Below are 72089 nucleotides of genomic sequence, written 5' to 3' on the forward strand. Positions count from 1 at the left end.
AGGGTCTGATGAAAGGGAGGAACTGAAAGAAATCAGTATTTGTAGGGAAATGGTGTTAGGAAAATTGATGGGACTAAAGGCCGATAAATCCCCAGGGCCTGATGGTCTACATCCCAGGGACCTTCAGGAAGTGGCCCTAGAGATAGTAGATGCATTGCTGGTCATCTTCCAGAACTCGACAGACTCTGGAACGGTACCCATGGATTGGAGGGTAGCTAATGTTACCTCACTATTCAAAAAAGGTGGTAGAGAAAAAGCCTGACATCGGTAGTGGGGAAAATGCTAGAGTCTATTATAAAAGATGTAATAGCAGAGCTCTTGGAAAGCAGTGACAGGATCGGACAAAGTCAACATGGATTTACAAAAGGTAAATCATGCTTGACTAATCTACTGGAATTTTTTGAGGATGTAACTGGTAAAATAGATAAGGGAGAACCAGTGGATGTGGTGTATTTGGACTTTCAGAAGGCTTTCGATAAGGTCCCACATAAGAGATTAGCGTGCAAAATTAAGGCACATGGGATTGGGGGCAAGGTATTGACTTGGATAGAGAACTGGTTGGCGGACAGAAAGCAAAGAGTTGGAATAAACGGGTCGTTTTCTGAGTGGCAGGCAGTGACTAGTGGGGTACCGCAAGGATCGGCCCTAGGACCCCAGCTGTTCACAATATATATTGATCTGGACGAGGGAATTGGATGTAATATCTCCAAATTTGCAGACGACACAAAGCTGGGTGGGAGGGTAAGCTGTGAGGAGGATGTCGTGAAACTCCAGTACGATTTGGACAGGTTGGGTGATTGGGCAGAAACTTGGCAAATGCACTATAATGTGGATAAATGTGAGGTTATCCACTTTGGTGGCAAAAACAGGAAGGCAGATTATTATTTGAATGGCAATAGATTGGGAGAAGGGGAAGTGCAAAGAGACCTGGGTGTTGTTGTGCACCAGTCGCTGAAGGTAAGCATGCAGGTGCAGCAGGCGGTTAAGAAGGCAAATGGTATGTTGGCCTTCGTAGCAAGAGGGTTCGAGTACAGGAACAAGGATGTCTTGCTACAGTTGTACAGGGCCTTGGTGAGACCGCACCTTGAGTATTGTGTGCAGTTTTGGTCACCTTACCTGAGGAAGGATGTTCTTGCCATGGAGGGAGTGCAGCGAAGATTCACCAGGCTGATACCTGGGATGGCAGGAATGATGTATGAGGAGAGATTGTGTCAATTGGGCTTATACTCACTGGAGTTTAGAAGATTGAGAGGGGATCTCATTGAAACCTATAAAATTCTGTCAGATCTGGACAGACTAGATGCAGGAAGGATGTTTCTGATGGCCGGGGAGTCCAGAACCAGGGGTCACAGTCTAAGGATAAGGGGTAAGCCATTTAGGACAGAGATGAGGAGGAATTTCTTCACCCAGAGAGTGGTGAACCTGTGGAATTCTCTGCCACAGAGGGCGGTGGAGGCCAGTTCATTAAATATATTCAAGAAAGAGTTGGATATATTTCTTGAGGCTAAAGGGATCAAGGGATATGGGGGGAAGGCAGAGACAGGGTACTGAATTTGGATGATCAGCCATGATCTCATTGAATGGCGGAGCAGGCTCGAAGGGCCGAATGGCCTACTCCTGCTCCTATCTTCTATGTTTCTATGTACAGGTTCCACAGACACTGACTCTCACTGGGGTACGGGCACCACAGACACTGACTCTCACTGGGGTACGGGCACCACAGACACTGACTCTCACTGGGGTACGGGTACCACAGACACCGACTCTCACTGGGGTACGGGTCTCACAGGCACTGACTCTGACTGGGGTACAGGTTCCACAGACACTGACTCTCACTGGGGTACAGGTTCCACAGACACTGACTCTCACTGGGGTGCGGGTTCCACGGGCACTGACTCTCACTGGGGTACGGGTTCCAGAGACATGGACTCTCACTGGGGTACGGGTTCCACGGGCACTGACTCTCACTGGGGTACGGGTTCCACGGGCACTGATTATCACTGGGGTACGGGTTCCACGGGCACTGACTCTCACTGGGGTACGGGTTCCACGGGCACTGACTCTCACTGGGGTACAGTTCCACACACACTGACTCTCACTGGGGTACGGGTTCCACGGGCACTGACTCTCACTGGGGTACAGTTCCACACACGCTGACTCTCACTGGGGTACGGGTTCCACGGGCAGTGGGCACTGACTCTCACTGCGGTGACAACTCAGCCTGAGTAGCCTTTCTTCATGTAAGCGATTAGACAGTGAGTGTTGGCAGGCTACTCGACTGCAGAGGCATCGCCGCTGGGCACGGTACTACCCACCCACCCACACTCGCACCTTCCAGCAGAGTATACAGGACCCAGGCCGGACTCCCCCCTCCCCAGGCCGGGGGGCAGTGAGACAAATTGCACTGGATCAACTGTTGCCCCAGCCAACTCAGCACAGCTCGGTGATCACATCTGGGAGCTTCTGGTCTTCAAGAGGGGGCGGGACAGGTTAGTGACTGGGGCAGAGGTTGTAGCATAGAGAAGGTAAGTGGATTAACAAATAACCAATTGTCCCCTGGTGTGATCTCCTGGAGTGGTTTTGATCGCGTGAGGGGGTCGGAGAGGAATTTTCCAGTCTATTTTTTCCCGTACTGATCCTGGGTTTTCTCTCGTTTATTGACTCTGCTAGGAGATTACATGGCTGCATGGGGAGGCGGGGGGGAGGGGGGAAGAAGTGTCTAGCCATGAGATTCCAGCGAGCATGGGTGTGGGGCAGGCTTGATGGACCTGCTGGTCTTTCTCCTGCCTGTCATTTTCTTACGATCATACGTATAGTTTCCCTACTCAAGGTGACACGGGATGGCTCACTCCTTCAGACAGTTACAGAGTCCCCTTCCGTGTCTTTTAATAGATAAAACTGGACTTGTTGCAGGTTAGGTGTGAGCATTCCCTCATCTTTATTACCGTACACGGTTAAAATTATTCATTAAAAATATATTCCACACTTAAAGTTTACATGTTACAATCACAAGAAGATCAAAAATTATATCAGTAGATGATATCAAGAGATATCTTGTTCTCCACAGCCATGGAGGTTTGGCTGAATATTTCTGCATCTTCTGTCCTGTGGATTATGAATGGTTTAAGTGTACGGTTTCACACTCACCACCTCCCCTCAACATTTTATTAAGTTTATTTTCAAAACTATCACTAGCATGAAGAAATAAACCTAAAGATGTTTGTGATCAAATTTATTGATTATGAATTCACGGGGTAAATGGAATCCGCTTCAATGCTTGGTGATGTAGTCAATGTACTTGACAGATTGAGTGTCTGATGATTGAATATCACAATCGCAAGTGGTAGAGCATGTGGAACAATTATATATCATGCCTCATGTTTGCTCATCATGCCTGCGGGCTGTATATCATACCTGTGGGCTATCTATATTAATGTGGGTTCTGTAAGAAAGACCCAGGCCAATAGGAGCCAAATCAACCAGATTATGGGACCACTGTTTACATCTAATGGTCCATGTGCCCTACTCCAACTCAACAGGGGTTGTCACACACCAGAGGGAGATGCTACTTGAGAGTGAGGTGTGTTGTTAGTGATGGAGGAGCCATTATCTGAGAGTGGGACTGGGTTTGTGTGAGAGTGATGGAGGAGCTGGTATCTGAGAGTGGGACAGGCTGTGTGTGTGTGATGGAGGAGCTGGTATCTGAGAGTGGGACAGGCTGTGTGAGGGTGATGGAGGAGCTGGTATCTGAGAGTGGGACAGGCTGTGTGTGGGTGATGGAGGAGCTGGTATCTGAGAGTGGGACAGGCTGTGTGTGTGGGTGATGGAGGAGCTGGTATCTGAGAGTGGGACAGGCTGTGTGAGGGTGATGGAGGAGCTGGTATCTGAGAGTGGGACAGGCTGTGTGTGGGTGATGGAGGAGCTGGTATCTGAGAGTGGGACAGGCTGTGTGTGTGGGTGATGGAGGAGCTGGTATCTGAGAGTGGGACAGGCTGTGTGTGTGGGTGATGGAGGAGCTGGTATCTGAGAGTGGGACAGGCTGTGTGTGTGGGTGATGGAGGAGCTGGTATCTGAGAGTGGGACAGGCTGTGTGTGGGTGATGGAGGAGCTGGTATCTGAGAGTGGGACAGGCTGTGTGTGTGGGTGATGGAGGAGCTGGTATCTGAGAGTGGGACAGGCTGTGTGTGGGTGATGGTGGAGCTGGTATCTGAGAGTGGGACAGGCTGTGTGTGGGTGATGGAGGAGCTGGTATCTGAGAGTGGGACAGGCTGTGTGTGGGTGATGGAGGAGCTGGTATCTGAGAGTGGGACAGGCTGTGTGTGGGTGATGGAGGAGCTGGTATCTGAGAGTGGGACAGGCTGTGTGTGGGTGATGGAGGAGCTGGTATCTGAGAGTGGGACAGGCTGTGTGTGGGTGATGGAGGAGCTGGTATCTGAGAGTGGGACAGACTGTGTGTGGGTGATGGAGGAGCTGGTATCTGAGAGTGGGATAGGCTGTGTGAGGGTGATGGAGGAGCTGGTATCTGAGAGTGGGACAGGCTGTGTGTGAGTGACGGAGGAGCTGGTATCTGAGAGTGGGACAGGCTGTGTGTGAGTGATGGAGGAGCTGGTATCTGAGAGTGGGACAGGCTGTGTGTGTGGGTGATGGAGGAGCTGGTATCTGAGAGTGGGACAGGCTGTGTGTGGGTGATGGAGGAGCTGGTATCTGAGAGTGGGACAGGCTGTGTGTGGGTGATGGAGGAGCTGGTATCTGAGAGTGGGACAGGCTGTGTGTGGGTGATGGAGGAGCTGGTATCTGAGAGTGGGACAGGCTGTGTGTGGGTGATGGAGGAGCTGGTATCTGAGAGTGGGACAGGCTGTGTGTGTGGGTGATGGAGGAGCTGGTATCTGAGAGTGGGACAGACTGTGTGTGGGTGATGGAGGAGCTGGTATCTGAGAGTGGGACAGGCTGTGTGTGTGGGTGATGGAGGAGCTGGTATCTGAGAGTGGGACAGGCTGTGTGGCTGATGGAGGAGCTAGTATCTGAGAGTGGGACAGGCTGTGTGTGTGGGTGATGGAGGAGCTGGTATCTGAGAGTGGGACAGGCTGTGTGTGGGTGACGGAGGAGCTGGTATCTGAGAGTGGGACAGGCTGTGTGTGCGGGTGATGGAGGAGCTGGTATCTGAGAGTGGGACAGGCTGTGTGTGGGTGATGGAGGAGCTGGTATCTGAGAGTGGGACAGGCTGTGTGTGGGTGATGGAGGAGCTGGTATCTGAGAGTGGGACAGGCTGTGTGCGGGTGATGGAGGAGCTGGTATCTGAGATTGGGACAGGCTGTGTGTGGGTGATGGAGGAGCTGGTATCTGAGAGTGGGACAGGCTGTGTGTGTGGGTGATGGAGGAGCTGGTATCTGAGAGTGGGACAGGCTGTGTATGGGTGATGGAGGAGCTGGTATCTGAGAGTGGGACAGGCTGTGTGTGGGTGATGGTGGAGCTGGTATCTGAGAGTGGGACAGGCTGTGTGTGGGTGATGGAGGAGCTGGTATCTGAGAGTGGGACAGGCTGTGTGTGCGGGTAATGGTGGAGCTGGTATCTGGGAGTGGGACAGGCTGTGTGTGGGTGATTGGGGAGCTGGTATCTGAGAGTGGGACAGGCTGTGTGTGCGGGTAATGGTGGAGCTGGTATCTGAGAGTGGGACAGGATGTGTGTGCGGGTGATGCAAGAGCTGGTGCAGCTCACAAGTGCACAGATATCTCTCGATGTTGCCTCTCCTGCTGCACTTGCTCCCATTGACTTTAACCTTTTAAAATATGATCAGACAGCCAGGTAGGCAATGTGAGCTCACATCAAGTCAGGAAGACCTTTAAGTTTGGAGAACGAGACATCTCTTGAGCAAATGGCATAAACATTACCTTTAAGAAGGTACCTAAAGGATTTCAATACTTTCTCATTTAAAACAGGAGTTAATATTTTTTGCACTGAAAATATTAAAAGCAGGAAATTAACTCAATAAATCTGCAGCAGGAATGAACGAAGCAAACCGCTGCATTCTCCAAAATAATTGCTTTACTCTCTCCAGATAGACAGTGTAAGTACGGCTTTAGTGCATTACTCCAGTGTCCATTAGTACTAAACATCAGACAGCCGGTGAGGGTAGCCAACAAGCAGCATGTCAAAAGAATCTAAGAACCTAAATCTGTGGAGACAGTTCAATAAAAAGCAGGTAGGAGCGAGATTGATAGGAAGCAGTAACTACCACTCACCACCAGCCCTGACCGCTTTAACCAGACTCTCATCACCAACATTGACCGATTTAACCCTACACTCATTACCAGCCCTGACCGATTTAACCCTACACTCATTACCAGCCCTGACCGATTTAACCCTACACTCATTACCAGCCCTGACCGATTTAACCCTACACTTATCACCAGCCCTGACCAATTTAACCCTACACTTATCACCAGCCCTGACCGATTTAACCCTACTCTCACTACCAGCACTGACCGATTTAACCCTACACTTATCACCAGCCCTGACCGATTTAACCCTACACTCATCACCAGCCCTGACCAATTTAACCCTACTCTCACTACCAGTCCTGACCGATTTAACCCTACTCTCACTACCAGCACTGACCGATTTAACCCTACACTTATCACCAGCCCTGACCGATTTAACCCTACACTCATCACCAGCCCTGACCAATTTAACCCTACTCTCACTACCAGTCCTGACCGATTTAACCCTACTCTCACTACCAGCACTGACCGATTTAACCCTACACTTATCACCAGCCCTGACCGATTTAACCCTACACTCATCACCAGCCCTGACCGATTTAACCCTACACTCATCACCAGCCCTGACCGATTTAACCCTACACTCCCTACCAGTCCTGACCGATTTAACCCTACACTCCCTACCAGTCCTGACCGATTTAACCCTACACACATCACCAGCCCTGACTGATTTAACCCTACACTCATCACCAGCCCTGACTGATTTAACCCTACACTCATCACCAACCCTGACTGATTTAACCCTACACACATCACCAGCTCTGACTGATTTAACCCTACACTCATCACCAGCCCTGACCGATTTAACCCTACACTCATCACCAGCCCTGACCAATTTAACCCTACACTCATCACCAGCACTGACCGATTTAACCCTACACTCATCACCAGCACTGACCGATTTAACCCTACTCTCATTACCAGCCCTGACTGATTTAATCCGACTCTATCTGTGCACACACTTTAATAAAATAACTTTACTGCTGACAATTCCAGTAAAACTTCATTTGAGTATGTGAACATTTTTATTCATTTCATTCATATCTTTTTTTTAAAAACTAAAATTTAATCACTTTGTACAGGTCTATCGTGTCCATATTATGGGCTGTGAACTTGTCAGTTGTGACTTCATTCATTTAAGTGTGTGAACTGCCGTTGGTAGTTGGGTCAGGTCGGGTCATAGAATCATAGAATCTTACAGCACAGGAGGAGGCCATTCGGCCCGTCATGCCTGTGCTGGCTCTTTGAAAGGGCTGTCCAATGTCTAAAGATGTGCAGGTTAGGTTGATTGGCCATGATAAAAAAAATTGGCCCTTAGTGTTAGGGGGGATTAAATACGTGGGGTTACGGGGATAGGGCTTGGGTGGGATGGCTGTTGGTGTAGGGAGCGGGTGCTAGGGTTTGGATGATCAGCCATGATCTCGTTGAATGGCGGAGCAGGCTCGAAGGGCCGAATGGCCTACTCCTGCTCCTAGTTTCTATGTTTCTATGTTTCTAATGTAGTCTCACTCTCGACTTTTCCACATAACCCTGCCAATTAGTCCTCTTCAAGTACATGTCCGATTGCCTTTTGAAAGTTCCTCTGGGATCTGATTCCCCTTTCAGGCAGTGCGTTCCAGGTCATAACAACCCTCTCCCTGCGAAGAAATTTCTCCTCATTTCCCCTCTAGTTATGTTGCAAATGATTTTAAACCTATGACCTCTGGTTACCGACCCACTTGCCGGAGGAAACCGTTTCTCCCTACTTGCTCTCTCAAAAACCCTTCATAATTTTGAACACCTCTATTAGGTCTCCCCTTAACCTTCTCTGCTCTATGGAGAACAATCCCAGCTTCTCCAATCTCTCCACATAACTGAAGTCCCCTCATCCCTGGCATCATCCTGGTAAACCTCCTCTGTCCTCTCTCCAAGGCCTTCCTAAAGTGTGGTGCTCAGAATTGTACACAATACTCCAGCTGAGGCCTAACCAGAGATTTGTAAAGGTTTAGCATGACCTCTTTGTTTTTGTATTCGGTGTCCCTGTTTACAAATCCAAGGAGAACACACACTTCCTTAACCACCTTACCAACCCGGTTCAGGTTGGGTCGGGTCACATCTACACAGCCCGGTTCAGGTTGGGTCGGGTCACATCTACACAGCCCGGTTCAGATTGGGTCGGGTCACATCTACACAACCCGGTTCAGATTGGGTCGGGTCACATCTACACAGCCCGGTTCAGGTTGGGTCGGGTCACATCTACACAGCCCGGTTCAGGTTGGGTCGGGTCACATCTACACAGCCCGGTTCAGGTTGGGTCGGGTCACATCTACAGATGTTTGTCTGGCACAAAGATTTCACGATAGATTTTTGGTGACTCTGTGCAACAGGACCTCGGCGCTTGCTACACCTCCAGTTTCGCTAACGTCAGTGTTTGAGAAGTGCGAAGGCAGCATTATTACAGGCGGGCTCTCATGGGCTGGTTTTGTCAATGCTAATGGTGTCTGAGCAGAAACGTCGGAAGCGGAATGGTGCCCAGGTGCCAGTTTGATCTGGGCTTGTTCTGTTCTGCAGTAAGCTGGAACTTAACCCTTCACGCACTAAAAAAGCTAAATATACCTTAAAAGCAGGCTGCTCTCGCTCTCTGAGTGACTGCTGATGAAACTGTGGATGGGATATAAACGCATTCAATTTTCGCGATCAGGCTTCTTAAGAAGTCCTATTAATCCCAAAACTCCCCTGTTACGGGAGGTGAAGTATGCAATCCTTGGGCTCCGAGACCTTCCTATAGTCTGTCTTCAACATGTTGCTCCAGGTAACTCCACACGTCTAAAACAAACGCTGCTGGAACTTGACTGTGCATACACTGAGCGAGATGGTCCAGGCATCCCTGCCCACTCGGCATCTCATTCGTACACACCTCACAGCTGCTTTGCATAGTCCTGGTTTATTAAAAGGGATCATCACCTTTCAATTTATTAGACTGGCCAAGATCCCTTTAAGATAATACCTGGGGGGCCGGTGAAAGATTACGGCATTTCCACAGGCTAGAGTCAAAGTAGACAGTACAGGGCCCGTTCACCCCAATTACCCCGTGGGATTCATTCACCCCAATTACCCCGTGGGATTCATTCACCCCAATTACCCCGTGGGATTCATTCACCCCAATTACCCCATGGGATTCATTCACCCCAATTACCCCATGGGATTCATTCACCCCAATTACCCCATGGGATTCATTTACCCCGTCATCTCATTCACCCCAAGTACCCCGTGGGATTCATTCACCCCAATTACCCCATGGGATTCATTTACCCCGTCATCTCATTCACCCCAATTACCCCATGGGATTCATTCACCCCAATTACCCCATGGGATTCATTTACCCCGTCATCTCATTCACCCCAAGTACCCCGTGGGATTCATTCACCCCAATTACCCCATGGGATTCATTTACCCCGTCATCTCATTCACCCCAATTACCCCATGGGATTCATTCACCCCAGTCGTCTCATTCACCCCATTTATCCCAATTACCCCATGGGGTTCATTCACCCTGTTCAACCTCTGGCTTTAATTCACCCCATTCATTCTGTGGGATTCTTTCTATTTAATAACTCTTCCTTAAGATTGGCTAAACATTGTCCTCACAGATACCTCAAATCAAAAGAAACTAGCGTCTGTACAAACCTTTACTCATGAGCTAAGACCTCACTGCCATGTTTCTTTAATAATCTACAATTAACATATTAAGGCCACAATAGTTTTGTAAAATCACTAATCTAAGCAGAATTTTTGAAGCAACCAATCGGAGGTTAAGGGTGAGTGTCTGCGATGGGGCCGTGTTGGTGATTGTTAGTCACAGAGAAGGTTTTAAAGGAGCTGCGTTCTGTGAGTGGGCCCAGCAGAGCCTACATTAGAAGATCACAGTTTGGCTTAGTCTAACATACAGTATCGACAGTCCAGTTCTAACCACCATTTCTAGCCCAGGGAGGCCACAACCAGTACTGTTTTATGCTGAATTGTACTCCAGTCACCTTCATCTGTCTGTGCTCCCAGACACAGGAACGCTGTTAATCTGCCGGAGGGGCCCAAGTGAGGGAAATCTGTACAACACAAAGTCACTGTCCATCCATGAACTGGTGCTGGCAGCACAGGTCTTTGCCCCATGCCCTTACCACCTGCTGTTTCTGGCCTTCAGTTAAATGCTGGTCTTTTTATCGGTCAGAGTTTGAGTTTTCACCTGTTTTGTGGCCTTAGACACAGTCACAGAACCTTCCTCGGTGATGATCTTCTCCTCCGAGGTGTGCTCCTCGTGGTAGACAGTTGTGAACCCCACTTTGGGCATTTGGAATTTAAAGTGCTGTGACGGGTATTCCTCGCCCTCCAGCTGCAGTTCCGAGATGATGTTGTTTTCATATTCCGGGGAGCTGATTTCCAGCGTCCCTTTGGACTTCGGGCCGAGAGAGAACTTTGGGAGTTTGAATTTTGCTGACTTGTCTCTGCTCTCCGCCTCTTCCTTTCCCTCGCCTTGGCCATCTGCGGCGCCCTTTAGCTTGGGCTCCTTACCCGGGTCCGACAGAGCAGAGGCGGCACCTTGAACAGAATACAGTCCTTTGGATTTACCCGTGGTAAAGCCCACTCTGATCTTTGACTTGGTGTCCCCTCCTGACTCCAGCAGTACCAGCTCGGTCCTGGCGCTCGACGTCACCAGATTTGACATCTCTGGATCTTCATCTGACTGTGGTCGCTCACTGCTTTTCTTTTTGAAACCAGCAAAGGATATTTTAGGCGCCTTGATCTTTACACCTCTCACATCCCCTCCATTAACTCTGGGGGATGAAGCCTGGAAAGACTGGTCAGAATTGAACCTGGGTCCAGCATCATCTCTCGACAGCGACATCTCTGTTTTGACCAGTTGAAGACTTAATTCAGTGTCGCTGTCCTTGACCTTCTGATAAGGTGAGGAAAATTCTACTTTGGGAAGTTTTATTTTGCCAATCTTCCCTGGGCTCCCAGTCACCTCGCTCTCTCCGTTAACATGAAGCCCTGATGGATCACCTGCTTTCCCTGAACCAGACCCACCTAAGCTAATGTCAACTGAAGGTATTTTAACAGGCGTGAAACTAACCTTTGGCAACTTCAATTTCATCTTGGATTTTCCGTCCAGACTGTCAGTGTCATCACTTTCCTCCACTCCTGCTGCCTTTTTCCGGGAAGTTTGAATCCCCCAGTCTCCTCCTCCTTTTCCCGTTGATGCATCTGCCGCCAGGCTCCCGTTAAACTCTGCTGTTTTACTTTTAGACCAAGAGATTCCAAAGCTGGGCATCTTCATCTTAGACATTTTCAGTTTGGCCTCTGCGCTCTCGGCTTCGGCTGGAGTTCCGCCACCAACCTCCCCCTTTGGAGCTGGAGATTTGCTGCATCCTTTTCCCTTGGGAGGTGAGGCCTCCATTCGTCCTTCTGGTAAAGTTACAGTCACATCCGGACTTCTCATTTTTGGCATAGAAAAACCAAACAACTGCTTTCTAGCCTTGTCAGTTTTTAGTTTCGCATCAGGCCCCTCGAGTTCTGCATCAGGAAGGTCCACATCTGCCTTGAGTGATGTATAACTGACCTCCTTACCCTTTCCCTGGCCTTCACCTTTGACAACAGTGGCGGACAAGCTCACCTCCTCTTGCTGTGTGACTTTAGGCAAGGCCACGCCGAACTTGGACATTTTACCTTTGAGCTTGCTCAGCCTGCCCTCCGAAACATCCAGCTCTGCGCCCGTTGCATCGACTGCCACCTGCGGACCCTTTACCTTCACCTGTGGACCTTTAAGGTCGATGGTAGTTTTCGATACAGAGGTGCCCACAGTAGCCCCCGTGCTGCTTCTGTCTCCAGCTAGCTCTTGGCCTTTCCCCTTGGATGAGCCGAATGAGGGCAGCGTGATCTTGGGCATCTTCAGCCGAAGCACATCCTCATCAGCCTCCCGAAGACCCCCTCTGCCCTCCAGTGGGCGCAGCCCAATTTCCGTACCACTGACTTCCACCCCAGCTGATGAGTCGCTGATTTTGGGCGTTGAAATTTCAACAGTGGGCATTTTAAAGAACCCCTTGGTGGATACTTCCTGTGAACTGATGCCATCTGGGCCAACCTGCCGACCATCAACGCCTGCTTTGAGTTCAGCTTTTCCTCCCACCAATGAGTCATCTTTGGCCAAGCCAATCTCCACTTTGGGCATCTTCGCCTTCAGCATCTGGAACTTCCCGTCCACTTCCCGACCCTCGACATCCAGCTCAGCTTTCGATCCTCTGACGTCCGTTTCTGAGGTCTTCACCTTCGTCCCCACCGTTGCGTCGCCATCTTTCCTGCTGGTCCCGGAGATGCTAAAATCAGGCATGGTAATTTTGGGCATTTTAAATCGGGATTCAGAGCTCTCTGAGCCGACGCCCGGAGCCTGGATCTCACCTTCTCGCCGTGCTCCCTTTGTTACTTTCACTTCAGCTCCAGCTTCCTGGTCTCTGGAGCCGACTTTACCTTTTGGTAAATTAATGCCCAAATCGACGTCCGGAGCTTTCACTTTTGGGGTTGGGATGCTAACTGATGGTATCTTAACCTTGAACTTGTCTGACTTTCTGCCACCAGCTGCTTCCAAGTCCCCCTCGACCTGCCCAGAAACTCCCAAACTGGTTTCCGCTTCGCCCTTTCGGCCTTTCCCCAGGGAAATGCCAAGCATGGACATTTTGGATTTGGGTGCTTTAACCTTTCCATTCGAGCCGTCCAGCTCTACATCAGCTTCCACCGTGGCAGATTTCGATGAAATCCCAAATTTTGGCAGTTTCAGTTTCAATTTCCCTCCCTCTGTTTCTGTGTCAGATTTAGTCGCCTCTTTATCTTCAGTTGTGTCGTCTTCTGCCTTGGCTTTCGACGCGCCGATTCGAAACTTGGGCATTTTAATTTTGCCTCCTTTGATTTTGCCCTCCGGGCTTTCTATTTCCACCCCTCCCTCCACTTGGGGGGCTTTAAGCTCCACTTTCACTTTTGGTATCGATTTGTCCGTTGGGAGACTGGTGTCCAGGTCTGTTCCAGTGCCCTTTGCCTCTGATGTGGAGATGCCAAAACTTGGCAAGGACACTTGAGGCATCTTTATTTTGAATTCACCTCCTGGGGCCTGAGTGTCAATTTTGGGGCCTGTTGTATCACCGTCAATCCTTTTGTCTTTGGACAGGCTGATGTCGAGGTCGAGTTCTGGAGCTTTCATTTTTGGTGAGGGGAACTTTGGGAGAGTAAAACCCGCTATTTTAAATTTCCCTTCTGCATCAGGTCCCTCGGCCTCAAGTAGAGAGGCATCCATATCAATGTCAACTTCTGATGGTTTAACTTTGGGTAGAGAAATGTCAACTTTAGGCATTTTTGCTTTGAACATCATCCCTTTGCCTTCAGTGTCCTCCACATCCGCTCTGGGTGCCGAAATATCAGCGCCAGTTTCTTTATCCTTTGACCCAGACATCCCAAACTTGGGCATCCCAATCTTGGGCATTTTCAGTTTCAACTCTACGCCATCGAGTTCAGAGCTTAATAAAGTAGCCTCGCCTTCAGCCCTGCGTACAGAGGTGTCAACCTTGGGCACTGAGAAACCGAGATCAACATCTGGAGCCTTCATTCTGGGCACTGAAATGTCAATTGACGGCATTTTCACCGAAGGCAGTTTTTGTTTCCCCTCCAAGTCGGGCACTTCCACGTTGCCTTTTACTTTCGGAATCTTTAAATCTCCCCCATAGGTTTTCAGGTCCACTTCTGAAACATCAACTTCTGCCCTTGGCAACAGCCCCTCAGCATCTGCTCTCTTTATCTGAGGCACCGAAATTCCAATCGATGGCATCTGGAAAGTTGGCATTTTCAACTTGCCACCTGAACCTTCCAGTTCAGTATCTAGAGTGACAGATTTTGTCTTAGTATCTAACTCCAGATCTGCTTCTGCCCGACCGCCTTTTGTACCAAAGGTGGGCATTGTAAAAGAAGGCATCTTCAGTTGGAGGTCAGGTCCTTCAATGCTCAGATCATGAGCCTTAGCACTGATGTCCATCTTTGGTGCTTTCATACTGGCACTGGGACCTTTCACCTCTATTTTGCCCTTTGATAACGTGGCGTCTGATGGAAGACTCACGTCAGCTTCTAGAGGTTTGCTTTTAGAAGTCGAAATCCCAAATTTGGAAATTTTCATGAAGGTTGTTTTCACTTTTCCCTCTGGACTTCCTGTTTCAAGCGCTGGTCCTTTAGCTTCAATCTTACTTTTTGAAATATGTGCATCAACCTCAGGGGCCCTTACACCAGGGTCAGCTCCAGGTATGGAGATGTCAATGCCCTCTTCATATTTCTTGGAAGTTCCAAACGTAGGCATTTTGAACTTGGGCATCTTAAACCTGCCTTCTTTCCCTTTTAGTTTTATGTCATCAACATCTGCATCTACTGATGGTCCTTTGATATCGACGTCGAGGGCTTTCCCCTTAGCTTGAACTTTTCCTTTTGCTTCTGGAGAGGGCACCTTTACTTCAACTTTAGCCATGCCGCTATCTGCCTGCGCGTCCACTTTACTTTTCGAACCAAATTTTGGCAGCGATACTTTGGGCATTTTCACTTTGGCATCAGGCCCTTCAATGCTAACCCCAGCTGGATGGCTATCACTATCAAACTTGGCATCTCCTTCAGCAGAAAAAGTTGATTTAATGGAAGGAAGGTTGATATCAACATCTGGGACCTTAGCCTGAAGTGCTGAAATATCAATTGTTGGCATTTTCAGTGAAGGCAGTTTCAGTTTCGCTTCTGAACTTTCAACTCCTTCCATGTCAACCGTTCCCTTTGAGATTTTTGTGTCTCCTTTGCCAGTTTTGATATCGGTCTCAATCGTCGGGCCAGACACCTCAACTTCGCCTGCTTTCATCTTAGGAAGGGCGACTTCAAATTTGGGCATTTTAAGCAATGGGCTTTTTACTCTACCATCTGGGCCTTCAGCTTCCAACCCTTTCCCTGCTTTCATTTCAACGTCTGCTCCAGCCTCTTTGCTCTTAATTGAAATATCAAACTTTGGAAGTGATACCTTTGGCATTTGAAACGTGACATCAGGCCCTGCCATGGTGATTCCAGGCATTTGGCTGTCTCCACCAGTCTTTGGTGATTTAACGTTGGCATCGAATTCAGAAATTTCAGCTTTGCCTTTTGGAAGGCAGATGTCAAGGTCTAGCTCTGGTACTTTTACCTTCGGCGCTGAAATATCGATTGTTGGCATTTTAACCGACGGCAGTTTTCCCTTAGCATCAACTTCAGGACGGCTCACTTCCGCTGCAGCCTCTTTACCACTGGCTGATATACCAAACGTCGGCAGTGACACTTTTGGCATTTTCAACTGCAGATCGGGCGCCTCCAGACTTAATTCAGATGGTTGACCCTCAATCTTTGGTGAGCCAAGGCTGACTTTTGGAGTCTTGAAACCACCTTCAATACCCGGTGCAGAGACCTCTGCTTTACCCGTTGGAAGGTGAACATGAACATCCGGGATCTTTACTTTGGGCGCTGAAATATCAATCGTTGGCATTTTAACTGACGGCAGTTTTCCCATAATATCGAAGCCAGAGCCACTTACATCAGCTTCAGCACAAACCTCTTTCTCAGCTTCCGCCTGTTTCATTTTGGGTAGAGACACTTCAAATTTGGGAATCTTTATTATAGGCCCTTTGAACTTGGCATCTTCACCGTCTACGCCCATTCTTGCATCTACTTTGGCCTCAGCCTCTTTACCGTTGGCTGACATACCAAATGTCGGCAGTGACACTTTGGGCATTTTCAACTGCAGATCGAACCCCTCAGAACGTAGTTCCGATGGCTGACCCTCAATCTTTGCAGCGCCAATGCTGACTTTCGAGGTCTTCCAGTCAGCTGCAACATCTGGTGCAGAGACCTCTGCTTTACCCGCTGGAAGCTGAACATTGGGAAGTGTCACCTTGGGCACTGCAATGTCAATCGTTGGCATTTTCACTGACGGCAGTTTTATTTTTGCCTCAGGTCCTTCCAGTTGGGGACCCTTAATATCTACCTTGACCGTGGAAACCTGCACCCCAGACACAGGAACTTTCATTCGTGTTTCAGTTGTTGGTGGGGAGACGTCAACCTCGGCCTCTCCTCGTTTCATTTTGGGCAGAGAAATTTCAAATTTTGGCATCTTTAACAGAGGGCCTTTAACATCTGGGCCACCCCCTTCCATTTCTGCACCCACCTCACCTGCCTTGCTCTTGGTGGAGATGCTAAATTGTGGGAGTGAGACTTTTGGCATTTTCAATTTTGCTTCGGGTATTTCAATGCTGATTTTAGATGTTTGGATTTCACCCTCAACCTTTGCAGACCGAAGGTCACGGACCCTAACATCTCCTTCGACACCAGCTGCAGAAGTGTCTGCCTTTCCCTTTGGGAGACTGATATCGAAATCTGGCACCTTTACCTTGGGGGCTGAAATATCAATTGTTGTGATTTTGTGTGCAAGTTCTTTAACCTTTGCTTCTAGTCCTTCTGCTTTGTAACCACTGACAGCAACTTCGATTCCTCTGGCAGTGCTATCTACTCCTCCTGTTTCTTTCATTTTTGGTACAGAAATGTCAATGGTGGGCATTGTTATTTGGGGCATCTTCAGCTTGCCCTCTGGGCCTTCCACTTCATCTTCTGGTCCTCTACTTTCTACTTTTACTTTTGGACCTTTTATGTCTATTGTCTCAGCATCTTTTAGTCCAAATGTGGGCATTTTTATCTGAAAGCCACGACCTTTAGCATTTACGTCACCTTCAGCTGATGGGCCTTTGACATCAGTTTCAGCCTTTGGGAAACCGATATCTATTTCAACCTTAGGAGCTTTTACTGGAATCCCAAGTATCAATTTGCCTTCTGGTCCTTCTCCTTCAGTAGATACTTCCGCTCCACCAGACACCTTCAGCTCGGCTTTAGCTTTTGGAATGGGGGCATCTGCTTTCACTTTTTTGGTCTTGGACAACAGATCAAAAGTAAGCCCCTTAGCTTTGGTCTTCATTTCAACCTCAGGTCGTTCCCCGTCCTTTGTAGTGACCTGCGGCAGCTTCACCGAGACGGCGCCTTTTTGCTTTTGGGTTTCCACGCTGACGTCAACCTTGGCCTTCCCCGACTCTCTTGCTCCGAGTCCTGGGAACTTGAGCTTTTTCTTCTTGTCTTTGACTTGTCCCTCTCCCAAAGAAAGTTCAGCTTCGACCTCCGGATGTGTAACTCTGGCCTCACCTTTCCCAGCTGCCGCTTCCTTGGGAGAAGTGATAGTCAGTCTCTTAAACTTGGAGAATTTAGGAAATGCAAACTCCACATCGACCGGCACATCCAGTTCCACAGTTGCCTCTTCCTTGCTGAGAATCTTGTCCTTCATTAGTTTCTTAGTTTTCTTGACAGGTGAGATGCTCTTGACACTCTGCACAAAAGACACAGACGTTAGCATTCAGGGTGAAACACGGAACTCTCCTTACTGTACAGCTCAGCTTGTAAATTCAAAACCATTTCCTCCATTTTTGCTGTCCCTGAGCAATGTCCAATGTTGGCCATGGACAACACACAGGATGTTCTTTGTTGGAGTAAGGGACTTGATATAGGAATATAGGATCAGGAGGAGGTCATTCAGCCTCTAGAACCTGTTCCACCATTCAATTAGATCATGACGGATCTGTATCTTAACTCCATTTACCCACCGTGGTTCCGTAACCCTTAATACCCTTACCCAACAAAAATCTGGGGGAAAGGCCAAGGTTTGCCTCATGGTTTACCCCTCATTCTGTGCTAAGCCGTGTCAGGATCTGCACTGTGAGCGTGTGTTGAAACCAGAGTGCCAGGATTGTCCGCAGAGTGTAAGTTTTGGGTTATTGATCAGATGTTGTTGATAAGACCTCCCCAGCCTTACTGCACCTTTCTATCCATTTACAGGTCACTGTTTATCTTGCCCCAGTATCCAAAAACCCTCCACACAGTCATACTTTCATAGCCAACCCTAGGAACAGTGGCAGGGATAGATTAACATGCTGTGACCCATTTCTGGCTAGACTAGAGAAACGTTTAAACTTCACTCTTTTTTTCATTCCTATGTTTATTTGTTTCTCCGTTTTGATGCAACCATTCTCCAGTCAAGCTCCCACGTGGAAGCAACAGCCATTCCCCCTCACCCCCACCCCACCCGCAGGAGCAGAGGGGTGCCAAGGGGTATCTGGCCGCCCATTTAACATGAGCCCAATTTTCAGTTTCCATGGAAACGAAAATCATACGGTGTATGAAAGTTGTCATTTTATAAGGAGGTTCCTGAATAACTGGGAATTTTGAAAATCTAACCAGTTTAGTCTTTTTGGCTTCTGGTCCTTTCAGTTCGAGGCTCCCAGTCTCTGAGGAAATGGCCACGTCGGCACTGGACACGGTCCGCTTGAGGCAGAAGGCGACTTTGTACGGTTCTGCGCTCTGGAGAATCTGCAGCACATCCTCATACTTGGCATTGTCAAAGTAGACCTTGGCGCTGAGAAGCTGATCTCCTGCAGAGACACAACCACAAACCACCGTCAGAGAAAGAGAGGTGGACAGGACAGCTTCAAACACTGGCGTCTTTCCAACGTAAGGCATGAGGAGGAGGAATGGGTCCCATCCAACAGGAAAAGCACGGAGCGGGTAAAGAGTGCGGAGTGTAAAGAATAAAGTGGGTAAAGAGTGCAGAAGATAAAAGATTCAGAAGACAGAAGGCTCAAAGGGTAATAAGTGCTGTGAGTAAAGCGGAAAGTGGGGAAAGGGAGCAGAGGCTAAAGGCAATGGAGTAAAGGGTGCAGTGAGTAAAGAGTGAAGCGGGTAAAGGATAAAATGGGCAAAGGCTGCAGTAAGCAAAAGGCGAGTGGATAAAGAGTACTGAGGCTAAAGGGCACAGAAGTTAATGGAGGAAGGGGTAAATAATACAAATAATAAAGGATACAGTGGATAAAGGGTGCAGAGAGCTCAGGTTAAAGTGAGCAGTCCCACAGGTGAAAGCCGAGAGTGATGTAGTGGCTCGTGTAGGAGTGTAATTTGCACCTGGAGAAATGTGGCAGGGAATTGTTAACAATGATCAGTTTCTACACGCCAATGGCAGGTTTTCATTTTTTGCACATTTTCCAGCTATCCTAGGTGATAACTGTCATTAATCCCCACATTACAGCACCCAGTCCCAGAGTGTGAAAGGACAGTGTGTGACCCACTGTCCCAGAGTGTGAAAGGACAGTGTGTGACCCACTGTCCCAGAGTGTGAAAGGACAGTGTGTGACCCACTGTCCCAGAGTGTGAAAGGACAGTGTGTGACCCACTGTCCCAGAGTGTGAAAGGACAGTGTGTGACCCACTGTCCCAGAGTGTGAAAGGACAGTGTGTGACCCACTGTCCCAGAGTGTGAAAGGACAGTGTGTGGCCCACTGTCCCAGAGTGTGAAAGGACAGTGTGTGACCCACTGTCCCAGAGTGTGAAAGGACAGTGTGTGACCCACTGTCCAAGAGTGTGAAAGGACAGTGTGTGACCCACTGTCCCAGAGTGTGAAAGGACAGTGTGTGACCCACTGTCCCAGAGTGTGAAAGGACAGTGTGTGACCCACTGTCCCGGAGTGTGAAAGGACAGTGTCTGACCCACTGTCCCAGAGTGTGAAAGGACAGTGTGTGACCCACTGTCCCAGAGTGTGAAAGGACAGTGTGTGACCCACTGTCCCAGAGTGTGAAAGGACAGTGTGTGACCCACTGTCCCAGAGTGTGAAAGGACAGTGTGTGACCCACTGTCCCAGAGTGTGAAAGGACAGTGTGGGACCCACTGTCCCAGAGTGTGAAAGGACAGTGTGTAACCCACTGTCCCAGAGTGTGAAAGGACAGTGTCTGACCCACTGTCCCAGAGTGTGAAAAGACAGTGTCTGACCCATTGTCCCAGAGTGTGAAAGGACAGTGTCTGACCCACTGTCCCAGAGTGTGAAAGGACAGTGTGTGACCCACTGTCCCAGAGTGTGAAAGGACAGTGTGTGAGCCACTGTCCCAGAGTGTGAAAGGACAGTGTCTGACCCACTGTGCCAGAGTGTGAAAGGACAGTGTCTGACCCACTGTGCCAGAGTGTGAAAGGACAGTGTGTGACCCACTGTCCCAGAGTGTGAAAGGACAGTGTCTGACCCACTGTCCCAGAGTGTGAAAGGACAGTGTGTGACCCACTGTCCCAGAGTGTGAAAGGACAGTGTCTGACCCACTGTCCCAGAGTGTGAAAGGACAGTGTGTGACCCACTGATCCAGAGTGTGAAAGGATAGTGTGTGACCCACTGTCCCAGAGTGTGAAAGGACAGTGTGTGACCCACTGTCCCAGAGTGTGAAAGGACAGTGTGTGACCCACTGTCCCAGAGTGTGAAAGGACAGTGTGTACCCCACTATCCCAGAATGTGAAAGGACAGTGTGTGACCCACTGTCCCAGAGTGTGAAAGGACAGTGTGTACACCACTGTCCCAGAGTGTGAAAGGACAGTGTCTGACCCACTGTCCCAGAGCATTGCATTGCTGGTCATCTTCCAGAACTCGATAGACTCTGGAACAGTGCCCATGGATTGGAGGGTAGCTAATGTTACCCCACTATTCAAAAAAGGTGGTAGAGAAAAAGTGGGGAATTATAGACCGGTAAACCTGACATCGGTAGTGGGGAAAATGCTAGAATCTATTATGAAAGATGTAATAGCAGAGCACTTGGAAAGCAGTGACAGGATTGGACAAAGTCAGCATGGATTTACAAAAGGTAAATCATGCTTGACTAATCTACTGGAATTTTTTGAGGATGTAACTGGTAAAATAGATGAGGAAGAACCAGTGGATGTGGTGTATTTGGACTTTCAGAAGGCTTTCGATAAGGTCCCACATAAGAGATTAGCGTGCAAAATTAAGGCACATGGGATTGGGGGCAAAGTATTGACTTGGATAGAGAATTGGTTGGTGGACAGAAAGCAAAGTGTTGGAATAAACGGGTCGTTTTCCGAGTGGCAGGCAGTGACTAGTGGGGTACCGCAAGGACCGGTCCTAGGACCCCAGCTGTTCACAATATATATTAATGATCTGGATGAGGGAATTGGATGTAATATCTCCAAATTTGCAGATGACACAAAGCTGGGTGGGAGGGTATGCTGTGAGGAGGATGTCGTGAAACTCCAGTACGATTTGGACAGGTTGGGTGATTGGGCAGAAACATGGCAAATGCACTATAATGTGGATAAATGTGAGGTTATCCACTTTGGTGGCAAAAACAGGAAGGCAGATTATTATTTGAATGGCAATAGATTGGGAGAAGGGGAAGTGCAAAGAAACCTGGGTGTTTTTGTGCACCAGTCGCTGAAGGTAAGCATGCAGGTGCAGCAGGCGGTTAAGAAGGCAAATGGTATGTTGGCCTTCGTAGCAAGAGTGTTCGAGTACAGGAACAAGGATGTCTTGCTACAGTTGCACAGGGCCTTGGTGAGACCGCACCTTGAGTATTGTGTGCAGTTTTGGTCACCTTACCTGAGGAAGGACGTTCTTGCCATGGAGGGAGTGCAGCGAAGATTCACCAGACTGATACCTGGGATGGCAGGAATGACGTATGAGGAGAGATTGTGTCGATTGGGCTTATACTCACTGGAGTTTAGAAGATTGAGAGGGGATCTCGTCGAAACCTATAAAATTCTGTCAGGCCTGGACAGACTAGATGCAGGAAGGATGTTTCTGAAGACCGGGGAGTCCAGAACCAGGGGTCATAGTCTAAGGATAAGGGGTAAGCCATTTAGGACTGAAATGAGGAGGAATTCCTTCACCCAGAGAGTGGTGTACCTGTGGAATTCTCTGCCACAGAGGGCGGTGGAGGCCAGTTCATTAAATATATTCAAGAAAGAGTTGGATACATTTCTTAAGGCTAAAGGGATCAAGGGATATGGGGAGAAGGCAGGGACAGGGTACTGAATTTGGATGATCAGCCATGATCTCATTGAATGGCGGAGCAGGCTCGAAGGGCCGAATGGCCTACTCCTGCTCCTATCTTCTATGTTTCTATGTTTCTATGAAAGGACAGTGTGTGATCCACTGTCCCAGAGTGTGAAAGGACAGTGTGTGACCCACTGTCCCAGAGTGTGAAAGGACAGTGTGTGACCCACTGTCCCAGAGTGTGAAAGGACAGTGTCTGAGTCACTGTCCCAGATTGTGAAAGGACAGTGTGTGACCCATTGTCCCAGAGTGTGAAAGGACAGTGTGTGACCCATTGTCCCAGAGTGTGACCCACTGACCCAGAGTGTGAAAGGACAGTGACTGACCCATTTTCCCAGAGTGTGAAAGGACAGTGTCTGACCAACTGTCCCAGAGTGTGAAAGGACAGTGTGTGACCCACTGTCCCAGAGTGTGAAAGGACAGTGTCTGACCCACTGTTCCAGAGTGTGAAAGGGCAGTGTGTACACCACTGTCCCAGAGTGTGAAAGGACAGTGTGTGACCCACTATCCCAGAGTGTGAAAGGACAGTGTCTGACCCACTGTCCCAGAGTGTGAAAGGACAGTGTGTGACCCACTGTCCCAGAGTGTGAAAGGACAGTGTGTGACCCACTATCCCAGAGTGTGAAAGGACAGTGTCTGACCCACTGTCCCAGAGTGTGAAAGGACAGTGTCTGACCCACTGTCCCAGAGTGTGAAAGGACAGTGTGTGACCCACTGTCCCAGAGTGTGAAAGGACAGTGTGTGACCCACTGTCCCAGAGTGTGAAAGGACAGTGTCTGACCCACTGTCCCAGAGTGTGAAAGGACAGTGTGTGACCCACTGTCCCAGAGTGTGAAAGGACAGAGTCTGACCCACTGTCCCAGAGTGTGAAAGGACAGTGTGTGACCCACTGTCCCAGATTGTGAAAGGACAGTGTGTGAACCGCTGTCCCAGAGTGTGAAAGGACAGTGTGTGACCCGCTGCCCCAGAGTGTGAAAGGACAGTGTGTGACCCACTGTCCCAGAGTGTGAAAGGACAGTGTGTGACCCACTGTCCCAGAGTGTGAAAGGACAGTGTGTGACCCACTGTCCCAGAGTGTGAAAGGACAGTGTGTGACCCACTGTCCCAGAGTGTGAAAGGACAGTGTGTGACCCACTGTCCCAGAGTGTGAAAGGACAGTGTGTGACCCACTGTCCCAGAGTGTGAAAGGACAGTGCGTGACCCACTGTCCCAGAGTGTGAAAGGACAGTGTGTGACCCACTGTCCCAGAGCGTGAAAGGACAGTGTGTGACCCGCTGTCCCAGAGTGTGAAAGTACAGTGTGTGACCCACTGTGCCAGAGTGCGAAAGGACAGTGTCTGACCCGCTGTCCCAGAGTGTGAAAGGACAGTGTGTGACCCACTGTCCCAGGGTGCGAAAGGACAGTGTGTGACCCACTGTCCCAGAGTGTGAAAGGACAGTGTCTGACCCACTGTCCCAGAGTGTGAAAGGACAGTGTGTGACCCACTGTCCCAGAGTGTGAAAGGACACTGTGTGACCCACTGTCCCAGAGTGCGAAAGGAAAGTGTGTGACCCACTGTCCCAGAGTGTGAAAGGACACTGTGTGACCCACTGTCCCAGAGCGTGAAAGGACACTGTGTGACCCACTGTCCCAGGGTGCGAAAGGACAGTGTCTGAACGACTGTCCCAGAGTGCGAAAGGAAAGTGTGTGACCCACTGTCCCAGAGTGTGAAAGGACAGTGTGTGACCCGCTGTCCCAGAGTGTGAAAGGACACTGTGTGACCCACTGTCCCAGAGTGCTAAAGGACAGTGTCTGACCCGCTGTCCCAGAGTGTGAAAGGACAGTGTGTGACCCACTGTCCCAGGGTGCGAAAGGACAGTGTCTGACCCGCTGTCCCACAGTGTGAAAGGACAGTGTGTGACCCACTGTCCCAGAGTGCGAAAGGACAGTGTGTGACCCACTGTCCCAGAGTGTGAAAGGACAGTGTGTGACCCACTGTCCCAGAGTGTGAAAGGACAGTGTGTGACCCACTGTCCCAGAGTGTGAAAGGACAGTGTGTGACCCACTGTCCCAGTGTGTGAAAGGACAGTGTGTGACCCACTGTCCCAGAGCGTGAAAGGACAGTGTCTGACCCACTGTCCCAGAGTGTGAAAGGACAGTGTCTGACCCACTGTCCCAGTGTGTGAAAGGACAGTGTGTGACCCACTGTCCCAGAGTGTGAAAGGACAGTGTGTGACCCACTGTCCCAGAGTGTGAAAGGACCAGTGCGTGACCCACTGTCCCAGAGTGTGAAAGGACAGTGCATGACCCACTGTCCCAGAGTGTGAAAGGACAGTGTCTGACCCACTGTCCCAGTGTGTGAAAGGACAGTGTCTGACCCACTGTCCCAGAGTGTGAAAGGACTGTGTCTGACCCACTGTCCCAGTGTGTGAAAGGACAGTGTCTGACCCACTGTCCCAGAAGTTGTTATCCTTGAAGCAGACTAGGTTTAAAGGAGATTTGAAATCATGAATGGTTTAAATAGAGAAACTTTTTCAATGGCTGAAGGGTCGATAACGCGAGGGCACAGATTTAATGTGATTGGTAAAAGAAACAGAGGTGACCTGAGGAAAAACGTTTTTACACAACAAGTGGTTCGGATTTGGAATGCACATAGGTTGATGGATACAGATTCAAGAGGGAATTTGATAAATATTTGAAGGATAAAAAATTGCAGTGATATGGGGAAAGACCCGAAGAGTAGGACTAACTGGATTATACTTCGAAAGAGCTGGTGCAGACTCATAAGAACATAAGAATTAGGAGCAGGAGCAGACCATACGACCCCTCGAGCCTGCTCCGACATACAACCCCTCGAGCCTGCCCCACCATACGGCCCCTCGAGCCTGCTCCGCCATATGGCCCCTCGAGCCTGCCCTGCCATACGGCCCCTCAAGCCTGCCCTGCCATACGGCCCCTCGAGCCTGCCCTGCCATACGGCCCCTCGAGCCTGCTCCGACATACAACCCCTCGAGCCTGCCCCACCATACGGCCCCTCGAGCCTGCCCTGCCATACGGCCCCTCGAGCCTGCCCTGCCATACGACCCCTCGAGCCTGCCCTGCCATACGGCCCCTCAAGCCTGCCCTGCCATACGGCCCCTCGAGCCTGCCCTGCCATACGGCCCCTCGAGCCTGCCCTGCCATACGGCCCCTCAAGCCTGCCCTGCCATACGGCCCCTCGAGCCTGCCCTGCCATACGGCCCCTCGAGCCTGCTCCGCCATACGGCCCCTCAAGCCTGCCCTGCCATACGGCCCCTCGAGCCTGCTCCGCCATACGGCCCCTCGAGCCTGCCCTGCCATACGGCCCCTCGAGCCTGCCCTGCCATACGGCCCCTCGAGCCTGCTCCGCCATTCAATAAGATCATGGCTGAACTTCGACCTCAACACTTTCCCGCCCGATCTCCATACTCCTTCCCTAGAGTCCAAAAATCTATTGCTCGCAGCCTTGAATATACTCAATGACTCAGCATCCACAGCCCTTTGGGGTGGAGAATGCCAAAGATTCACAACCAGTCCATGTCGAGCCTCCTCCTGTCTTTCCTCATCTAAACCTATCAGCATAACCCTGTATTCCCTTCTCCCTCATATGCTTGTCTAGCCTCCCCTTAAATGCATCTATACTATTCGCCTCAACCACTCCCTGTGGTAGCGAGTTCCACATTCTCACCACTCTCTGGGTAAAGAAGTTTCTGCTGAATTCCCTATTGGATTTCTTGGTGACTATCTTATATTAATGGCCTCTAGTTATGCTCTTCCCCACAAGTGGAAACATTCTCTCCGGATCCACTCTATCAAAACCTCTCATAATTTTAAAGACCTCTATTAGGTCACCCCTCAGCCTTCTCTTTTCAAGAGAAAAGAGACCCAGCCTGTTCATCCTTTCCTGACCTCGCATTCTTGCAAATCTTTTTTGCACCCTCTCCAGTGCCTCAGTGCCTTTTTATAATATGGCAACCAGAATTGTAGGCCGTACTCCGTGTGGCCTAACCAAGGTTTGATACAAGTTTAGCATAACTTCTCTACTTTTCAATTCTATCCCTCTAGAAATAAACCCTAGTGCTTGTTTTTTTATGGCCTTATTAACCTGTGTCACTACTTTTAGTGATTTTTGTATTTGTACTCCCAGATCCCTTTGTTCCTCTACCCCATTTAGATTCTTATTTTCCAAGTAATAAGTGACCTCTTTATTTTTCTTACCAACATCTAACACTTCACATTTATCTGTGTTGAACTTCATTTGTCAATTATTTGCCCATTCTGCAAGTTTATTAATATCCTCCTGTAATTTGCTGCAGTCCTCCTCAGTATTGACTATTCCCCCAATTTGGCACCATCTGTAAATTTAGAAATTGTGTTTTGATTCCAAAGTCTAAATCGTTAATATAAATTGTGAACAGTGGTCCCAGCACTGATCCTTGTGGGACACCACTTCCCACCTTCTGCCACTCTGAATAGCTACTCTTTACTCCCACTCTCTGCTTTCTGTCCTGAAGCCAGCCAGCTGTCCATTCTGCTACTTGTCCCCTGACTCTGCATTCTCTGACCTTATTCATTAGTCTATTATGTGGTACCTTATTGAAAGCCTTTTGAAAATCTAGATAAATTACATCTACTGTATTACCCTTGTCTACTCTCTCTGTTACCTCTTCAAAGAATTCAATGAGGTTGGTCAAGCAAGACTTTCCCTTTTGAAATCCATGCTGACTAGTCATTATTATATTTTTCGTTTCTAGATGGTCTTCTATTTTCTTCTTTAGTAGGGATTCCATTATTTGTCCTACCACCGATGTTACGTTGACTGGTCTATAATTCCCTGGACATGTTCTATCTGCCTTCTTAAATATAGGTATTACGTTAGCTATCCGCAGTCCTCTGGCACTATACCTTTTTCTAACGAATTATTAAATATGTGTAGCAATGCCTCTGCTAACTCTTCCCTAGATTCTTTTAAAATGCGCGGATTTAATCCGTCTGGACCAGGGGTTTTATCCTCTTTGAGTTTGATTAGTTTATTTAATATTTCTCCTCTTTTTATTTTTTTTTTGTGGAACAGTTGTTGGAAATAACTGGAGAAAAGGAATTGGTTAGAATTCGAACTGATTGCTTTGGTTAGCTGCCGGGCTGCCGGCCCACTTTACATTATTGCATAAAGTCAGAATGAACCTGGAGAGGAAAATAAGATGCGCTGGAGTAGAATTTCACCCTGGGTGTGAAACTGGCATCGCCGGTCAGCCGCCCGTTATTGAAACCTCCCGACGTTCATTGGCAATCAATATTGTGCGTTTTCTACAACGGGCGGTCGATCTGTGATGCCAAATTTGCGCCCGGACTCCGAGTTGAAAATCTACCCCTCCCCCCCGCCGCCACCCCCGGTTTCCAACTTCGAATGATAAGCACGATGTTTGCTTGTAGTTCACGGGATCTGTGAATAGACGGAATGCCCTCTCATGTAGTTCTCACGCAGTGTCTTTTGTACGGCTATGACCCAGATGCACTTTTCCCCGTTCCCACTGTAAACTGCGTCTTACCCTCCTTCAGGTTCAATGCCCTCGCAGCCCGTGACTCCTTCAGCACCTCCTTGACAAAGATTCCTTCCTTCCCTCCACCAACCACGCTGAATCCAGTCGCCCCGGCTTCAGCCTCAGTCTCCACAATTAATTCCACCATCTCGGACATCTTGAGTTCCTGATGAGAGAAAGATTGCACGGATTAGCCGTGGGCACTGGTGGTGCCCCACTCCACATTGCTCCTGTTGCTCCTGGGGGTCCAAGGCAGCTGAGCTGCTCAGTGCCGACCTCAGCGTCTCACTCTCTCACAAGCTGTTAGAGGGGGAAAAACCCACTGGGAATGGTAGCATGGTGGTTATGTTACTAGACTAGTAATCAAAGAAGCTTGGGCTAATGGTGCAAGTAGATATGAGTTCAAATCCCCCCATGGCCCCTGGGGAATTTAAATTCAGTTAATTACATTTTTAAAATAAATCTGGAATAAAAACCAAGTATCTGTAATGGTGACCCTGAAACTACCAGATTTTTGTAAAAACCCATCTGGTTCAATAATTTCCTTTCGGGAAGGAAATCTGCTGCCCTTACCCGGTCTGGCCGATACGTGACTCCAGACCCACAGCAATGTGGTTGACTCTTAACTGCCAGCGTACAAAAGTAGCGAAGTTATGCTGAACCTTTATAAAGCACTGGTTAGGCCACAAGTGCCCACGGCTAATCCGTGCTATCTTTCTCTCATCAGGAACTCAAGATGTCCGAGATGGTGGAATTAATTGTGGAGACCGAGGCTGAGGCCGGGGCGACTGGATTCAGCGTGGTTGGTGGAGGGAAGGAAGGAATCTTTGGAGTATTGTGTCCAGTTCTGGTCACCACACTTTAGGAAGGATGTGAAGGCCCTTGAGAGGGTGCGGAGGAGATTTACCAGAATGGTTCCAGGAATGGGGGATCTTAGCTACAAGGACAGGTTGGAGAAGCTGGATTTGTTTTCATTAGAGCAAAGGAGGTTGAGGGGTGATTTGATAGAGGTGTACAAGATTATGACGGGTTTGGATAGGCTAGACAGGGAAAGGCTGTTCCCACTGGTTGATGGTACAAGGACTAGGGGACACAGATTTAAGGTTCTGGGCAAGAGATACGGGGGGGATGTGAGGAAAAACTTTTTTACGCAGCGAGTGGTGAGGACCTGGAACTCGCTGCTGACGGAAGTGGTGGAAGCGGAGGCACTCAATGTTTTCAAGGGGAGACTGGATAGGCACTTGAGGGAAATAAACTTGCAGGGCTACGGGGATGGAGCGGGGGAATGGAACTGACTGGATCGCTCTACAGAGAGCCGGCACGGACTCGATGGGCCGAATGGCCTCCTTCTGTGCCGTTATCACTCTATGACTTCGAGGTAAACTAATTGAACCTTTGAAAATCTCATGAAGGCGATTGACAAAAGTGACCCGGGCAATTACATAGGAGCAGGAGTAGGCCATTCGGCCCCTCGAGCCTGCTCCGCCATTCAATGCGATCATGGCTGATCATCCAAATTCAGTACCCTGTCCCTGCCTTCTCCCCATATCCCTCGATCCCTTTAGCCTTAAGAAATACATCCTTCTTGAATATATTTAATGAATTGGTCTCAACTGCCTTCTGTGGTAGAGAATTCCACAGGTTCACCACTCTCTGGGTGAAGAAATTCCTCCTCATCTCTGTCCTAAATGGCTTACCCCTTATCCTTAGACTGTGACCACTGGTTCTGGACTCCCCCGCCATCGGGAACATCCTTCCTGCATCTAGTCTGTCTAGTCCTGTTAGAATTTTCGAGTTTCAATGAGATCCCCTCTCATTCTTCTAAACTCTAGCGAGTATAAGCCCAATCGACCCAATCTCTCCTCATACGTCATTCCTGCCATCCCAGGTATCAGCCTGGTGAATCTTCGCTGAACTCCTTCCATGGCAAGAACATCCTTCCTCAGATAAGGCGACCAAAACTGCACACAATACTCAAGATATGGTCTCACCAAGGCCCTGTACAACTGCAGCAAGACATCCTTGTTCCTGTACTCAAACCCTCTCACTACGAAGGCCAACATACCATTTGCCTTCTTAACCGCCTGCTGCACCTGCATGCTTACCTTCAGCGACTGGTGCACAAGGACACCCAGGTCTCGTTGCACGTCCCCTTCTCCCAATCTATTGCCATTCAAATAATAATCTGCCTTCCTGTTTTTGCCACCAAAGTGGATAACCTCACATTTATCCACGTTATATTGCATCTGCCATGCTTCTGCCCAATCACCCAACCTGTCCAAATCATCCTGGAGTTTCTCGGCATCCTCCTCACAGCACACACGCCCACCCAGCTTTGTGTCGTCTGCAAATTTGGAGATATTACATCTAGTTCCCTTGTCTAGATCATTAATATATATTGTGAATAGCTGGGGTCCTAGGACCGATCCCTGCGGTACCCCACTAATCACTGCCTGCTACTCGGAAAAAGACCCATTCATTCCAACTCTTTGCTTTCTGTCTGCCAACCAGTTCTCTATCCAAGTCAATACCTTGCCCCCAATCCCATGTGCCTTAACTTTACACGCTAATCTCTTATGCGGGACCTTATCGAAGGCCTTCTGAAAGTCCAAATACACCACATCCACTGGCTCTTCCTTATCTATTTTACCAGTTACATCCTCAGAAAATTGCACTAGATTAGTCAAGCACGATTTACCTTTTGTAAATCTGTGTTGACTTTGTCTGATCCTGTCACTGTTTTCCAAGTGCTCTGCTATTACATCTTTTATAATGGACTCTAGCATTTTCCCCACTACCGATGTCAGGCTTACCGGTCTATAATTCCTCGTTTTCTCTCTACCACCTTTTTTGAATAGTGGGGTAACATTAGCTACCCTCCAATCAATGGGAACTGTTCCAGATTCCATCGAATGTTGGAAGATGATCAGCAATGCATCTACTATTTCTAGGGCCACTTCCTTAAGTACCCTAGGATGTGGATTATCAGGCCCTGGGGATTTATCGGCCTTCAATCCCATCAATTTCCCTAACACCATTTCCCTACAAATACTGATTTATTTCAGTTCCTCCCTTTCATCAGACCCTATGTTCCCCGACATCACTAGGAGGTTATTTGTGTCCTCCTTTGTGAAGACAGAACCGAAATATGTATTTAATTGGTCTGCCATTTCTTTGTTCCCCATTATAAATTCCCCTGATTCTGACTGCAAGGGACCTGCGCTTGACTTCACCAATCTTTTTCTCTTCACATATCTATAAAAGCTTTAACAGTCAGTTTTTATGTTGCCGGCAAGCTTACTCTCATATTCTATTTTCCCCTTCTTAATTAATCCCTTTGTCCTCCTTTGTTGAATCCTAAACTGCTCCCAATCCTTAGGTTTACTGCTTTTTCTGGCCAATTTATATGTCCTCTCCTTGGATCTTATGCTATCCCTAATTTCCTTTGTTAGCCACGGTTGAGTTACCTTTTTTGTTTTATTTTTATGCCAATTAGTTTCGGGTGGCGAATAGTTCAATACCCAGGGGGGAAATGTTAAAAGTGAGGGCGTTAAGGCTAAGAGGAGGAGTCGGGGGAACTTTCGTAACAAAAGAGTAATTGAGTCATGAAATAAGTGGAAGGACATTGAAGTGGACAGTGTCATGGGGTCAAGCAGGGGCATGGGAATACCATCACCTCCAAGTTCCCCTCCAAGTCACACACCATCCTGACTTAAGAACATAAGAACATAAGAAATAGGAGCAGGAGTAGGCCAATCGGCCCCTCGAGCCTGCTCCACCATTCAATAAGATCATGGCTGATCTGATCCTAACCTCAAATCTACTATCACTCCACATCCCTCCCGAACCCATGTGATCTCCTGGGAGAGGCGAAAAACCAGATAAAAAACCCAGTGGCCAATTTGGGAGAAAAAAATCTGGGAAATTCCTCTCCGACCCATCTAGGCGATCGAAACTCGTCCAGGAGATCACTGTCCCTATATTTTCTACAGTACTTACCTTCTGTAAAAGGTGATCTCCACCCCAGCCAGGAACAGGATTAGAACCACCTCCTGAAATCTAACACATAATTAGAACACAAGAAGTAGGAGCAGAACCAGGCTACACGGCCCCTGGGCCCGCTCCGTTACCCACAGGGCCATGACCGTTCCGAACCTAGACTCATGTCCAATTTCCTGCCCGCTCCCCGTAACCCCTAATTCCCTTTACTTCTAAGAAACTGTCTATTTCTGTTTTAAATTTATTTAATGATGTAGCTTTCACAGCTTTCTGGGGCAGCAAATTCCACAGACCTACTACCCTCTGAGTGAAGAAGTTTCTCCTCATCTCAGTTTTGAAAGAGCAGCCCCTTATTCTAAGATTATGCCCCCTAGTTCTAGTTTCACCCATCATTGGGAACATCCTCACCACATCCACCCGATCAAGCCCCTTCACAATCTTATATGTTTCAATAAGATCGCCTCTCATTCTTCTGAACTCCAATGAGTAGAGTCCCAATCTACTCAACCTCTCCTCATATGTCCACCCCCTCATCCCCGGGATTAACCGAGTGACTTTGTACTGACTCGAGAGCAAGTATGTCTTTTCTTAAGTATGGACACCAAAACTGTATGCAGTATTCCAGGTGCGGTCTCACCAATACCTTGTACAACTGCAACAATACCTCCCTGTTTTTATATTCTATCCCCCTAGCAATAAAAGCCAACATTCCATTGGCCTTCTTGATCACTTGCTGCACCTGCATACTAACTTTTTGAGTTTCGTGCACCAGGACCCCCAGATCCCTTTGTACTACAGTACTTTCCAGTTTCTTGCCACTAAGATAATAACTTGCTCTATGATTTTTCCTGCCAAAGTGCCATATATCGGCCATTGCTTCATTGTCGCTGGGTCAAAATCCTGGAACTCCCTCCCTAACAGCACCTGGGAGTACCTTCACCACACGGACTGCAGAGGTTCAAGAAGACGGCTCACCACCACCTTCTCAAGGGCAACTAGGGATGTGCAATAAATGTTGGCCTTGCTGGTGACACCTGTATCCCAAGAATGAATTACAAAAAAGGAGATAATTAGATGTGTTTCTGAGGCAATTCGGGATTAAAGGGTCTGGTGAGAAGGTGGATAAGTGGTGTTGAATGATTTGGTGGGTGGGTGGGTAGGTGGGATTGAGGGATATGGTGGGTAGGTGGGGTTACCATAGAATCATAGAATGGTTACAGAACAGAAGGAGGCCATTCGGCCCATCGAGCCCGTGCCGGCTCTCTGCAAGAGCACTTCAGCTAGTCCCACTCTCCCGCCCTTTCCCCGTAGCCCTGCAATTTTTTTTCCTTCAGGTACTTATCCAATTCCCTTTTGAAAGCCATGATTGAGTCGGCCTCCACCACCCTTTCAGGCAGTGCATTCCAGATCCTAATCACTCGCTGCGTAAAACAGATTTTCCTCATGTCGCCTTTGGTTCTTCTGCCATTCACCTTGAATCTGTGTCCACTGGTTCTCGACCCTTCCGCCAATGGGAGCAGTTTCTCTCTATCTACTCTGTCCAGACCCCTCATGATTTTGAACACCTCGATCAAATCTCCTCTCAACCTTCTCTGCTCCAAGGAGAACAACCCCAGCTTCTCCAGTCTATCCACGTAACTGAAGTCCCTCATCCCTGGTACCATTCTGGTCAATCTCCCCTTAACCTTCTCTGCTCCAAGGAGAACAATCCCAGCTTCTCCAGTCTATCCATGTAACTGAAGTCCCTCATCCCTGGTACCATTCTGGTCAATCTCCCCTTAACCTTCTCTGCTCCAAGGAGAACAACCCCAGCTTCTCCAGTCTATCCACGTAACTGAAGTCCCTCATTCCTGGAATCATTCTCGTAAATCTTTTCTGCACCCTCTCTAAGGCCTTCACATGCTTTCTAAAGTGCGGTGCCCAGAATTGGACACAGTACTCCAGATGAGGCCGAAACACTGTTTTATAAAGGTTTATCATAATTTCCACGCTTTTGTATACCTCCAATCACGGAGCCCAGGATCCCGTAAGATTTTTTAACTGCTTTCTCAACCTGCCCTGCCACCTTCAATGACTTGTGCACATATACCCCGAGGACTCTCTGTTCATGCACCCACTTTAGGATTGTACCCTTTAGTTTATATTTCCTCTCTTCATTCTTTCTACCAAAATTTATCACCTCACACTTTTTTGCGTTAAATTTCATCTGCCACGTGTCCACCCATTCCACCAGCCTGTCTATGTCTTCCTGAAGTCTATCACTATCCTCCTCACTGTTCACTATACTTTCAAGTTTTGTGTCATCTGCAAATTTTGAAATTGTGCCCTGTACACCCACGTCCAAGTCATTAATATATATCAAGAAAAGCAGTGGTCCTAGAACCGACCCCTGGGGAACACCACTGTATACCTTCCTCCAGTCCGAAAAACAAACTTTCAGCACTACTCTCTGTTTCCTGTCACTAAGCCAGTTCCGTATCCATGCTGCCACTGTCCCTTTTATTCCATGGGCTTCAACTTTGCTGGCAAGCCTATTATGTGGCACTTTGTCAAACGCCCTTTGGAAATCTATGTACACTACGTCAACCGCATTGCCCTCATCAACCCTCTCTGTTACCTCATCAAAAAACTCGATCAAGTTGGTTAAACATGATTTGCCTTTAACAAATCCATGCTTGCTTTCCTTAATTAATCCACACTTGTCCAAGTGACTGTTAATTTTGTCCCTGATTATTGTTTCTAAAAGCTTCCCACTACCAAGGTTAAACTGACTGGCCTGTAGTTGCTGCGTTTTTCTTTACACCCTTTATTGAGCAAGGGTTTACCATTTGTAATTCTCCAGTCCTCTGGCACCACCCCCATTTCTAAAGAGGATTGGAAGATTATGGCCAGTACCTCCGTGATTTCCACCTTTACTATCCCCTAGGATGCATCCCATCCGGCCCTGGTGACTGATCTACTTCAAGTACAGGCAGCCTTTCTGTTGTGTATGTACCTTTAAGAGAATAACTGGTCTCAGACTGCAGTACCGGCAGTGACCACCCCTGTATAAAAGGCGCTATTGAGCCTCTGTGTTTTTAGTTTCACTATTGACTTCCACCAGTAAAGACTTACTTTGTTCACTCCTGCTGTCCGTGTCTCAATTATTCACGGACGTAACACTGGCGCCGAGTAAGAAACGAACTTACCTGCAACTCGGCAGCACCTCAGACGACGTTATTGAAGGTCGAAGCCAGAAGAAAGAAAAAAAAAATAAAATCCAAAGAAACTCGAGAAACGGGCGTCGACCGTGGGCAACCGCCCTCCAAATCGTCGGATTGGAAACTTGCAGGAGAGACTGTCCAGAGCCAGGCTTGGTTCCTCGGTCTGTGGTTTCCCAGCTAATCGGGCTGGTGGCAGGTAGTGCACTGATCCTTCCTGGGCTGCGGCGGGCTGAAGCTCGATCGGGTGGCTTTTCAATGGGGCCGGGCAGTGAGTCGGGAAGCAAAGAGAGAGAGAGAGGGTGGAGCACACAAGGCGCGGCCGGTGCTTCGGAGCCGGGCAGCGTTCGGACCTCAGAAGAGGGAGGGAAGTGTCCCAGAGGGTCCGCTCCACGACGGGAAAATAATAAAAGAAAAAAAAATCAATATTAAACGCGCAAGAAACCGTGGAAAGCAACGCTAACAACAGCGGGGAAGAAGGCAAAGCGCGGGAGGCGCCATTTTGTTAAATCGGGGAAGAAGGCAAAGCGCGGGAGGCGCCATTTTAGATTTGCAAGATGCCGAAGACTGGCTGTATCACTGCTTTTGATAATACAATAGAGGACTGGACCACGTATGTGGAAAGAGTCGAGGTATATTTCGAGGCAAACGAAATAGCCGAGGGGAAAAAGGCATCGATATTGCTAAACTTAATGGGCGCTAGAACGTACGGCCTATTGCGGGACCTGATTACTCCAGCCAAACCGAAGGCGAAGAGTTTTAATGAAATTGTTGCTGTCCTGCAGGAACACTTAAACCCTGCACTGCTGTTGATAGCAGAAAGATTTAAATTCCACAGGAGAACTCAGCACAAAGATGAGAGAAATGCTGAGTATCTTACAGAACTACGTAAGCTATCAAAGCACTGCCAGTTCGGAGCAGGACTGGCAGATACCCTACGGGACAAATTTGTCTGTGGACTCCTGAGTGAAGGAACACAGAAGAAGTTACTCTCAGAGAAAGAGCTGACGCTAGATAAGGCTTTCAGCGTGGCAGTATCGTATGAAGCAGCAGCCAGGGGAGCTGCAGAAATTCAACAAAAACCACAGGAATACGGCACCCACGAAATGACACGGGGATTTGCAAAATGTTATCGCTGCGGCAGAACTAACCATGACCAGAAGGACTGCTGGTCCAAAGATAAAATATGCAGGCAATGCGGGAAGATGGGACACATTGCACGAGTTTGCAGGTCTGGGAAGAAGACCAGTGACAGCAAAAAGGCTACTAAGGAACCGTACAAGAAAGTACAAAAGATAGCGGACAGTAGTTCCGAAGACCAGATGAGCGATAGTGAATCCGGGAACAGGAGACTAAGCTGTCTCAAACTTCACAATGTAATCGCAAAAGAGGATCACCGAACCATTTGGGTCACCCTCACGATAGCAGGGTCCCAAGTTAAAATGGAATTGGATACAGGATCAGCGCTAACCGTCATGAATCGACGAGACTACGAGTGGCTATTTTCACACATAACCTTGAGAGAGACATCCATCGTCTTGACGACGTATACGGGGCAAAAAGTATACCCCAGAGGAAAAATAAGGGTGCCTGTCGAATACAACGGCAAGAAAATACAGAAATTGTATCTCTACATACTGCCAAATGGTGGACCACCGTTATTGGGATGGGAATGGATCAGGAAGATAAACTTAGATTGGCACTCCATTCATGCAATGACGGTGGACGGTAAAAAGATGAAGACGTCACTCCTGGACGATTGTCAACAATCTTAGCTAACGCCAAAGAGGTATTTCAACAAGAACTGGGCACGCTTAAAGGCGTAACCGCCTCGATAAAAATAGAAGAGAATGCAGTTCCCAAGTTTTTCAAAGCAAGACCGGTACCATATGCAATTCGCCCAGCCGTCGAGGCAGAGCTGGAGAATCTGGAGAAGGCGGGCGTGTTGTCTAAGGTCGACTGGAGCGAGTGGGCGACACCCATCGTTCCTGTCATAAAGAAAACGTTAAGCAATAAGTCCGGGGAGCCAAGGAAGATTCGCATCTGTGGGGATTTCAAGGTGACGGTGAACCCGGTCCTTCACACAGTACAATATCCTCTTCCAAGGATAGAAGACATATGCGCCTCACTGTCTGGAGGGAAGCGTTTTACAAAAATTGACCTAGCACAAGCATATTTGCAGATGGAGGTTGAAGAGTCCTCTAGGAAGTATCTCACGATAAACACTCACAAAGGTCTTTACCAGTATCATCGATTGGTATTCGGAGTAGCATCGGCTCCGGCGATATGGCAAAGAGCGATGGAACAAGCCCTGCAAGGGATTCCGGGGACTCAGTGTTACTTGGACGACATCCTTGTAACAGGTGAAGATGACAGTGAACACCTTAACAACCTAGAACAGGTGCTCACTAGACTACGGGAACATGGGCTGCGAGCCAACCGCCCCAAGTGCGAATTTTTTAAGAAACAGATATCGTATTGTGGCCACGTGATTGATGAAGAGGGGTTACATAAGTCCCCTGACAAAATTGAAGCGGTTGTTAAGGCCCCAGCGCCTGAAAATGTGTCGCAACTGAGGTCGTTCCTCGGATTGGTGAATTACTATCATAAGTTTTTGCCGAATTTGTCGACAATTCTGCACCCACTGAACGCCCTGCTACGAACGGGGGTAGCATGGAAATGGAGCGATGATTGTAAGCGTGCTTTTCAGAAGAGTAAGGACTTAATCACTTCAAAGGAAGTATTGGCTCACTACAACTCAGCACTGCAAATCAGGCTGGTGTGTGATGCGTTTCCCTACGGCATTGGGGCGGTACTGTCACATAAATTCCTTGATGGTTTAGAGAGGCCGATAGCTTTTGCATCACGCTCGTTAATTCTGCCGAGCGTAACTACGCCCAGATTGACAGAGAGGCCCTCAGCCTAGTGTGGGGGGTGAAGAAGTTCAATCACTACCTGCACGGTCAAAAATTTACTCTACTAACCGATCATCAACCTCTTGTCTCCATTTTCAACCCTCAGAAGGGCATACCGATAATGACAGCGCAACGGCTGCAGAGATGGTCCCTTTTCCTAGGGGCACACCAATATGACATCAAGTACAAAGGAAATAAACAGCATGGAAATGCTGATGGATTGTCACGTCTACCGTTGCCGACGGTGGAAGAAGAAGACCTTGCAGTGGATCCAATGGAGTTATTCCACTCGACCATAGTCGAATGTCTCCCTGTGACGAATGCAAACATAGAAAAGGAAACACGGAATGACCCGACACTATCATGGGTCTATGATTTAACGGTGAAGGGATGGCCAGCACATGGTGAACCACTGCTGCCAGCATTCTCGCCGAGAAGAGAACAGCTGTCAGTGTGCAGGGGAACCTTGATGTGTGGATTCAGAGTAGTAATTCCACCTATGTTGACGGATAGAGTGCTCAATGAGCTTCATGAGGGTCATCTGGGTGGGGTAAAAATGAAGAGCTTAGCCAGAGCGTTTGTGTGGTGGCCGGGAATCGATAGAGAAATCCAAGAGATGACCAAGAGCTGTACAGGATGCCAGAAGGTCCAAAACGCCCCACCACAAGCTCCTCTGCATCCATGGGAGTGGCCCTCATCTCCATGGCAAAGGGTGCACATTGATTTTGCTGGTCCCTTCATGGACTCGATGTTTTTAATTGCGGTGGATGCACATTCAAAGTGGCCAGAGGTAATAAAAATGTCCTCAATCACCACGGAAAAAACGATCACAGTTTTACGAACCATATTCGCCAGGAATGGGCTGCCTGAACAGATTTGCTCTGACAATGGACCACAGTTTGTGTCTGAAGAGTTCCGGAGGTTCTTAAAGAACAATGGTGTTAAGCATTACACATCTGCCCCATATCATCCAGCCACTAATGGTTGGCCGAGAGGTTTGTCCAAACATTCAAGAAGGCTATCAAGGCAATGTGTAATGAAGATATACCCCTACAACACAAGGTGGACAACTTCTTGTTTGCCTACCGGAATGCGACACACGCGGTTACCAACCAAACTCCAGCCATGATGTTCTTCAATCGAAGACTACGATGCCGCTTAGATTTGGTTAAGCCAAACGTCCGAAGAGATGTGGAGAACAGGCAGTTTCAGAATATGAATGAAAGGCCGACCAGGAGTTTTAAGATAGGTCAACCAGTTTTGGCCCGGGACTACCACACTGAGAAATGGCAGCCAGGAACGATTTGTACACGACAAGGACCTCTCATGTATACTGTGGACGTTGGGGAGAGCATTGTAAGACGCCATGCTGACCAGATTCTAGAGTCACGGGAAAACGTCAACTCCACACCACGATCTGATACACCTGGTAATGAAATCGACGTTCCAATTGCAGCTACCGCAGAACCGGTAATATTGGAAGCAGATGAACCACACAACGACATTGATCCTGACTCAACATTGCCAGAAGAACCTGATACCCCAAAGAGGCGTTATCCAGACAGAATCAGGAAGCCTCCTCAAAGACTGAACTTATAATTGCTTAAACTTAACCAATGTATCTAGCAACAGTAATTGTGATTGTAACTAGTTATCATTTAGTTGTTAAATGAATGTTATGTACTGTTTATCTAAAAGGGGAGGAATTGTTGTGTATGTACCTTTAAGAGAATAACTGGTCTCAGACTGCAGTACCGGCAGTGACCACCCCTGCATAAAAGGCGCTATTGAGCCTCTGTGTTTTTAGTTTCACTATTGACTTCCACCAGTAAAGACTTACTTTGTTCACTCCTGCTGTCCGTGTCTCAATTATTCACGGACGTAACACTTTCTAGTGCCTCATCTTTATCAATTTTTATCCCGTCCAGTATCTCATTTACCTCACCCTTTCACTATGACTTTGGCAGCATCTTCTTCGTTGGTGAAGACAGATGCAAAGTACTCATTTAGTACCTCAGCCATGCCCTCTGCCTCCATGCATAGGTCTCCTATTTGGTCCCTAATTGGCCCCACCCCTCCTCTTACTACCCATTTACTATTTAAATGCCTTTAGAAGACTTTGGGATTACCTTTTATGTTAGCTGACATTCTATTCTCGCACCCTCTCTTTGCCTCTCTTATTTTCCTTTCCACTTCTCTGAACTTTCTATATTTAGCCTGATTCTCAGATGTATTCTCAACCTGACATCTGTAAACGTGCTCTTTTTCTGCTTCATCTTACCCTCTATCTCTTTAGTCATCCAGGGAGCCCTGGCTTTAGTTGCCCTACCTTTCCCTCTAGTGGGAATGTACCTCGACTGTACCCAAACTATTTCCTCTTTAAAGTCAGCCCATTGTTTGATTACAGTTTTGCCTGCCAATCTTTGATTCCAATTTACCCGGACCAGATCCGTTCTCACCAGCTGAAATTTGCCTTCCTCCAATTAAGTGTTTTGACTCTAGATCGCTCCCTGTTCTTTTCCATAGTTAATCTTAACCGTATGATACTATGATCACTGTTCCCTAAATGTTCACCTACTGACACTTGCTCCACTTGACTTACTTCATTCCCCAGAACCAGATCCAGCAATGCCTCTTCCCTCATTGGGCCGGAAACATACTGATCAAGAAAGTTCTAAACACACTTCAGAAATTCTTCCTCCTCTCTTCCCTTTACACTATTACTATCCCAGTCTCTATTAGGATAGTTGAACTCCCCCATTATCACTACTCTATAGTTCTTGCATCTCTCTGTAATTCCTCTGCAAATTTGCTCCTCTATTTTTTCCCACTAGTTGGTGGGTTGAAAGAGATTGAAAGGTGGGTAAGTGGGATTGAGGGATATGTGGGTAGGTGGGATTGAGGGATACGGTGGGTAGGTGGGATTGAGGGATACGGTGGGTAAGTGGGATTGAGGGATATGTGGGTAGGTGGGATTGAGGGATACGGTGGGTAGGTGGGATTGAGGGATACGGTGGGTAGGTGGGATTGAGGGATACGGTGGGTAAGTGGGATTGAGGGATATGTGGGTAGGTGGGATTGAGGGATACGGTGGGTAGGTGGGATTGAGGGATATGTGGGTAGGTGGGATTGAGGGATACGGTGGGTAGGTGGGATTGAGGGATATGTGGGTAGGTGGGATTGAGGGATACGGTGGGTAGGTGGGATTGAGGGATATGTGGGTAGGTGGGATTGAGGGATACGGTGGGTAGGTGGGATTGAGGGGTACGGTGGGTAAGTGGGATTGAGGGATATGTGGGTAGGTGGGATTGAGGGATACGGTGGGTAGGTGGGATTGAGGGATACGGTGGGTAAGTGGGATTGAGGGATATGTGGGTAGGTGGGATTGAGGGATACGGTGGGTAGGTGGGATTGAGGGATACGGTGGGTAGGTGGGATTGAGGGATACGGTGGGTAGGTGGGATTGAGGGATACGGTGGGTAGGTGGGATTGAGGGATACGGTGGGTAGGTGGGATTGAGGGATATGTGGGTAGGTGGGATTGAGGGATACGGTGGGTAGGTGGGATTGAGGGATACGGTGGGTAGGTGGGATTGAGGGATACGGTGGGTAGGTGGGATTGAGGGATATGTGGGTAGGTGGGATTGAGGGATACGGTGGGTAGGTGGGATTGAGGGATATGGTGGGTAGGTGGGATTGAGGGATACGGTGTGTAGGTGGGATTGAGGGATATGTGGGTAGGTGGGATTGAGGGATACGGTGGGTAGGTGGGATTGAGGGATATGTGGGTAGGTGGGATTGAGGGATACGGTGGGTAGGTGGGATTGAGGGATATGTGGGTAGGTGGGATTGAGGGATACGGTGGGTAGGTGGGATTGAGGGATATGTGGGTAGGTGGGATTGAGGGATACAGTGGGTAGGTGGGATTGAGGGATACGGTGGGTAAGTGGGATTGAGGGATATGTGGGTAGGTGGGATTGAGGGATACGGTGGGTAGGTGGGATTGAGGGATACGGTGGGTAAGTGAGATTGAGGGATATGTGGGTAGGTGGGATTGAGGGATACGGTGGGTAGGTGGGATTGAGGGATACGGTGAGTAGGTGGGATTGAGGGATACGGTGGGTAGATGGGATTGAGGGATACGGTGGGTAGGTGGGATTGAGGGATACGGTGGGTAGGTGGGATTGAGGGATACGGTGGGTAGGTGGGATTGAGGGATATGGTGGGTAGGTGGGATTGAGGGATACGGTGGGTAGGTGGGATTGAGGGATACGGTGGGTAGGTGGGATTGAGGGATACGGTGGGTAGGTGGGATTGAGGGATATGTGGGTAGGTGGGATTGAGGGATACGGTGGGTAGGTGGGATTGAGGGGTATGGTGGGTAGGTGGGATTGAGGGATATGGTGGGTAGGTGGGATTGAGGGATACGGTGGGTAGGTGGAATTGAGGGATACGGTGGGTAGTTCGGATTGAGGGATACGGTGGGTAGGTGGGATTGAGGGATATGGTGGGTAGGTGGGATTGAGGGATACGGTGGGTAGTTGGGATTGAGGGATATGGTGGGTAGGCGGGATTGAGGGATACGGTGGGTAGGTGGGATTGAGGGATACGGTGGGTAGGTGGGATTGAGGGATACGGTGGGTAGGTGGGATTGAGGGATACAGTGGGTAGGTGGGATTGAGGGATACGGTGGGTTGGTGGGATTGAGGGATATGGTGGGTAGGTGGGATTGAGGGATATGGTGGGTAGTTGGGATTGAGGGATAGGGTGGGTAGGTGGGATTGAGGGATACAGTGGGTAGGTGGGATTGAGGGATACAGTGGGTAGGTGGGATTGAGGGATACGGTGGGTAGGTGGGATTGAGGGATACGGTGGGTAGGTGGGATTGAGGGATACGGTGGGTAGGTGGGATTGAGGGATATGGTGGGTAGGTGGGATTGAGGGATATGGTGGGTAGGTGGGATTGAGGGATATGTGGGTAGGTGGGATTGAGGGATATGTGGGTAGGTGGGATTGAGGGATACGGTGGGTAGGTGGGATTGAGGGATACGGTGGGTAGGTGGGATTGAGGGATATGTGGGTAGGTGGGATTGAGGGATACGGTGGGTAGGTGGGATTGAGGGATACGGTGGGTAGGTGGGATTGAGGGATATGGTGGGTAGGTGGGATTGAGGGATATGTGGGTAGGTGGGATTGAGGGATGCGGTGGGTAGGTGGGATTGAGGGATACGGTGGGTAGGTGGGATTGAGGGATATGGTGGGTAGGTGGGATTGAGGGATATGTGGGTAGGTGGGATTGAGGGATGCGGTGGGTAGGTGGGATTGAGGGATACGGTGGGTAGGTGGGATTGAGGGATACAGTGGGTAGGTGGGATTGAGGGATATGTGGGTAGGTGGGATTGAGGGATATGTGGGTAGGTGGGATTGAGGGATATGTGGGTAGGTGGGATTGAGGGATACGGTGGGTAGGTGGGATTGAGGGATATGGTGAGTAGGTGGGATTGAGGGATAGGGTGGGTAGGTGGGACTGAGGGATATGTGGGTAGGTGGGATTGAGGGATACGGTGGGTAGGTGGGATTGAGGGATACGGTGGGTAGGTGGGATTGAGGGATATGGTGGGTAGGTGGGATTGAGGGATATGGTGGGTAGGTGGGATTGAGGGATACGGTGGGTAGGTGGGATTGAGGGAGATGGTGGGTAGGTGGGATTGAGGTAGATGGTGGGTAGGTGGGATTGAGGGAGATGGTGGGTAGGTGGGATTGAGGGAGATGGTGGGTCGGTGGGATTGAGTGAGAGGGTGGGTAGGTGGGATTGAGGGAGCTGGTGGGTAGGTGGGATTGAGGGATATGGTGGGTAGGTGGGATTGAGGGAGACGGTGGGTAGGTGGGATTGAGGGAGACGGTGGGTAGGTGGGATTGAGGGAGACGGTGGGTAGGTGGGATTGAGGGAGATGGTGGGTAGGTGGGATTGAGGGATACGGTGGGTAGGTGGGATTGAGGGAGATGGTGGGTTGGTGGGATTGAGGGAGATGGTGGGTAGGTGGGATTGAGGGATACGGTGGGTAGGTGGGATTGAGGGAGATGGTGGGTAGGTGGGATTGAGGGATACGGTGGGTAGGTGGGATTGAGGGAGATGGTGGGTAGGTGGGATTGAGGGAGATGGTGGGTCGGTGGGATTGAGTGAGATGGTGGGTAGGTGGGATTGAGGGAGCTGGTGGGTAGGTGGGATTGAGGGATACGGTGGGTAGGTGGGATTGAGGGAGATGGTGGGTAGGTGGGATTGAGGGATATGGTGGGTAGTTGGGATTGAGGGATAGGGTGGGTAGGTGGGATTGAGGGATACAGTGGGTAGGTGGGATTGAGGGATACAGTGGGTAGGTGGGATTGAGGGATACGGTGGGTAGGTGGGATTGAGGGATACGGTGGGTAGGTGGGATTGAGGGATACGGTGGGTAGGTGGGATTGAGGGATATGGTGGGTAGGTGGGATTGAGGGATATGGTGGGTAGGTGGGATTGAGGGATATGTGGGTAGGTGGGATTGAGGGATATGTGGGTAGGTGGGATTGAGGGATACGGTGGGTAGGTGGGATTGAGGGATACGGTGGGTAGGTGGGATTGAGGGATATGTGGGTAGGTGGGATTGAGGGATACGGTGGGTAGGTGGGATTGAGGGATACGGTGGGTAGGTGGGATTGAGGGATATGGTGGGTAGGTGGGATTGAGGGATATGTGGGTAGGTGGGATTGAGGGATGCGGTGGGTAGGTGGGATTGAGGGATACGGTGGGTAGGTGGGATTGAGGGATATGGTGGGTAGGTGGGATTGAGGGATATGTGGGTAGGTGGGATTGAGGGATGCGGTGGGTAGGTGGGATTGAGGGATACGGTGGGTAGGTGGGATTGAGGGATACAGTGGGTAGGTGGGATTGAGGGATATGTGGGTAGGTGGGATTGAGGGATATGTGGGTAGGTGGGATTGAGGGATATGTGGGTAGGTGGGATTGAGGGATACGGTGGGTAGGTGGGATTGAGGGATATGGTGAGTAGGTGGGATTGAGGGATAGGGTGGGTAGGTGGGACTGAGGGATATGTGGGTAGGTGGGATTGAGGGATACGGTGGGTAGGTGGGATTGAGGGATACGGTGGGTAGGTGGGATTGAGGGATATGGTGGGTAGGTGGGATTGAGGGATATGGTGGGTAGGTGGGATTGAGGGATACGGTGGGTAGGTGGGATTGAGGGAGATGGTGGGTAGGTGGGATTGAGGTAGATGGTGGGTAGGTGGGATTGAGGGAGATGGTGGGTAGGTGGGATTGAGGGAGATGGTGGGTCGGTGGGATTGAGTGAGAGGGTGGGTAGGTGGGATTGAGGGAGCTGGTGGGTAGGTGGGATTGAGGGATATGGTGGGTAGGTGGGATTGAGGGAGACGGTGGGTAGGTGGGATTGAGGGAGACGGTGGGTAGGTGGGATTGAGGGAGACGGTGGGTAGGTGGGATTGAGGGAGATGGTGGGTAGGTGGGATTGAGGGATACGGTGGGTAGGTGGGATTGAGGGAGATGGTGGGTTGGTGGGATTGAGGGAGATGGTGGGTAGGTGGGATTGAGGGATACGGTGGGTAGGTGGGATTGAGGGAGATGGTGGGTAGGTGGGATTGAGGGATACGGTGGGTAGGTGGGATTGAGGGAGATGGTGGGTAGGTGGGATTGAGGGAGATGGTGGGTCGGTGGGATTGAGTGAGATGGTGGGTAGGTGGGATTGAGGGAGCTGGTGGGTAGGTGGGATTGAGGGATATGGTGGGTAGGTGCGGTTGTTGAAGTCTAGTGGCCTGTTCCTAATAAACTTTATTTCTTGAGGTACAGACACTGTTAAGCAGGCAAAAGCTCCGAATCTTCTCACCCCTGAGTTGCATGTGGATGTGTCTGATTACCAGTGTACCTGGGGCAGTGGGGCAGCGGGTGATCCAAGCTGCACCTCCATCGCCTGGGATACCAGCTGTGTTTAAGTACACCGGGAGTCTGATAAACAAAGCGCAGCTTGCGAGAGGTCGTACTCTCCACGTTACCTTGGTTACTTCACGCCGGTCCACAGACTCCATGTCGGCTTCGGACACTGACACTAAGTTGGCGTGACGATCCTTTTTGATTCGTAGAAATTGTTTTAACTCTTCATGAAGCAGCTCCTTCTGAATCTGTAAATCAGAAAATCTCCTCAGGATTTGCCCTCCAGGCACACACAGGTCATTCCCAAACTGGCACCGCTTCTTAAATAATGACAAGAACTCGATGGTGGATAGGTGGGGTTGAGGGACATAGGAACAGGGTGGGCCATTCTGCCCCTCGAGCCTGTTCTGCCAATTAATTACATCATGGCTGATCTGTGTCTTAACCCCATTTACCCGCCTTGGTTCTGTAATGCTTAATACCCTTACACAACAAAAATCTCTCACTTGCAGTTTTGATATTTTCAATTGACCCCCCCAGCCTCAACAGCTTTTTTTATGATGTGGAGATGCCGGTGTTGGACTGGGGTGGACAAATGTGAGAAGTCGCACAACACCAGGTTATAGTCCAACAGCTTTATTTGAAATCCCAAGCTTTCGGAGCGCTGCCCCTTCGTCAGGTGAAGAAGGAGCAGCGCTCCGAAAGCTTGTGATTTCAAATAAAGCTGTTGGACTATAACCTGGTGTTGTGCGACTTCTCAGCTATTTTTATGAGAGAGTGTTTCAGATTTCCACTACCCTTCTGTATTGATTTCTTTGTGGGTTCAATGATGAGACATTTATGAAAGAGAATGAGTTTTAATCTAAAGTCTGTTCAACTCTTTTATACAGCTTTTACAGGAGACAGGATGCTGTGATGCATCTAGAACGAAACCGAAACTAAACTGCCTTGCTTGTCTCGGTCACATGACCTCTGCTGGTCAGGCATAAGTAATCAATACCTGCAAACTGCTGTTAAGGCATGATAATCAAACAGGCAAATAACATCACTATTTGCTGATATCATTGCACCTTTGTGTGAAGAAATGCTTCCTGACATCACTCCTGAACAGTCTGGCTCTAATTTCAAGAGATACAGTGGGACCTGGGCAGGTGGGGCAAAGAACCCATGCAGGTGGTACTGAGCCACACCGAACAGGAAGGTCCCAACTACAAAGTCCTGTCTTTCATAAGAACTCGGAGCAGGAGTCGGCCACACGGCCCCTCGAGCCTGCTCCGCCACACGGCCCCTCGAGCCTGCTCCGCCACACGGCCCCTCGAGCCTGCTCCGCCACACGGCCCCCTCGAGCCTGCTCCGCCACACGGCCCCCTCGAGCCTGCTCCGCCACACGGCCCCTCGAGCCTGCTCCGCCACACGGCCCCTCGAGCCTGCTCCGCCACACGGCCCCTCGAGCCTGCTCCGCCACACGGCCCCTCGAGCCTGCTCCGCCACACGGCCCCTCGAGCCTGCTCCGCCACACGGCCCCCTCGAGCCTGCTCCGCCACACGGCCCCTCGAGCCTGCTCCGCCACACGGCCCCCTCGAGCCTGCTCCGCCACACGGCCCCTCGAGCCTGCTCCGCCACACGGCCCCTCGAGCCTGCTCCACCACACGGCCCCTCGAGCCTGCTCCGCCACACGGCCCCTCGAGCCTGCTCCGCCACACGGCCCCTCGAGCCTGCTCCGCCATACGGCCCCTCGAGCCTGCTCCGCCACACGGCCCCTCGAGCCTGCTCCGCCACATGGCCCCTCGAGCCTGCTCCACCATTCAATAAGATCATGGCTGATCATTGACCACAACTCCACTCTCCCGCCCGATCTCCATTTCCCTTGATTCCCCTAGAGTCCAAACAACTATCTATCTCAGCCTCGAATATACTCAAAGACTCAGTATCCACAGCCCTCTGGGGCTTCAGTACAAGCATTGGTTAAATATCCTGGGCACAGAGACTTGTCCCTGACACACCGGCCTGTCCCGCTGACCGTCAGTTGACCCCCTATGGTGGGAGGCTGTTACCTTGGTGCCTGTGCTGATGCCCTGGTCAGACGATGGGTGGTGTGTGGCCGGCTGGTCCGACTGAGATCTCGAGGGGCCGTGGTCGATCTCCTCTACCTCCGGAACCTGAGGAAACACAAGTCAAAAGCATCTCATTCATCAGCTCCAGAGCGCACTTCAGCATCGTTCTAGCAGCCCCCCACTGACCACGGGGAAAGGCCAATGGCCTGGGGGGGGGGGAGGGGGGAAGGAGTCTCACAGCATCATCATCGTGATATGCAGGGCTCCCAACTGCATCAATTATTTTGGGCGTTAAATACTGCTGGTGTTGTTCCTCCCGCGAGAGCGGCCGGCCTCCTCCCCCAATATGGCGGGCAGATGAGCAACGCAATTCTGGGGGGAAGTGTGAGTGCGATTCCTGCCCACCATTTTGGGGCCTTCGTAGGCCGTTCAGTGCCTGAAAGATGGGGTGCCACGTGGCCCAATTATATAGAAACAAATAAGATAGGAGCAGGAGTAGGCCATTCGGCCCCTCGAGCCTGTTCCACCATTTAATGAGATCATGGCTGATCATCCAAATTCAGTACCCTGTCCCTGCTTTCTCCCCATACCCCTTGATCCCTTTAGCCTTAAGAAATATATCTAACTATAATATATCTAATTGCTAGGCCAACGATCGCTGCCCTTGGCCTAACGGGGGAGTAATCGGGGGACTTCCCAGCATAGACGGGAAACTCCCTCAGACTCACCCGCTACACCTTGGAGGTGAGGGGGGAGAGGAAACCCACCGGTGGCAGGGTGGAAACCCAAGGGACCCAGATTCCGCCCAATATTCCGCTGCCCCGGCGCACAATCCACTAACATCTGTCCTGGCGCCACATCGCAATTTGGAGGCCTCGATTCTATGAAGCCACCTCAAACCCAGCGTGAAATGGAGACGCCTCTCTCCAGGCCAATGGAAGAACTTTTATCTTTGATTAGCCCTCGCTGAAGCACTTGCTGGTTTTCTACATTAAATGCTATTGTTGTTGGGCGTTAATCGCAGGTCAGGCCCAGCCAGTCTCCCACTGTCAGAGCCTTGGGGGCCGGGTCAGTGCAACACAGTTCTCCGACAAATCTCAGCGCTCTCCAGCTCTCACCTGTCCTCACAGTGGATTCTTACAGCGCACACACAGGTAGCCAACCCACCCTCAGCGCTGGGAACGTGTCGGCAGGACGCTGGGACCCTGCCTGCCTGTTACAGGAGCCACTGGGCTCAAGAAGGAGCAGGGGGGATGGATTCCAAGGGGGAAGGAAATGGGAGGATGGTGAGGGATGTGACAAATGGAGGGAAGGGGGAAATGGATGACAGTGAGAGAAAGGGGAGAATAGACAGCGCAAAGGAAGGAGGGAGATTGATGGTAATGAAATAACAGCTCAAAGGACAGAACCTTGAACGGGTGTTTTAGGTAAATAGAAGATATTTGGATTGAGGCATTGGGCGGAGGCTGAAAGGAGAGTGTCAGCGTTAACTGAGGGAGTGGGGGAGGGATAGAGCTATAGTACGGACTGGGACAGTGGTGGGGGGACTGGGACATTGGGGGGAGCGTACGGACTGGGACATTGGGGGGGTGTACAGACTGGGACAGTGGGATGGTGTATGGACTGGGACAGTGGGGGGGGGACTGGGACATTGGGGGGTGTGTATAGACTGGGACAATGGGGGGGGTGTACGGACTGGGACAGTGGGGGGTGGGTGTATGGACTGGGACAGTGGACAGTGGGATGGTGTATGGACTGGGACAGTGGGGGGGGGACTGGGACATTGGGGGAGTGTACGGACTGGGACAGTGGGGGGGGTGTACAGACTGGGACAGTGGGGGTGTGTACGGACTGGGACAGTGGGGGGGGTACGGACTGGGACAGTGGGGGGGGGTGTACGGACTGGGACAGTGGGGGGGGTACGGACTGGGACAGTGGGGGGGTGTACGGACTGGGACAGTGGGGGGAGTGTACGGACTGGGACAGTGGTGGGGGTACGGACTGGGACAGTGGGGGGGGTACGGACTGGGACAGTGGGGGGGTGTACGGACTGGGACAGTGGGGGGGGTACGGACTGGGACAGTGGGAGGGGGTGTACAGACTGGGACAGTGGGAGGGGTGTACGGACTGGGACAGTGGGGGGGATATGGACTGGGACAGTGGGGGGGTACGGACTGGGACAGCGGGGGGGGTACAGACTGGGACAGCGGGGGGGGGTACGGACTGGGACAGTGGGGGGGGGGTGCCCTTTGGCGACATCATCCGAAAACACAGTGTTCAGATTCCACATGTGCGCTGACGACTCCCAGCTCTACCTCACCACCAGCTCTCTCAACCCCTCCACTGCCGCTGATTTGCCACACTGCTTGTCCGACATCCAGTACTGGATGAGCAGAAACTTCCTCCTAATAAATAGTGGGAAGACCGAAGCCATTGGCCTCCGGTGGGAGAGGGTTGGCGGGGGGGCAGGGTGGGGGGGGTGGTGAGTGGGGGGGTGGTGGCTACAATACCAGGATCGAGGAACCCGACCATATTCCCGGCCCTTTAAATTTGAAAGTGCAGAAATCAGGCCATGGATGAGGCTCCTGCAAAAGGCAGGCGGGGGCCTAACTAACATAGCAGAACCGCGGCCTGATGACACTTGAAATTTAACCTGAGCTGAGCTTCCCACCCATATCATCTCCATCACCAAGACTGCCTACTTCTACCATTGCAACATCGCCCGTCACTGCCTCAGTCTTCTGGTTGCTGAAACTCTCATCCATGCCTTTGTTATCCCAGAACTGGCTATTCCAATGCTTGCCTGGCCAGTCTCCCAGCTACATAAACATGAGCTGATCCAAAACCCATCGCTCCACCATTGGTGGCCGTACCTTCAGCTGCCTAAGCTCTGCAATCCCTTCCTACACCTCTGTCTCGCTACCTCTCTCTCCTCTTTTAAGGCGCTCCTTAAAAACGACCTCTTTGACCAAGCTTTTGGTCATCATTCCTAATATCTAATGTGGTTTGGTGTCAAATTTTGCTTGATAACGCTCCTGCGAAGCGCCTTGGGATGTTTTTACTATGTTAAAGGCGCTATACAAATGCAAGTTATGTGTGTGATTTATGTGTGTTGTGTGTGACATGAAGCTTGTCGTTCATGTGGAAATGACTTATGAAATGATACTGGGCAGCCTGCTGGTGGCGCTGTCCAGGGAGAGTATAAATACTCGGGCATGGGCCCAGCTTGCTCAGGACATTCTTTAACAGGAACTAGTGAAGGACACAACTAGACCTCCATGTTGAAAAACAGTTGATTAAAGCCTTGTTTAATACTCAGACCAAGCGCTGAGTAGTTTTCTTACGTCAGTGTGTATGTTTGTGTGTGTGTGGGGCATGTGTGTATGAGGTATGTGAATGTAGTGTGTGAGTGTGAGTGTGCGACTGAATGTGAGTGTGTGATTGAGTGAGTGCAAGTGTAAGTGACTGAGTGTGAGTGTGTGACTGAGTGTGAGTGTGTGATTGAGTGAGTGCAAGTGTAAGTGACTGAGTGTGAGTGTGTGACTGAGTGTGTGAGTGTGTGATTGAGTGAGTGTGTGACTGAGCGTGAGTGTGTGATTGAGTGAGTGTGTGAGTGCAAGTGTGAGTGTGTGACTAAGTGTGAGTGTGCGACTGAGTGTGATTGTGTGACTAAGTGAGTGTGCGACTGAGTGTGCGCGCAAGTGCGAGTGTGTGACTGAGTGTGAGTGTGACTGAGTGTGTGACTGAGTGTGCGTGTGTGACTGAGTGAGTGTGTGACTGAGTGTGCGTGTGTGACTGAGTGAGTGTGTGACAGTGTGAGTGTGTGACTGAGTGTGAGTGTGACTGAGTGTGAGTGTGACTGAGTGAGTGTGTGACAGTGTGAGTGTGTGACTGAGTGTGAGTGTGACTGAGTGTGAGTGTGACTGAGTGTGAGTGTGACTGAGTGAGTGTGACTGAGTGAGTGTGTGACAGTGTGAGTGTGACTGAGTGAGTGTGTGACAGTGTGAGTGTGTGACTGAGTGAGTGTGTGACTGAGTGTGAGTGTGACTGAGTGTGAGTGTGTGACTGAGTGAGTGTGTGACTGAGTGTGAGTGTGTGACTGAGTGTGGGTGTGTGACTGAGTGAGTGTGTGACTGAGTGTGAGTGTGTGACTGAGTGAGTGTGTGACTGAGTGTGAGTGTGTGACTGAGTGTGGGTGTGTGACTGAGTGAGTGTGTGACTGAGTGTGAGTGTGTGACTGAGTGAGTGTGTGACTGAGTGTGAGTGTGTGACTGAGTGTGGGTGTGTGCGAGTGTGAACCCTCCGGAGAAAAGAGAGAAATTTTGGGGGAAAAATATTTGTTTAATCAGTGAAAGTAAAGAAGATAATGCGAAGTATTTGCTGTTAGGCGCTCGATCGATACGAAGTGCCGTGCACCCTGTACTCACAGGGGACTCGCCACCAGAACTGGAAGTTTGACCATCCTCTGACTTTCGCACGATGCCTGCAATTAAAAAATAAATCACATGTGAGGCAAACAAAAACAGTTCAAATGATTGAAATCAATGCACAGGGTCCGTACATTCACAAAGTATCGGTACACAGGGTCCATACAGTAGTAGGGAAAATGATAGTATCTATTATTCGGGACATGGTAGCAGAGCACTTAGAAAATCAACAACAACAATTTGTATTTATATAGTGCCTTTAATGTAGTAAAACGTCCCAAGACACTTCACAGGAGCATTATCAAACAAAATTTGACACTGAGACACATAGAATGATATGAGGGCAGATGAGGTAGGTTTTAAGGAGCGTCTTAAAGGAGGAAAGAGAGGTAGAGAGGCGGAGAGGTTTAGGGAGAGAATTTCAGAGTTTAGGGCCCAGGCAACAGAAGGCACGGCCACCAAAGGTGGAGCGATTATAATCAGGGATCCTCGAGGCCAGATTTAGAGGAGCGTAGATATCTCGGGGGTTTGTGGGGCTGGAGGAGATTACAGAGATAGGGAGGGGTGAGGCCATGGAGGGATTTGAAAACAAGGATGAGAATTTTGAAATCAAGGTTTGCTTAACCGGGAGACAATGTACGTCAGTGAGCACAGGGTGAACAGGACTTGCAGCGAGTTAGGACACGGGCAGCCGAGTTTTGGGTGACCTCAAGTTTACGTAGGGTAGAACGTGGGAGGCCAGCGAGCAGTGCATTGCAATAGTCAAGTCTAATGGTAACAAATGCATTGATAATAATATGATTGGGCAGAGTCAACACAAATTTATGAAAGGGAAATCATGTTTGACAAATGTTTGAAGTTGTTACTAGCAGGGTAGATAAGGGGGAACCAGTGAATGTGGTTTATTTGGATTTTCAAAATAATTTGATAAGGTGCCACACAGGAGGTTATTACTCAAAATTAAGGCTCATGGGATTGGGGGTAATATATTAGCATGGATTGAGGATTGGTTAACGGACTGAAAACAGAGAGGAGGAATAAACGGGTCATTTTCGGGTTGGCAGGCTGTAACTAGTGGGGTACCGCAAGGATCAGTGCTTGGGCCTCAGCTATTCACAATCTACATCAATGATTTGGATGAGGGGACCAAATGTAATATATCCAAGTTTGCTAATGATACAAAGTTGGGTGGGAAAGTAAGCTGTGAGGAGGACAGAAAGAGTCTGTGAAGGAATATAGGCAAGTTAAGTGAGCGGGCGAGAACAATGGCAGATGGAGAAATGTGAAATTATCCAGTTTGTTAGGAAAAAAGCAGAATATTTTTTAAATGGGAATTGTTGGTATTCAGAGGGACCTGGGTGCCCTTGTACAGGAATCACAGAACGTTAACAAGAAAGTACAGCAAGCAATTAGGAAAGTAAAGGTATTTTAGACTTTATTACAAAGAGGAAAGAAGTCTTACTACAGTTATATAGAGCCTTGGTGATACCACACCTGGAGTACTGTGGACAGTTAGAATTATAGAATCATGGAATGGTTACAACACAGAAGGAGGCTATTCGGCCTGTCGAGCCCGTGCCGGCTCTCTGCACGAGCACTTCAATTAGTCCCACCCCCCCGCCCTTTCCCCGTAGCCCTGCAATTTTTTTTCCTTCAGGTACTTATCCAATTCCCTTTTGAAAGCCACAATTGAATCTCCCTCCACCACCCTCTCAGGCCGTGCATTCCAGATCCTAACCACTCGCTGAGTAAAATAGTTTTTCCTCATGTCGCCTTTGGTTCTTTTACCAATCACCTTAAATCTGTGTCCTCTGGTTCTCGACCCTTCCGCCAATGGGAACAGTTTCTCTCGACCTACTCTGTCCAGACCCCTCGTGATTTTGAACACCTCCATCAAATCTCCTCTAAACCTTCTCTGCTCCAAGGAGAACAACCCCAGCGTCTCCAGTCTATCCACGTAACTGAAGTCACTCATCCCTGGAACCATTCTTGTAAATCTTTTCTGCACCCTCTCTAAGGCCTTCACATCCTTCCTAAAGTGCGGTGCCCAGAATTGGACACAATACTCCAGTTGAGGCCGAACAGTGTTTTATAAAGGTTCATCATAACCTCCTTGCTTTTGTACTCTATGCCTCTATTTATGAAGCCCAGGATCCCGTATGCTTTTTTAACCGCTTTCTCAACCTGCCCTGGGAGGGGATAGTATTATTAGGGGGATAGATAGAGTTCTCTGCAGCCGAGAGCGAGAGTCCCGAAGGCTGTGTTGCCTACCCGGTGCCAGGGTTAAGGACATCTCCTCTGGGCTGGAAAGAAACTTGCAGTGGGAGGGGGTGGATCCAGTTGTCGTGGTCCATGTTGGTACAAACGACGTAGATAGGACTAGGAAGCCGGTTCTGTTAAAGGAGTATGAGCAGCTAGGGGTCAAATTAAAAAACAGAACCTCAAGGGTAATAATCTCTGGATTATTACCTGAACCACGAGTGAATTTGGCTAGGACAAATAAAATTAGAGAGTTAAATGCGTGGCTCAAAGACTGGTGTGGGAGAAATTGGTTTTGCTTCCTGGGACACTGGCACCAGTACTGGGGCAGGAGGGAGCTGTTCCATTGGGACGGGCTTCACTTGGCCAGTGCTGGGACTAGAGTCCTGGCGAATCATATAACTAGGGCTGTAGAGAGGGCTTTAAACTAACTAGTGGTTCCTAGAGAGCAAATGATAAAAATGACAACAGAGAAGGTCATAGACTTAGGTAGCAGTGGGGAAATTAAAACCAGAGCATGTCAGGAAGGGGCAGAAGGTATGGAGTAAAAGGTAAAGTAATAAAAAGGGCAAAAGCAGGAACTAAGTGTCACAAAACATCTTTGAAAGTTCTCTATCTGAATGCATGCAGCATTCGTAACAAAGTAGACGAGTTAATGGCACAAATAACTACATATGGGTATGATCTTGTGGCCATTACAGAAACATGGCTGCAGGGTGACAATGCCTGGGAATTAAACATACCAGGTTATTTAACGATCAGGAAGGACAGGCAGGAAGGAAGGGGAGGTGGGGTGGCTATGTTAATAAAGGAAGGAATCACTGTAATACAGAGAAATGATATTGGGTCAAAAGATCAGGATAATGAAAGAGTTTGGGTGGAGATAAGGAATAATAAGGGGAAAGAAACACTAGTGGGCGTAGTCTATAGGCCTCCGAACAGTTGCAACTCTGTTGGATGGAGTATCAATCAGGAAATAGTTGAGGCTTGTAATAAGGGAACATCTATAATTATGGGGGATTTTAACTATCATATTAATTGGACAAATCAAATTGGGCAGGGCTGCCTTGAGGATGAGTTCATTGAGTGTATTAGGGATGGGTTTCTTGAGCACTGTGTAACTGAACCGACCAGGGGGCAAGCAACCTTAGATCTGGTCCTGTGTAACGAGACAGGATTAATTAAAAATGTCCTAGTAAAGGATCCCCTTGGAATGAGTGACCATAACATGGTTGAATTCCATATTCAATTAGAGGGTGAGAAGGTTGGCTCTCAAACAAGCATGCTAAGCTTGAATAAAGGAGACTATGAAGGTATGAGAGCGGGATTGAGTAGAGTTGATTGGGAAAATAGATTAAAGGGTAAGACGATACATGATCAGTGGTGTACATTTAAGGAGTTATTTTACAACTTCCAAAAAAAATATATTCCACTGAGAAGAAAAGGGTGTAAAAGAAAAGACAGCCATCCGTGGCTAAGTAAAGAAATTAAGGATAGTATTCGACTAAAAACAAGGGCATATAAGGTAGCCAAATCTAGTGGGAGGATAGAGGATTGGGAAAACTTTAAAAGACAGCAAAAAATAACAAAAAGATTGATTAAGAAAGGGAAGATAGATTATGAAAGTAAATTAGCAAAAAATATAAAAACAGATAGTAAGAGTTTTTATAGTTATATAAAAAGAAAAAGGGTGGCTAAAGTAAGTGTTGGTCCCTTTGAGGATGAGACCGGGAAATTAATGGTGGGAAATATGGAGATGGCAAAAACACTGAATGAATATTTTGTATCAGTCTTTACAGTAGAGGACACTAAGAATATCCCAACACTGGACAAACAGGGGGCTATGGGGGGGAGGAGCTAAACACGATCAAAATCACTAAGGAAGTGGTACTCGGTAAAATAATGGGACTCAAGGCGGATAAATCACCTGGACCTGATGGCTTACATCCTAGGGTCTTGAGGGAAGTGGCGGTAGGGATTGTGGATGCATTGGTAATAATTTTCCAAAACTCCCTGGACTCAGCAAAGGTCCCGGCAGACTGGAAAACTGCTAATGTAAAACCCTTATTTAAAAAGGGCAGTAGACAGAAGGCTGGAAACTATAGACCGGTTAGCCTAACATCTGTGGTAGGTAAAATTTTGGAGTCCATTATTAAGGAGACAGTAACAGGACATTTGGATAATCATAATTTAATAGGACAAAGTCAGCATGGTTTTATGAAGGGGAAGTCATGTTTGACAAATTTGCTGGAGTTCTTTGAGGAAGTAACATATAGGGTGGATAAAGGGGAACCAGTGGACGTAGTGTATTTAGACTTCCAAAAGGCATTTGACAAGGTGCCACACAAAAGATTATTGCTTAAGATAAAAAATCACGGGATTGGGGGTAATATTCTTGCATGGATAGAGGATTGGCTATCTAACAGAAGGCAGAGAGTTGGGATAAATGTTTCATTCTCAGACTGGCAATCAGTAACTAGTGGTGTTCCGCAGGGGTCAGTGCTGGGTCCCCAACTCTTTACAATCTATATTAACGATTTGGAGGAGGGGACCGAGTGTAACATATCAAAGTTTGCAGATGATACTAAGATGGGAGGGAAAGTAGTGAGTGAGGAGGACATAAAAAACCTGCAAGGGGACATAGACAGGCTAAGTAAGTGGGCAGAGATTTGGCAGATGGAATACAATACTGGAAAGTGTGAGGTTATGCACTTTGGCAAGAAAAATCGTAGAGCAAGTTATTATCTTAATCGCAAGAAACTGGAACGTACTGAAGCACAAAGGGATCTGGGGGTCCTGGTGCACGAAACTCAAAAGGTTAGTATGCAGGTGCAGCAAGTGATTAAGAAGGCCAATGGAATGTTGGCTTTCATTGCTAGGGGGATAGAATATAAAAATAGGGAGGTATTGCTTCAGTTGTACAAGGTATTGGTGAGACCGCACCTGGAATACTGCATACAGTTTTGGTGTCCATACTTAAGAAAAGACATACTTGCTCTCGAGTCAGTACAAAGAAGGTTCACTCGGTTAATCCTGGGGATGAAGGAATGACATATGAGGAGAGGTTGAGTAGATTGGGACTCTATTCATTGGAGTTCAGAAGAATGAGAGGCGATCTTATTGAAACATATAAGATTGTGAAGGGGTTGGATCGGGTGGATGCGGGGAGGATGTTCCCGATGATGGGTGAAACTAGAACTAGGGGGCATAGTCTTAGAATAAGGGGCTGCTCTTTCAAAACTGAGATGAGGAGGAACTACTTCACTCAGAGGGTGGTAGGTCCATGGAATATGCTGCCCCAAAAAGCTGTAGAAGCTACATCATTACATAAATTTAAAACAGAAATAGACAGTTTCCTAGAAGTAAAGGGAATTAAGGGTTACGGGGAGCGGGCAGGAATTTGGACATGAGTCTAGGTTCGGATCAGTCATGGCCCTGTGGGTAGCGGAGCGGGCCCAGGGGCCGTGTAGCCTGATCCTGATCCTATTTCGTGTGTCTAATTCTGTTAGATTCAGGAGATGGTTCTGTGATAGTAGTTTGGCAGTTAGGATCAGATCAGCCATGATCTTATTGAATGGCGGAGCAGGCTCGAGGGGCCGATTGGCCTACTCCTGCTCCTATTTCTTATGTTCTTATGTTCAACGATTTGTGCACATATACCCCCAGGTCTCTCTGTTTATGCACCCCCTTTAGGATTGTACCCTTTATTTTATATTGCCTCTCCTCATTCTTCCTACCAAAATGTATCACTTCGCACTTTTCTGCATTAAATTTCATCTGCCACATGTCCGCCCATTTCACCAGCCTCTCTCTGTCTTCTTGAAGTCTATCACTATCCTCCTCACTGTTCACTATACTTCCAAGTTTTGTGTCATCTGCAAATTTTGAAATTGTGCCCTGTACACCCACGTCCAAGTCATTATTATATATCAAGAAAAGCAGTGGTCCTCGTACCGACCCCTGGGGAACACCACTGTATACCTTCCTACAGTCCGAAAAACAACCGTTCACCAGTACTCTCTATTTCCTATCACTTAGCCAATTCCGTATCCATGCTGCCACTGTCCCCTTTATTCCATGGGCTTCAACTTTGCTGGCAAGCCTATTATGTGGCACTTTGTCAAACACCTTTTGGAAGTCCATGTACACCTTGTCAACCGTAGTGCCCTCATCAACCCTCTCTGTTACCTCATCAAAAAACTCAATCAAGTTAGTTAAACACGATTCGCCTTTAACAAATCTGTGCTGGCTTTCCTTAATTAATCCACACTTGTCCAAGTGACTGTTAATTTTATCCCAGATTATTGTTTCTAAAAGCTTCCCCACGACCGAGGTTAAACTGACGGGCCTGTTGTTGCTGGGTTTATCCTTACACCCTTTTTTGAACAAGGGTGTAACATTTGCAATTCTCCTGTTCTCTGGCATCACCCCTGGATTCCTTTTTTTGTTGGCTGTCAATCTATTCTCATACTCTCTCTTTGCCCCTCTTATTTCCTTTCTGACTTCCCCTCTGAACTTTCTATATTTAGCCTGAATCGCACTTGTATTCTCAACCTGACATCTGTCATCTTGCCCATTTTTTCTGCTTCATCTTACTCTCTATCACTTTCATCATCCAGGGAGCTCTGACTTTCGTTGCCCTACCTTTCCCCCTCGTGGGAATGTACCTCGACTGTACCCAAACCATCTCCTCTTTAAAGGCAGCCCATTGTTTGATTACAGTTTTGCCTGCCAATCTTTGATTCCAGTTTACCCGGGCCAGATCCATTCTCAACTCACTGAAATTGGCCTTCCTCCAATTAAGTATTTTTACTCTAGATTGCTCCCTGTCTTTTTCCATAGCTACTCTAAACGTTATGATACTATGATCACTGTTCCCTAAATGATCCCCTACTGACACTTGCTCTACTTGATCCCCTTCATTCTCCAGAACCAGATCCAGCAATGCCTCCTTCCTCATTGGGCCGGAAATTTGCCGATCCAAGAAAGTTCTCCTGAACACACTTCAGAAATTCTTCCCCCTTTCTGCCCTTTACACTATTACTATCCCGGTCTATGTTAGGATAGTTGAAGTCCCCCTTTATCACTCTATAGTTCTTGTACCTCTCTGTAATTTCCCGATAAATTTGCTCCTGTATATCCTTCCCATTAGTTGGCCTCCTATAGAATACACCTACTAGTGTAATGGCACCTCTATTGTTTCTCAACTCTAATCAAATAGATTCTGTCCTTGACCCCTCCAGGACATCCTCTCTCTCCAGCACAGTAATATCCTCCTCAATCAATACTGCCACCCACCTCCTTTCTTTCCTTCACCTATCTTTCCTGAACACCTAATATCCAGGGATATTTAGTACCCAATCCTGCCCTTTTTTTGAGCCAAGTCTCCGTTATCGGCACTGCACCATATTCCCATGTGGCTATTTGCGCCTGCAGCTCACCAACCTTATTTACCACGCGTTGTGCGTTTACACTCGTGCACTGTAAACCTGTCTTAGACCTTCTTGTATTCTCTCTTAGTCTGACCCCACCTAATACCGTACTATACCTTACTCTAGTGCTATCTGTCTCTCCCAATCCTTTGTGCACCTTGTTTCTCCTTTCTAATGCTACATCCTGGTGCCCATCCCCCCTGCTAAATTAGTTTAAACCCTCCCCAAGAGCACCAGCAAACCTGCCCCCCCCCGCGAGGACATTGGTCTTGGCTCTGTTGAGGTACAACCCGTCCGGCCTGTACAGGTCCCACCTCCCCCAGAACCAGGAATCTAAAACTCTCCCTCCTGCACCATCTCTCCAGCCATGCACTCATCTGCTCTATCCTCCTATTTCTATACTCACTTGCATGTGGCACTAGGAGTAATCTGGAGATTACTACCTTTGAGGTCCTGCTTTTTAATCTCTTTCCTAGTTCCCTAAAATCTGCCTGCAGGACCTTATCCCTTTGTCTACTTATGTCGTTGATACTGATATGGACTACGACGTCTGGCTTATTACCCTCCCCCCTCAGAGTGTCTTACAGCCACTCAGTGACATCCTTGACCCTGGCAACATACCATCCTGGAATCACGTCTGCGGCCACTCAAACACCTGTCTGTTGCCCTAACTATCGAATCTCCTATCACTATTTCTTTCCCGATCTTCCTCCTTAATCCCTGAACAGTTGAGCCACTCGTGGTGCCATGTACTTGGCTCTGGCTGTACTCCCCAGAGGAACCATCGCCCTCACCAGTATTTAGTACTGAATACTGGTTGGAGAGCGAGATGCACTCAGGGGACTCCTGCACTACCTGCCTGGTCCTCCTTGTCTGTCTGACGGTCACCCATTCCCTCTCTGCCTACACACTCTTACACTGCGGGGTGACCACCTCCTGAAACGTGCTATCCACTTAGCTCTCAGCCTCACGGATGCACCGCAGTGACGCCAGCTGCTGCTCAAGCTCCGAAACCTGGAGCTCGAGTGCCCCAGATGACGACACTTCCTGCACATGTGGTTGTCCAGGACACAGGAATTTTGGTCTCCTTACCTAACAAAGGATATACTTGCCTTAGAGGGAGTGCAACGAAGGTTCACCAGACTGATCTCTGGGATGAGAGGACTGTCCTAGGAGGAGAGATTGAGTAGACTAGGCCTATATTCTCTAGAGTTTAGAAGAATGAGAGGTGATCTAATTGAAACGTATAAAATTCTTAAAGGGCTTGACAAGAGGTCTAGGGAGTCCAGAACCAGGAGTAGCAGTCTCAAAATAAGGGGTGGGTCATTTAGGGCTGAGATGAGGAGAAATTTCTTCACTCAGAGGGTGGTGAATCTTTGGAATTCTCTACCCCAGGGGGCTGTGGAGGTTCAGTCATTGAGTATATTCAAGACAGAGATCGATAGATTTTTAGATATTATTAAGAGAATCAAAGGATATGGGAATAGTGCGTGAAGATGGAGTTGAGGTAGAAGATCAGCCATGATCTTATTGAATGGCGGAGTAGGCTCGAAGGGCCGAATGGCCAACTCCTGCTCCTATTATTAGTATCGATACACAGGTTCCATAGGGCCAGCTCTGCAGCTGTGCCCGGTTGCTGACAGGGCCATAAAAAGACTCTGAAGGTGTAACTGGGGAGCATTCCCCAGCCAGGGAGTTTGATTACACAGGTTTATATTAAGGTCATGACACTAGTTGGGTGCAGGCAGCTTGTGATTTTAGCAGCAGCCCCATTGCTGCACAACGGGGACCTGAGATAAGCAAAACTGGAGCTGGAGTTACCAGAGGGCCGATAGAGAAACTGCCTTCGGCAAATCATCCAGAAGACAAGGGCCCATATATTCCGATACCTACGGGTGGGCACGGGCTCTGTACACACCCGTAGCGGCCTCGCAAGTGCCGGTTTCAGGCATGCGAAGCACATGCGCTGAAAACTGGCATTTCCGATCTGTCAAGAATCCTCCTGACCGATCAGACGCCTGCCCTGGAGAAGGGCCTCTGTGGGGAAGAGTTCTGCATTCTGCAGAACCTCCGCCCGCAGAAATCACTTAAAAATCTTACGCCTGGTAAAAGCAGGTGTAAGGCCTGCTTTCACCAGCATAAGAGCTGAAAAAAAGTTTTTAAAAAATGTTTTCACTCATTTATAATTTTAAAATACTTTTAAAAGAGGTAAGTTTATTTTAACTTCGTAAAAAACTTTAAGTACTTTTTTCAAAACATTAAATTGTTGTTTAAAATATTTAATTTAAGTTAATTTTAACTCATTTTAAAAACGGGATTTAAGAAAAAATGTATTTAATGTTTTAGTGTGTTTTTGGGGTGATCTCCATTCATATATTTGACGGGTCTATCTGTCAAAAGTATGAAGGGAGATTCCCTTCTCCTATTGGCTCCCCATGGCCCGCGTGATCCCAGGGACGCTTGCGAGCCACCTGCGCCTCTGGGATACGTGGGCCCTGCGCATTTCGACTGTGGAGAGGCCCAGGAGCGGAAGTGTCCGGATCTCGGGAGCCCTCGGGTAAGAGCGTAGATTTTTTTCCGATAGGAGGCCTCCGCACGCTGGAAGCCTCCTATCGGAAATTACGGGCCAAGATCTTGACCTAGAAACCTGAACATGCTGCATTCATCTTTCGGGCACTAAAGCGGCAAAAGTTTCCCATATGTCTGGCAGGAAAAGAGCCACATTCAAACTTCAGCTCAACCACAGCTCTGATGCCTGTATCTTAACTCGCACCAAGTCTCCTTCACCCATCGCCCCTGTGCTCATAAATCTACATTGCCGCCCAGTCCAGCAACGCCTCGATTTTAAAATTCTCATCCTTGTTTTCAAATCCCTCCATGGCCTTGACCCCCCATCCCTATCTCTGTAACCTCCTCCAGCCCTACAACCTTCCGAGATCTCTTATGCATCCCTGATTTCCATCGCCCCTTCAGCTGCCTAGGCCCTAAGCTCAGGAATTCCCTCCTTAAAGGGGGAGAGAGGGGCAGCGAGGAGGAAGTCACTCCTTAAAACTCTTTGACCCAACTCTGTCACCTGTCCTTATGAGGCTCGGTGTCAAATTATGTCTGATTACGTTTCTGTGAAGCACCTTGGGATGTTTTACTACGTTAATGGTGCTATATAAATGCAAGTTGTTGTTGGGTTTTTAAAGGAAAGTGCATTCACGTAAGGATTTTTAAAAAAAAGGACGCAGGCAGAAGGTAGTTGAAATGCTGATTGGCTGCACATCAGAGATGTTTGCCCAAGGACTGTAAATAATATGCAATTCATTAGCCTGTCTCAGTAATTGATAAGCACCTCACACCCATTGTACTGGGAGGTCTCTGATCCTGAGTGCTTGACAGGGGTTGTCTAGTATAGTTTCCACTGGCAGGAGGGTCGGTAACCAAAGGACACAGGTTTACGGTAATTGGCAAAAGAAATTGGCAGAGGGGACATGAGATGAATATTTTTTACGCAGCGAGTTGTTGTGATCTGGAACGCGCTGCCTGAAAGGGCGGTGGAAGCAGATTCAATAGTAACTTTCAAAATGGAATTGGATAAATACTTGAAGGGGAGAAAATTGCAGGGCTGTGGGGAAAGAGCGGGGAGTGGGGCTAATTAAATAGCTCTGTCAAAGAGAGTTCTTACATTCCCCACACATTGGCTCCCGGTTTGGCAACGCCTCGATTTTAAAATTGTTATTATTGTGTTCAAATCCCTCCATGATCTCGCCCCTCCCTATATCTGTAACCTCCTCCAGCCCTATAACCCTCTGAGATCATTGCACTTCTCTCCAACTCTGGTCTCTTGTCCATCTCCAATTTTAATCGCGCCACCTTTGGTGGCCGTGCCTTCAGCTGCCTCGGCCCTAAACTCTGGAATTCCCTGCCTAAACTTTTCCGCCTCTCTACCTCTCGCTCCTCCTTTAAGACCTTTCTTAAAACCTGCCTCTTTGACCAAGCTTTTGGTCACCTGCCCTAACTTCTCCTTATGTGGCTCGATGTCAAATTGTGTTTGATAATCGCTCTTGTGAAGTGCCTTGGGACATTAAAGGCGCTATATAAATGCAAGTTGTTGCTGCTTTCAAGCACAGGACTCGTGACAGGACGCTCATCAGAACTAGGGCAGAACATTATCATTGCAAAAGCAATGAGCAATTCCTTCTGCTTCCTTCTCCAAGCAAGAAAAATCTTTGCGGACCTGTAACTTTCTTACAACACTCATCCGCAATTGACAAGGCGTCAGAAACAAGTCAGACCCAACACCCCCGCGAGTTCCACGCTCTGATCTGCCGACAATAAGGCTCGCCATCGGTACTAATCAGAGAAACCCACTGACACCAAGCGCCAGTGCCAAACGTAGAGGAAACTCGAGCTCCTTGCCATCAGCCTTGCCCTAATTGGGCTGCGGGCTGTGTACTAATGCAACTGCTTCCCAAAGTGCCCAGTACTGCTGAGCAAAGACTACCGTTTCCATGACGTCAGAGACACACAATGCGGCAGGGAACCCAACAGGATCAGTTCCCCTTCGTTGAGCTGGGACAGATTTCCAGACTGCCAAACTAGAATACCTTCTCCTCCCCTCGCTCGCGCTCCCCATTGGGCTTCTATCTCGCTATTTCTGTTGCTGGTTGATATCAGGTTGCGCCCTGAAAACACTCGAGGAGTCAAAGTAAAATGCCGGCCTGATAGTTGGCCAACACGATCCCTTACGTGAAGCAACCTGCCGAGCTACAAGAGCTGCCCTCAGTCTTGACTCACCAGCCCAACGTTTTGCTTGGGAATCAATGCCTATACTATACTGCAGTGACTGACGTCACAATGATATTCTCCTTTGCTAATAATGTCACAAGGTAAGTCTGCCATTCCTCATCTGCTCATGACCATAATGAATTTTAATGTTAGGGAGAATTACATGGAATGTCCAGCACAGAAAGAGGCCAGTCGGCCCAACTCGTCTGTGCCGGTGTTTGTGCTCCACACGAGCCTCCTCCCACCCCTCTTCATCTCAGCCCATCAACATATCCTTCTATTCCTTTCTCCCTCATGTGTTTATCTAGCCTCCCCTTAAATGTATCTCTGCTATTCACCTCAACCACTCCCTGTGGTAGCGAGTTCCACATTCTCACCACTCTCTGGGTAAAGAAGTTTCTCCTAATTCCTTATTGGATTTTTTACTGACTGTATTATATTTATGGCCCTTAGTTTTGGTCTCCTCCACAAGTGGAAACATCTTCTCTACGTCTACCCTAGTGAACCCTTTCATAATCTTAAAGACCTCCATCAGGTCACTCCTCAGTCTCCTCTTTTCTGGAGAAAAGAGCCCCAGCCTGATCAGTCTTTAGCGTACATAACAACAGTTGCTGCATTTCAGAACAACTTACTGTACTTGAAGCATTTTGAAATATCTCTGAGTGCTGTGTGGAGGTGTTGTGTTGGTACAAGGCTTCCTTGGCCAATGAGGCTTGAGCTGTCACTGCTGTCAAATAACAGGATGGGGCCAACAGCAACAACAACAGCTTGTATTTATATAGCGCCTTTAACGTAGTAAAACGTCCCAAGGCGCTGCACAGGAGTATTATAAGACAAAAAATTTGACACCGAGCCACACGAGGATAAATTAGGGCAGGTGACCAAAAGCTTGGTCAAAGAGGTAGGTTTTAAGGAGCGTCTTAAAGGAGGAAAGAGAGGTAGCGAGGCGGAGAGGTTTAGGCAGGGAATTCCAGAGCTTAGGGCCCAGGCAACAGAAGGCACGGCCACCAATGGTTGAGCGATTATAATCAGGGATGCTCAAAAGGGCAGAATTAGAGGAGCGCAGAGATCTCGGGGGTTTGTGGGGCTGGAGGAGATTACAGAGATAGGGAGGGGCGAGGCCATGGAGGGATTTGAAAACAAGGATGAGAATTTTGAAATCGAGGCGCTGCTTAACCGGGAGCCAATGTAGGTCAGCGAGCACAGGGGTGATGGGTGAATGGGACTTGGTGCGAGTTACGACATGGGCAGCGGAGTTTTGGATCACCTCAAATTTACGTAGGGTAGAATGTGGGAGGCCAGCCAGGAGTGCGTTCGAATAGTCAAGTCTAGAGGTAACAAAGGCATGGATGAGGGTTTCAGCAGCGGATGAGATGAGGCAAGGGCGGAGACGGGCGATGTTACGGAGGTGAGAGTAGGCAGTCTTAGTTATGCTGCGGATATGTGGTCGGAAGTTCAATTCAGGGTCAAATATGACACCAAGGTTGCGAACAGTGTGGTTCAGCCTCAGACAGATGTTAGGGAGAGGGATGGAGTCGGTGGCTGGGGAACGGAGTTTGTGGCGGGGACTGAAAACAATGGCTTCGGTCTTCCCACTATTTAATTGGAGAAAGTTTTGCTCATCTAGAACTGTATGTCGGACAAGCAGTCTGACAACTTAGAGACCGTGGAGGGGTGGAGAGAGGTGGTAGTGAGGTAGAGCTGGGTGTCGTCAGCGTACATGTGGAAACTGACGCTGTGTTTTGATGACAAAGCCAAGAATTTAAAAATTAGAACGGAATCATCGAATGATACAACACAGAAGGCGGCCATTCGGCCCATCGTGCCGGTGCCGGCTCTTTGAACGAGCTCTCCAATTAGTCCCACTCCCCCGCACTTTCCCCACAGCCCTGCAAATTTTTCCCCTTCAAGTATTTTTGAATCTGCTTCCACCGCCCTTTCAGGCAGTACATTCCAGATCACAACAACTCACTACGTTAGAAAAATTCTCCTCATCTCCCCCTTGGTTCTTTTGCCAATTATTTCAAATCTGTGTCCTCTGGTTACCGACCCTCCTGCCACTGGAAACAGTTTCTAGTCTATCAAAACTTTAGAAAGAGAAATTTCCACTCAGACTACTTCATTCACTTGCAAAAGCAGTCGATTATAATCATTGCTTGCGAGCACAATCAAGGTGCTATTTAGACTAGAGGCACTGGGTGATCTAGGTACTGCACCACACTGCAGGGTTGGGCAGGTTACCAGATAAAGTCAACGGCCTGCCAGGACATAATCAGTACGTCCCAAATCACCAAACACTCAGTGAGTCCACTCCAAGCTGATGGGTAGCAGGCCGCGTTTGTGCATTTCAAACACCGACCATATCATTCACTCATTGACTAGGTTACGGTAGCATTGTGGTTATGTTACTAGACTAGGAAGCCAGAGGCCTAGGTTAATGATCTAGTGAGATGTGAGTTAAAATCTGCACGCGCAGGCAGCTGGGGAATTTAAATTAAATTAATCTTGAATTAAAAACCAGTACCAGTAATGGTGAAACTACTGTTGTAAAAACCCATCAGGTTCACTAATGTCCTTTAAGGAAGGAAATCTACTGTCCTTACCCGGTCTGGCCTTTATGTAACTTCGGTTGACTTTTAACTGCCCTCTGCGGTTCAAGAAGGCATCTCACCACCACCTTTAGGGATGGGCAATAAATGCTGGCCTTGCCAGCGACACCCACTTCTCAAAGACCAATACAGCAATTCCCAAACACAACTGGGTTGCAATGTTCTCTTACAAAAGCAAAATACTGCGGATGCTGGAAATCTGAAATAAAAACTGAAAATGCTGGAAATACTCAGCAGGTCAGGCAGCATCTGTGGAGAGAGAAACAGAGTTAACGTTTCAGGTCGGTGAGTTCTGACGAAGGGTCATCGACCTGAAACGTTCACTCTGTTTCTCTCTCCACAGATGCTGCCCTGGCCTGAGTGTTTCCAGCATTTTCTGTTTTTATTGCAACGTTCTCTTCTTCTGCTTGTTCTTTTTAATACTTTTTCTTACTTACCCCTTCTGGCTCTTTTATTCCAAATTAATAATGGCGAGTGCCGTTAATACGACATTCTAACGACGTAATGTTTGAGCAATTTCTAGTCCTGTCCACTGTCAGCTGTGGCTCAGTGGGTGGCACCCTCTCGCCTCTGAGTCAGAAGGTTGTGGGTTCAAGTCCCACTCCAGAGACTTGAGCACATACGCTAGGCTGACACTCCCAGTGCGGTGCTGAGGGAGTGCTGCACTGTCGGAGGTGCCGTCTTCTGGATGAGATGTTTAACTGAGGCTCCGTCTGCTCTCTCAGGTGGACGTAAAAGATCCCATGGCACTATTTCGAAAAGAGCGGGGGAATTATCTCCCTGGTGTCCTAGGCCCATATTTATCCCTCAATCAGCATCATTAAAACAGATGATCCGGTCATTATCACATTGCTGTTTGTGGGGACTTGCTGTGCGCAAATTGGCTGCTGCGTTTCCTACATTACAACAGTGACTACACTTCAAAAAGTATTTTATTGGCTGTAAAGCCCTTTGGGATGTCCAGTGGTTGTGAAAGGTGCTAGTGTGGCGGAGCCACCAAAGGACTCAGATCGTTTGTATATAATTCCTTTAACAACATGTTAGCTACAGCCTGAGTCTGTATCTTTATTTATGCTGTTTGACTACAGAGCGTGGTTACTTTAACAGCGTGGTTAAAATGTGATGATGTCACGCCGTTCATTACGCGATCCCCCACTGGCGGGAAGAACGTGATGACGTCATGACGTCAGCCCGGGACCGCCCTAGGCAGTCCTCGTGGAGTCTCTGAAGAGAGCAGACCTACGTTCGATGTTATCCTGCAGCTTCTTGTTAAAACCTGTTTGTTTCATTAAAGTTCGTTTTGTTTGATCGCCTGAGTAGAACTCAGTCTTTTAGTTAGGAACCCACATTCCTACATTGGTGACCCCGACTTTCGTGAACGGTTTTCGCGGAAGATCTTCAGCATGGAAACGAACGCCGTGACTCTGAAACTGCCACAGTTCTGGGAGCAACAACCAGCCGTGTGGTTCATCCAGGCTGAAGCCCAGTTTGCCATCAGGAACATCGTTGCGGATCAGACCCATTATTACTACGTGGTCTCCGCCCTCGATAGCGCCACTGCCTCGCGGATCGTCAGCCTACTCGGTAGTCCACCTACTGACCGCAAGTATGATACATTAAAGGCACGGTTGCGACAAGTCTTCGGCCTCTCGAAGTCAGAACGCGCTCGCCAGCTCCTCACTATGCCCGGCCTCGGGGACTCCAAACCGTCCAAGCTCATGAGCTCTTAGGTGCCGAACCGGAATGCTTCCTCTTCCAGGAGCTATTCCTCTGCCAACTGCCGGAGCAGATGCAGGCTGCCCTAGCCAGGTCCGAGGTCGCAGACTGCGCAGAGCTTGCTGCCGAAGCAGATAAGATTTTCACAGTAACCCAGCAGTGCTGCGCCGCCACGAGACGCCCATCCCCCACAGACGCAGTTCCAGCTCCTTTTGCAGTGGGCTGGTGCTCCTACCACGCCCGTTTTGGCGCGAAAGCACGATGCTGCCGCTCTCCCTGCAGTTTTTTGCCCCAAAAAAACCAAAGCTCCTGCAGCGTTCCTGGCGAAGGAGGACCGGGTCTAACGGGCGCTCTGTGGCTGCGATGGCCATCGGATCTTCGGGGCAACTTCTTTTCATCACCAGCTCCCTATTGGGTCGACGTTTCCTTTGCGACACCGGGGCGCAGTGTAGCATCCGACCTGTGTCGAATCTCGACATTCAAGCTGGGGGCCACGGCCTTTCCCTCGAGGCAGCTAATGGTGCAGCCATTCGAACTTTCGGAAAGCGGCGGGTCCAAGTGTGTTTCGGCGGTCAGTGCTTCCATTGGGAATTCGTCATGGCCAAAGTCTCGCAGGCCATCCTAGGGGCAGATTTTCTGTGTGCCAACAGCCTCCTCGTCAATGTCCGGCACCGCCGGCTGATCAACGCGGCCACCTTCCACTCGATTCCATGCCACCGCGGTAACACCGTGTCGCGCTCTGTCACCTGTGCGTTCCCATCTCCGGATGACTTCACCCGGCTCCTCGGCGAGTTCCCAGAGCTGACCAGGCCCACTTTCTCCTCCTCGGCCACGAAGCATGGTGTTGAACATCATATCACCACTACTGGCTCCCCGGTTTATGCACGGGCTCGAAGGCTTGAACCCGGCAAGCTCGCGGCTGCGAAAGCGGAGTTCGACACGATGGAGCAGCTGGGGATTATTCGCCGGTCGAATAGTCCCTGGTCTTTGCCTCTCCACATTGTTCTGAAACCGGGCGGCGGCTGGCAGCCATGCGGCGACTACCGACGCCTGAAAGACGCCACTACTCCTCACCAGTACCCGATCCCGCATATTCAGGATTTCTCGGCCCATTTGGCGGGAAATTCCATCTTTTCTAAAGTCGACCTCGTCCGGGGGTATCACCAGGTTCCCGTGCACCCGCAAGATGTCCCGAAAACCGCAGTCATCACCCCGTTCGGCATTTTGAGTTCCTGCGGATGCCGTTTGGCTTGAAGAACGCGGCACAGGCTTTCCAGCGCTTAATGGACTCCGTGCTCCGAGACCTAAACTTCATCTTCGTCTACCTCGACGACATCCTCATCGCCAGCGCTAGCAAGGAAGAGCACATCTGCCATTTGCGTACCCTCTTTACACGCCTCAGTCAGCATGGTTTGATCATCAACCCGGCCAAGTGCCAGTTCGGCCTGCAGCGGATCGATTTCTTGGGACACCGCATCACTTCAGATGGCGCCGTCCCCTTACTGACGAAGGTGGAGGCTGTTACCTCTTTCCCGCGCCCACCAACCGTCAAGGCCCTGCAAGAGTTCCTCGGGATGGTCAATTTCTATCACCGATTCGTCCCTAAGGCGGCTCTGCTTATGCAGCCTTTGTACGAGGCCCTCAAGGGCAAGTCCGGGAAAGATCCAATCATCTGGACGGCCGAGATGGACCAGGCGTTCGTCAACACCAAGAGCGCCTTGGCCAACGCAACCATGCTGGCGCACCCACTTCCAGGTGCCACCATCGCCCTTACCACCGACGCGTCAGACTACGCCATCGGCGCAGTGCAGGAGCAGTGGGTGAACAGCACGTGGCAACCGCTGGCGGTTTTCATCCGTCAACTACGGAAAAATGAAAGAAAATACAGCACTTTCGATCAGGAGTTACTGGCCCTTTTTCTAGCCATCCGCCATTTCCGGTTCTTATTAGAAGGACGTCCCTTCACGGCTTTTGTCGACCACAAGCCACTAACGTTCGCCATGGCCACGACCGCCGAACCGTGGTCAGCTCGTCAACAACGTCACATGACGTTTATTTCTGAATTCACCACAGACATTCAACATGTGTCTGGTAAAGACAACCTGGTAGCGGATTGCATCTCCCGCGCGACGGTCAATGCGGTTCACCTGGGGATTTACTACGCCCTCATGGCTGCGGATCAGGCCTCGGACCCAGAGGTCCAATCATACAGAACCGTCCCCTCTAGTTTCCAAGCGGCCGACGTCAGTTTCCAGGCCGCAGGCACCACGCTCCTTTGCGACGTCTCCATGGGCGTTCCCCGACCTATCGTGTCAGTCGCATGGCGCCGGAAAGTGTTTGACGCCATACACGGGTTGTCGCACCCTGGTATGAAGGCTTCACAGCAGCTAATGTCGGCGAAGTTCATCTGGAAGGGTATGCACCTGGATGCCCGTGACTGGGCCAACACCTGCGTGGTCTGCCAGAAGGCCAAGGTCCAGCGTCATGTTAAAGCTCCAGTGGCTACGTTCGCTGTTCTGGAGCGTCGTTTCGACCACGTGCATGTGGACCTTGTGGGGCCACTTCCGCCTTCCCATGGTTATACGCATCTCCTCACCATGGTGGACTGCACCACTAGGTGGCCAGAGGCAATTCCTTTGGTTTCTACCACTTCGGCAGATGTCGCTAGAGCTTTCATCTCCTGTTGGGTTGCTCGTTTTGGGGTACCGGGGGACATCTCTTCCGATCGTGGGCCACAATTTTCCTCGGAGCTCTGGAACGCTGTAGCTCAGGGGCTCAGCACCAAACTTCATCGCCTATCATCCACAGGCGAACGGCCTGTGCGAGCGATTCCACAGGTCGCTTAAAGCCACCCTACGGGCCAGTCTTCAAGGTGCAGGATGGGTGGACAGACTCCCATGGGTCCTTTTGGGTCTTCGTACGGCGCCCAAAGAAGACCTGCAGTCGTCCTTGGCGGAACTCGTTTATGGCCAACC

The 72089-nt window shown here is 49.1% G+C and overlaps 1 protein-coding gene across 1 annotated transcript; it reads right to left on the reverse strand.

Moving 5' to 3' along the window:
- Window positions 1–7219: 7219 nt before the first annotated feature.
- Window positions 7220–52377, reverse strand: LOC147083901 (uncharacterized). Its single transcript, XM_085980065.1, has 6 exons — window positions 52326–52377; window positions 47899–48003; window positions 45967–46092; window positions 27803–27959; window positions 18618–18811; window positions 7220–17712 (listed from the first exon to the last, which is right to left on the reverse strand). Exons 3-6 carry the CDS (start codon window positions 45997–45999, stop codon window positions 10456–10458), a joined length of 7641 nt encoding a protein of 2546 aa, XP_085836191.1. The 5' UTR covers window positions 46000–46092; window positions 47899–48003; window positions 52326–52377; the 3' UTR covers window positions 7220–10455.
- Window positions 52378–72089: the final 19712 nt, after the last annotated feature.

The sequence above is a fragment of the Somniosus microcephalus genome, unplaced genomic scaffold (assembly GCF_052327205.1).
Source record: "Somniosus microcephalus isolate GS21.2 unplaced genomic scaffold, FLI_Smic_1.0 scaffold25, whole genome shotgun sequence".
NCBI classification, from domain to species: Eukaryota; Metazoa; Chordata; class Chondrichthyes; order Squaliformes; family Somniosidae; genus Somniosus; species Somniosus microcephalus.

Bases quoted from the DNA above. Each gene is read 5' to 3' on its own strand.
- LOC147083901 (XM_085980065.1), bottom strand. From the start codon at position 45,999: ATGGAGTCTGTGGACCGGCGTGAAGTAACCAAG. The intron at 27,960-45,966 runs GTAACGTGGAGA...TTCTCTCATCAG, and splicing joins ACCGGCGTGAAGTAACCAAG to GAACTCAAGATGTCCGAGAT. The intron at 17,713-18,617 runs GTTAGATTTTCA...TCTTTTGTGCAG, and splicing joins AAGCCAAAAAGACTAAACTG to AGTGTCAAGAGCATCTCACC.